We start from the raw sequence: 71265 nt of genomic DNA, 5'->3' as shown, positions 1-71265 counted from the left end.
GCCTATAATAGTAATGTGTAGTTTATAATGTAAAAACGGGAGATTAGGATACTCATATTCTGCTTTTCAAATATTTCTGTGCCCAAGCCACACCAAAGCATATCCCATAAATGTCAAGGCACACCTGTATTCACACCTTTAGAAGCAGCTCAGGTTTCTTTAAGAAGCAATGCTTGGTTTCTAGATCTTTTTTTGCATGACTTCATGTCAGCATTAGCTAACTTATCCAAAAAGCTATATTCAGGCTCCAAACTAGCTACAACCATGTCTGGTAGTTTTTGCAACAGTTTTTATGGACCATTCTTTTTTCTACTTTCTGTAGATCATTCAATTGACCCTGCTTCATAAATCTTTATTTCACCATCATTTTCAGACTTTATTGTGTCCCAGCATTTGGTAAACAATTGTCTAGAAAATTTGTGCACTTCTATATTTCAGTAATAACATATCTGAGCTTGTCTCTGAAAATACCAAGGTTTATTTATAGTGTTTAGCCTATGTTTAGCCTGGACCATATGACTCTATAGATTCAAAAATCCCTGTAAAATGGTTGAGGAGGATGTTAGGATACTCAGAAATGCAAAACACACTCATAACAGTAATCTGTCTGTTCCGCTAAAGTATTCACTGCCTAAAACAAACTCGCTGCATTAATTGTATTTCCTTTCATTTAAAGAACTCCAAATGTAGTCATTAATCTAAAAATAATTACAGCATAATGTGTTCTGTTGCACGTATCTATAAGAATTTTGGATACTTAAATTTGATCATAATTTAAGAAGAATTGCAAAATAAATTTTGGTATCTGTATAATATTGTGAAGTTCAACTTTTGGAACGTTATAAAATTCTTGTGTCCATGTCTTACATGTAAAGAGCAGTAGTGTAGGAGGATAGTTAAACTGGTAAATGGTACACTTTTTTTTTTAATGGTTCTGCCCACAAAAGGTTAAATTAGCAATAATAGATAAATATTGGAAGTACAGATCTTTCCACTGGCCACAGGAATTCAGAATCTGTAATCTCCCCCTTAGAGAGCAAAGACGCTCTGTGGATCCACTCTGCCCAGGCTCGGCTCTGCGCTGTGGCTGATCTTCATGGCAGTTTTCCAGCTCTCAGCAGGAAAGGAAGTGGCTCTCACGGGTGGCGCTCAATTCGCCTTCTACCGGGCGGAAGTCAGGCCTCAATGAGGCTGTCAGTAGAATAGGTCATGCTGTCAGAGCGCACCAGAGTTCACATCCTCTCATTAGACTACAACACTTTCAACATCCCGTGATGGGGGAAAAAAAAGCAGAGTCAGGGAAATTGGGCTGAGCCGTGCATAAGAAAAACGGGCGGTGACAGGATTGTGCAGGTGTAGTCCGGTAGATGGAGGGAGGACAAGTGCTGGAATTTGTTTTTTGCACACACACATACACACAGTCACGCACTGGCTGTATCAGCTTGCACCATGTGCTGAAGACATAAAGATTCTCAGCTGCTGGAGTGTGACAGGAGGGGGGCTGCGATATTGAGGTTCAGGTTGTTGTGTTGTGATACTGAAACGTGACCGCAAAGCTTTCTCTGAAGCAGCTCTAATAACAAATTCTATCGAGGTTTATGACCGAAAATGAGCTTCGTCGAGATGTCAGCTAATCAAAGAAACAGAACTCTTCAAACAAGCTAGAAATTTTATTTGTCAAAACAAGTATATAGAGTTGCTGCATTACAACATTTATCTTGCTAGGTTGCAGTTTTACATATTTACCAACAATGGTTCAGAAAAGCAACTCCTACTGGAAACAAATGCCATATGAATACAATACAAATTAGCAAACATATCAAAATCAGTTTTTACAACTTTTTTTTGTAGCAACCAATTCTTTCTATTGGTGTGCCATAGTGCAAACTGTGTTTGTAAGACAGAATCTAAACATGATTTCGACATTCACATCGTTTTCTGTCTTAAACACACTTTCATTTGGAGGCTGCATTCATCGTGCCTTCAGTTCAAGTCCTTCTGTCCAGTCATGTGAATTTACAATCAGAATAATTCAAGTGTATCGGGCAGGTTGGGCTGTTTGGTTGGATACTGACAATTGCGACTGAGGGAGAATGATCTCTCAGTTGGATATATTGTTGCATGTATGTATGACAGAATAAGTGAGGACCTGACAAGACCTAAAGTGGTACTTCAGACTGGTGGAACATGTTTGTATCCATAGGCTCTGAAGAGAGATTAACCACCACATCATTATGGGGGAGGGAACTGAAAACTGAAACTTTGAGCAATACAAGAGAGATTAATCTCCAGATTAGTTAGTCTTTTGTGTAGTTTAACTTCTCATTGACTCTTGGGGACACTTAGGGGTACTAAAACATGTTCTACCAGTGTGAAATATCACCCTAAAGAGTCTCCAGCTGTGTTTTTCCGAGCCCTTTCAAAAAGTCCTTGAGGATTCCTGGTTTCACTCTGAAAACAAAACTAAAAAAATGATTATCACAAACACAGAGCATCAAGTGTGATAGCTTGTATATCAGCTACAAGTGGAGTGGTGTATAAACGGACGGCATGTTGGTATAAATGGACAGAGCACAGATCATTTAAAAAACAAAGAATAATAACACTGTTTTGGAAAACTGTGATCATTTCTGGCTACATTCACTTCAAGGTCCAGCGTGTGTTATATTTGTTGGTGTGTGTGTGTGTGTGTGCGTGTGTGTGTGTGTGTGTTTGCATTCTTGCATCCACCTGGCTTCAAGCCTCTATGGCTAAGATTTCACTGGAGGAAAGAAAAGTGAGAACTATGAAAGCGTTGCCCTGCAGGAAGGTCGGGCTGTTTGTGGCTTCTACTCTGATTCTATTGCACCATGTTCTGCAGGAAAGCACTGGAACTGGTGGATTGGTGGTATCAAACAGTCTTAAAGTAGGATGCTGGACGGCGCCTCGGCCCCTTTGCCCCCGCCCCCTTTCTCTCTCCATCCCAACTCAGGAGCATCCACAACGGTCCACCACCATGTCGGGGATCTTGCCATAGATGATTTGCTCTTTGCGGTTAAAGTAGAGCATGTTGATTGGCGACATCTTTGTCGGGGTACAGCAAGGACCTGCAGTCCCTCTGGGGTTGGCTTTGTTCACCAGGTGGGTGTGTGGGTACTTCTGTAAGTGCATGTACTCACACTCCCCAGAGCAATAGTTGGCCTTGTAGCGTTTTGGTGCAATAATCCAGTCCCAGCCAAAGTCCTCGAAGTCCACAGTGAGGGGGTAGCGACAGCACCGGGACTCTGGAGAGTTCTCATCGCAGTCCAGGCCCGAGTCTCTCCGGGCACGCCTGGGGCCCTCTGAAATCTTCACCTCCATGAACGGTTGCTGAAACAAGAGAGTGTGTGTGAACAATCTGATAATAACAGGTTTGCAGGTGGAGGCGGGTGACAGCATTCAGCTTTTCATCTTTTAATCCGCTGCCCTGCGGCTGTCAGTTTTCAAACATGGCACGATAATATTATGAAACTTTGAGTTATGCAGAAATTAAATCATCTGATGGTTGGTTAGCCACAGCTGTCTAGTTATTCTAATTGCCCCAGTGCCGGGTGCCATTATTAGAGCTCTGTGATGTATGTTTGTCATTGATAGTAGCTCTGTGTGTGTATGTGCCAGCAATTACTCTGATTTGCACAGCTACACTGAATACTTAAAGGAATGTGGAGCAGGTGAACTTTTATGTAATCAAGCAATAAGATTTGAGGTTATTGTGGACCGGGCGCTTGTCCAAATGCAGGTGTGCGCCTACATGGAGTCTGTGTTGATTAACAGCTTTCAAAAGTCTTTTATCCTGATTCCTTCTTCCAGCAGTGAAATGCAGGAATGTTTAAACGCCTGCTGAGCCTGCAAAGCCTCTCTGCACACTGGAAGTTAAAGTCTCACCCTCTGTACAGAGACGCATTAACAGTTTTCTGAACCTAGGCGCTTTAGAAATGGCTAGATATGCACGGATTGTGACAGTAGCGACAGATAGCCTATTGCTGTACACATATGAGACCAAGCTCCACCTATTGTTCATCGTTTCAAAGTGAAAACCTAACCACAAGCTCCCTGTTAAATTTCAAGTAAAAGTTGAGCTCACCAGACCCTCCTCTCCCGGCTCTGCGGAGGTCACAGCTAAGTCATTTCCCCTCGAATCGAAAGCGTTGATCTCGATGCCCCAGTTGGTCTCCGGCTGCCGCAGCCACACAGTCAACACTTGCTTGACGTCTATACTTTGCCAAGAGCTGGCCCCGGCATTCACGTCGATCTTCAAGGAGCGGATTCGTATGTGTCTGTTCCCGTCTGTGACCGGCATAAGCCGGGAGATTTGCAGGAACACGGTGGTCACTTCTTCTGATGGACGCAGATGCACCCAAAGCTGCGCTCGAACTACGCGACTGGCTTGAAACTTCTGCGTAATTGAGAAGAAGCAGCATTTTGGTTGCCCGTCCACCTGCACGGCGGAATCAGCTGCGGAGACATGGGAAAAGAAAATGAATTCCATGATCGCTGAGAAATAAAGTGGCGCGTTTGCGCATGATTGCGTAAAACTCATGCGTAATCACTCGGCGCAATCTCTGCCTAAACACCATATTTCATAAAGTGTTTTTGAATCTTTTGCATCAACATTTTAACACAAAACCTTGGTGGGAAAAAAAATGACTGCTCTCTAAAAATAAACTCTCCTGTGCGCTCTACCACGTGCGTAAAAAAATATTTTGGAGACATTCGAGTGCGCTTACGCAGTGACACAAAAAAATAAAGAAAATTCACACTTACGTTCAGTTGCCACCATCACAATTGTCTCTGTGGTTGCGTGCTCGTCGTCGTCCTCCAGGACTTCTTCCCTGTTGTCATCTCCCAGCACGTCGTACTGATCCAGAAGCTGCTGCAGCGGCGGCGCTTTGGGCAGGAGCTGCTTCACGATCTCTCTGCTAATGTTGGGAGCTTCCTTCATTCGCAGCTTGCTCAGAATCTGAGACTTTATCGCGTTTAATCGCATGGTTTTAATATGCTGCCGGACCTCGCAGGTAGCGCATTGATCCGTGTCTACTGGGGTGCTGACGGAAGGCTGCTGGTGCGCCTCTTGGTCACTCAGAACTACTGGACCCAAAGCAATCAGCAAGCTCAGATACAGCACGATCTGAGACAGATGCATTGTCTCTTAGGTGTGAAGTCTGGTTTAAAAATACGCTTTGTTTTAAAAAAAAAATCCTTTCCACTGTGTCGGAGCTGATGCGCGACTGAACTGGGGTTGGATTAATGTCCCACACTGATAGGCATCATAGTTTATTAGCGCGCACCTTTTTATACTCCAACTTTAGCCTCTTTTGTGTCGTCAAAATCTATGATTGGCTGGACAGGCAACAATGAATTTTAACCGACTGACAGAAAATTTTTCTTTCGCTGTCAACCCATAAAGGAACGGTGGCTGTGGGCATGTGCTGGACGGGATAATCTCACTCCGACAATGTTTTATATCACCCAAAAACAAATAATTTAATGCAAGTCTTGAATAAAGATAGAAGCTGCATTCTTCATTTTTGTAAACTTTACAATGCGTATCTTATCTAAAGAATATCCAATAGTCAGTCATATCTTTGCTCGCATCTCTTTCTGCGTCCTTGAGAAAGGGCAGCGTTTGGGATTTTCGGCTGATTCTGGATTAAAATGTTAATTTCTAAATAAATTTACCACCTGAAGAAAAATGACAGTTGTAATGTTATCAAGTGGCAATTAAATCATCTGCTTTGTTGAGGTCAGGCTTTCTGTCAAACTCGAATAAATCCTCTTCCACGAAAATCTGGAACTATATTATTTCTCAAAAGAGCATTGGGCAATGACATCAGGGCCAAAGAGAATAAACTAAAATGTAGAAAATACTTGGCCAAGGACTTTTCAAAATAGTGAAAGTTGGTTGAACGACACGAGAGCAGAGCGCCATCGTGTGGCCAGTTACTAATACTAACATCAGAAACATAAATTGCTGGTGTCAAGGCTATTTGAAAATGTATGTCTTTAATTTTTATACACGTGTACTTTAAATTCTGTAACATCTAAAGTGGTTCTGTGTAGTTGTTCTGTGTGGCATTGCTTCAGCTAAATATACTTGGCCATTAGAGAATGGCCCAGGGGGAAAAAATATCCAGCGAGCAACACTTCTCTGGGTCAAAATGCCTGCTGATGTCAGAGGTCAAAGGAGAATGGCTGGACAACCTAAAGCTGATAGAATAGTAACAGTAATGCATATAGCTCTCATAGCAACCAAGGTATGCAGAACAAACCTGCACTGTGTGCCACTCCTGTCAGCTAACACAGGAATCTTTGACAACAACGCACACAGGCTCATCAGCAGAGGACAACAGAAGACTGGAAAAATGATTTAGATTCACATGGCAGGGTCAGATTTTGTCTTTTATACCATGAAAGTTTGGATCTAGCCTGTCTTGCATCAGTGCTTCAGGCTGATGGTGTGGGGGTGTTTTCTTGGTACACTTTGGACCACTTAATGCAAACTATACATCATTTACACACCACAGCCTACCCAAGTAGGGGATTGCTGATGTCAATCCCTTTCTGACCACCGTGTGTCAAAGCTCAGATTATCTCAAATTGGTTTCGTCAACATGACAATGAGTTCACTATACTCAGATGGCCTCCACAGTCACCAGATCTCAATCCAACAGAACATTTTTGTTTGTGGTCGAAGAGGACATTCACATCATGGATGTGCAGCAGCTGTGTGATCCTATCATCTCAACGTGAACCAAAATCCCTGAGGAAAGTTACAGCACCTTATTGAATCTATGTCACAAAGCATTGATTCAACAACAGGGTCCAATACAGTACTAGCAAGGGATACCTAATAAAGTGGTTAGTTTATTTTCTCAGCAGCCTATAGGGGGTGTATGGAACGCCAGGACTGCCATAATGAATTAATTAAATACACCATTAAATAATTAATTAAATGAGGCAATAATTAATTAAAATGGGAAATAATTAATTAAATAAATAGTTATGACACAAGTAATAAATTAATTATTGACACATTTAATTAATTATTTATGTATTTCACATTTTAATTAATTATTGACACATTTAATTAATTTTTTATTGACACATTTAATTAATTATTTATGTATTTCACATTTTAATTAATTGTTGACACATTTAATTAATTATTTAATGATATATTTATTTATTTCATTTTGGCAGTCCTGGCGCCTGGCTCTCATCTTGAATTAATTTTATCTGTCAGCCTCACCCATCAAACTCAGGGGGCGGGGTTAACGCTGCCCATGCAGCTTCTCTAACATTTGATTGGTTGCCGTGCAAAGCCAGTCAAAACAGGTCGATCCTAGATAATGGATTGCTTGTGTAGACTTGGGGCAAGTATCCCAGAATGCATTTCAAATCACAGGCAGCAATGTTGGTGGTGTAGTTTTAAAATACCCTGTTTTTCTGTCACCAACTACACTTTTAACACTGTTTTAGCCGCAAATGTCGAGCTGTAATCTTCACATGTCTGGTCAGGTTGTCAACATAGAACATGTTTGCAAAAGTGCTCAGATGTTTTCAGAGATTTCAGTAGCTCTGCTAACAGTCAGCATGCAGAGTGCACCGAGGGGGTTACGTTAACCGGTTTGTTTACATATTCCACTCTCCGTGTTCCACATTTTGCATTCGCAGATTCTCATTTGCACCGAACGATCGTCTCTTTCCACCAGGTCTTGTGTCTCTGTGCTTCTGTAACATAAAGAACGAGCTGACATTTTTCTCACGAAACCAGCGATCAGCTCAACAGGCCCTCAGTTTACCTGCATCCTCCTCCTCACCTGTCAGCTGTTTAACACCTGCTGCTAATTCAAGAAACACGCCCACGTTACCTGGTGATAGTCACAGTTTAACTGGGCAGCCGGTGCTCGATATAACGCAATGTCAGCACATTTTTCTGCACAAGATAAGTAAATATAGTTTTTCCCGAGTGCAGAGCTGCTGGAGCTTGTTTCCCAACAGAGCACTTTATAGGTGAACCCACTTCATCAGCGGCTGATGTCCAATCACCGGCACACAGCTTTGAAACCTAACCTGAGTTTTAGCTCTCAGTGGTTAAACGCTGGACTTAATTCACTCAGGTTTTGTCTGTCGGGTCACGTTTACTTCGCTGTTTTATTTACAACTGAGCAAATCGGTTTGGCTGAGGTTAAAGTTACGTTTCATAACTGCACAGTTTTACAGACGTTTAATGGTTCACTGGCACATGTGTTAGACTCAACTATTCGCTTTTCTTTATCTGGTGTGTTTTGGATTTAACAGTGAATCTTGAAAGTAAACTGACTTATAAAATGGTTTTATACAAAGAGGAAAGAGAAGGTGCATTTCCACCGAGAGGAGCAGAGTTTCCAACAGGGGCGATTCTAGAATCAGAGCTTTGGGGGTGCTGAGCACCCAGAGAGCTGCCCAGCCAGGCAAGATAAACCTGTCTCTGTCAGTCCCTGCATCCTTAAATGTTGTCCCGAGTTCTCTCTGACTGTCACTTTGGTGCATTTAAACCCCTGTTCCTCCCTGTCCTCATCGTCTGTTGTCTTCGTCTCCGTTATCAGTCATCATAATTTTACCATCTCTGTGTAAGTCTGCAAATTTCTTTATTAAATCATAAGATTCTTAAATTCATCAAGTCTCTGTGCCTGGGTCCTCGTCACAAAACATGACATCACTGTTTTGTACATTTTAACACAATTTAATCCCACATTTGTGAAAGCAAAACACTTTTTTGAAAAGCCTGTAATAAAACCATCAAATCTGATAAAGGTTATTTAAATGCTGCAAAAGAAGAATGGATTGGAATAAAAAAAAAAATACATATCCTAACCTTAATTACTGGGGGAGAATAATGAATGATGCTCATAGTGAGTAAAAAGTAAACTGAGTGCATTTTTTGGACAGAGATTTACTTTTAATGTGTATGTATAATATAATACAGATACATAAAATCACTCCCGAAACAGAATAAATTATTACAAATAAATTATTACAAAATATTAATAAAAACTATAAAAATGGAGGCAACTTTGCCTGTGGTAGAATGTATACAATGTGTACAATGTATGCAGATACTAATTTTACTAATTTAATAATACTAATTTTGTGTTGTAAGATTGATGACTTTCATGCTTTCATAGTGGTCCTTAGGAGAGCTTGACATTTTATCAGGTGGTACACACTGTAAAAAGTTTGAGAAACACTGATAAGTGTATGTGTGCTTTTGAAAACCATTTAAAGCTGCAGTACAGAATCTTTAAAACAAGCTTAAAACATTTGTAGAAACAGAGCATCTGCTTCTCTTTACAGCTCCTCACTCCACCAGGGCTGTTTGGCACTTTCTGATAGTGTGCAAATGTGATGTACGTACTGTGGCAGTCATACAGACAACTGGACGGTCCAAAAGTTGGCCTACCTATTACTGGCTGAGGTTTTAGTAGAGTTGTGGCTGAACCACATAAAAATATATCATTAATTTTAATCTCCCCAATCAATGATAATGTTATGTTGGAATGTTGTTAAAGAGGGTCAAAAATGTTTCAACCCAGTTTGTTTAGCAGATTCTGTACAGCAGCTTTAATATAGGGAGAACACAACTTCCAGATTATGTGAGTAAAATCAGGTTTTTTCTCTTTGTGAGTTTAACAGTTTCTGTTTTGCCTGTCACTGTTCTCTGTCTGTTTTCTTACCTGGTTCTTCCTGACCTTGCCCTTTCTCCTCACGTTCTCTCTTTCCTCTCTCCCTCTTTGGACTGACAATCATACACAAATAGATTGTATTCAATTAGATTAAAAATTACATTAATATGAAAAAATTCTATTAAGATCACTAACAAAAAGTCCTCCCTCAGTCTACTTTCAACCAAAAGGCAAATAACCAAACCACACGGACATCTAATAAAAGATATAAACATTGAAACACTGATCCAACATTATTCTTGATTGATGGATCATTTGATTTTACACTTTTACCTGAATGTGGCTCCTTTTTTTTGAAAAAAACTTCCTTATATCCATTATGAACCTGGCTGTCTCTCTGTACACAAACACACACACACACGCAACAGGAGTTATAAGGTTAATGGGCATCCAGTCAGTTAGCTAGTTAGTATCCATTTCAAACAGGACAGTGGTAACAACTTTAGGCTACGGGAAAATTTAAAGTTTTAGATTTTTAAATAGGCTGTATACATTTCAATGGGAGCAACAGGACGGTCAAATGTCACTGATTTTACTACAGAGCAGGACGGATTGTAGGGTAGCAAACATTGTCGGAAAACACGTTTTCAACACTGCAAGTTATCTGGTGTAATGTTTTTCAGCTAAAAAGAAACATGGTCTAACTCCTAACAACTATATAAAGAGTAAGTAAAGGTTAAATGCAGCTAATATGTCCTGTTTTAAGCCAGACACTCACACCTCCGCTCCGCTGCGTCTCAGCCACCATCGCTCTGGCAGCAAGAGCGCTAGAGTCAGAGCAGGGGAGAGCTGGAACAAACCATTGTGGAAGGGGGGGGGGGGTATCTATACTTTTGTTGTTAAAATGTTAAGTCTCAAACAAGTACAGTACTGTATGCTTTTTATATTTTTAGTAGTGTGTCACACAAACAGCAAATATTGTCAAAAAAAGTAAGAAATCTTTGGGGGTGCTTTGATTCATTTTGGGGGTGCTGAAGCACCCCCAAAAATGAGCTAAAATCGCCCCTGGTTTCCAACTACATGTTCATAATGCAGACTGCAACCTGGACAGAAATATTATATCATCTGTTTTTTAATAGTTATTCAACTGTATTCTAAGCACCAGCGATCTGTTAGAATTTTTAGAGTTTACTTAACTAAAAATAAATGAGGTTAACATATAATTTGTGTGATTTTTTTCTCTCTCTCTCTCTCCCTTTTTATTCATTTATTTATTTTTTTGCTTTTTCGGTCATGTTATGTTTAATTGTCAAAGGTTTGTTACAAACTATGAAACACATCGTGCAGACTTCTGGATGTTAGAAGAAAACTAATACTGCTCATGAATGAGACTAAAGGCAGGAAGGTGTCCTTTAAAACTAAACATGTTAGTAGGACCTCCCTATTTATATCATAGTTTATGAAATAGCACGTGTATTTCAGTAATAGCCTACTGATTTCAGTGTAGTGGTGAACAGTCACACAGCTCACGTGGGTGTTATCTGTGATACTCCTTAACTATAATTTATCCAAGTTAACTTCAGTTAACTCTGAGCGGCTGGATCGATGGAAGTCAGACAACAATTTTACATGTATGATCTTAAAACAGGACACAGCCATGATCCATCCTGGCCTCATATCAAATGTGAACGCAGACTGAGTCTATGTTTGACGTTTGCTTTATATCTAATCTTCCTCTCAAACATTTAAACAGCAGCGAGTCTGCAGCTGAGGGAACACAAACTCAAATTCTCGGAACAGGTTTGCTCGTTTCTTGCGTTCATTTGGTAATTTATTAAATGTATAACTGTTATTCTAATCTGCTGCTGAGTCTCTTACGCTGATGAAAATGCAGATAACACAGATCACGAACACCTGTTCAACCAATCGCTTTCATTCCACTTTGATCTGCGACAAACTGACGGTTCATCTCTGTTACAGTGTTGCGTTAGACTGCTATATTTTTGTGTTCTTTATGCTGTAGATTTTCACGTCTCTGGAATAGTTGGCAGTATTAAGGATGCTTTTCTGTAAAATCATATTGATATGACCTGTGAATTATTCCTAGATGACAGTTAGATTAGTCAGCTGGGAAACTCTGGGTTAACTCAGAGAGCTGAAGATATGCTGATCTTGCTCCATGGTGTACAGGTTCGTTTACCCTCATGATTAATATTCATAATAAAAATATTAGCCGAACATCATGAAGTCTGTATGTGTGTCATAGTGTCGAACAGGGGCGATTCTAGGATCAGAGCTTTGGGGGTGCTGAGCACCCAAAGCTGCTCAGCCGGGCAAGACAAACTTTACTCGTCACGATGAGACTTCTTCCCTGTCTCTGTTAGTCCCTGCATCCTTAAATGTCTCCAGTTGTCCTGAGTTCCCTCTGGCTGTCTCCTTGGTGCATTTAAACCCCTGTTCCTCCCTGGCCTCATCATCTGTTGTCTTCATCTCTGCTATCAGTCATCATAATTTTACCATCTCTATGCAAGTCTGCAAATTTCTTTATTAAATCGTAAGATTCTTAAATTCATCAAGTCTCTCTGTGCCTGGGTCCTCGTCACAAAACATGACATCATTGTTTTGTACATTGTAACACAATTTAATCCCCACATTTGTGAAAGAAAAGCAAAACAGTTTTTTTTAAAGTCTGTAACAAAACCATCAAAAATGATCAAGGTTATTTAAATGCTGCAAAAGAAGAATGGATTGGAATTTAAAAAAAAAAAAATCCTAATCCCACACATCCTAACCTTAATTACTTTACTGGGGGAAAATGATGAATGGTGATCATAGTGAGTAAAAAGTAAACTGGGTGCATTTTTTGGACAGAGATTCACTTTTAATGTGTATGTATAATACAATACAGATATATGAAAATAGACTCCAAAAATAGAGTCCTTGAAATCTACAAATTATTGATAAAAAAAAAAATATTGAAATGGAAGCAACTTTGCCTATGGTACAATGTATGAAAATATCTTTACTGTAGATACTACTATGGCTCTGCAGATTTATTTCTTTTTTTTTTTTTTTTTTTTTTTTTTTTTCTTTTTTTTTCGCCTGTCCCATTTGGTTCTTTAGCCGTCAGAATTGTTGTCTGAAGACCAACAAGGATACCCAATGGATTTATTTTGCCAAATGGATCATCATGGCATTGCCGTATTGGTCCATTTGATCGACCTTTGTTTTTATTATTTATTTTATTTTCAGTTGTTACAGACGGGACAGACATGAGTGAGGGATAGGAGAGGGAGAAAGAAAGAGGAAGGAAAAGAAAAACAGAAGGGGAGAGGGACAGTGAGAAAGGGGGGAAGAAAAAATATCTCCGGGATCACCTGTTGAGAGAAAAAGAATAGAAAACAAGCAAAAAACAAAACAAAACAATGCAACATACTATACACAACACCATCGCATTAATCTAGCTAAGTGAAAACAGCAGTAAATACTAAATATTGAATGTTGTTGTGCAGCACGCAGGACAGACAGCGCACAATGTGCTTTGAAGTAGCAGCCAAGAAAGGTGTGATTTAAGTCTACGAATAGTGAACACCCATGTGCACACCTGTGTGGATCGGCGCGCTTGTATTCAAATGGTTTCCCCATGTAATGGTCTGCTAGAGGATGTAGAGAGCCATAGCCCCGTCCCCCAGGGCATGAAGCAGGCATGGAGGAGATCCAGGCCCCAGACATCCAGAGGCCCCAGAGTGCAAGAGCCCAAGGAGGACCACCGGAGGGGCATCCGTGCCACCTTCATGGGAAGGGCTGAGGATCCCCAGATGAGGGGTCACCCAGTAGCCACCGGGCAGAAGCTAGAGGGGGCTGCACCGGCGTGCCCGCCGGCTCTGCCGGCAGCCAGCTGTGCCAGAGTGAACCGAGCCGCAGGCACAGAGGCCGGAGGCCCGAGGGCCCCCCGCGCCCCGGAAGAGGCCTGACCGAGCAGCAGGCGCCAGGCCCCGCCAAGTAGTCACCGGGAGTGAGCTGGTACATACCTGAGCGCCCAGCCCCGGACACCAAGAACCACCAACGCACCGACCCCTGAGGGCATCAGTCACCGGCAGGGAGTGTGGTGAGGGGAGATAGGCCTCCACACTTTGGAGGGCCTTGGAGTTCCCAGAGAGGTGAAGTCTAAGACCCGACCTGACATATAGACACAGACAAACAGGCACACACAGACACAGACATGCATTCCCACCCTCATGCACACATATACAAACACTCAGCACTCACCCAACGCAGGAATAAACGTAAATGGACATGTACACACAATCACACTCCCCAAACATACTCTATATCCCGGGTCCAGGTATCCTCACCCCCAGAGATGGAAACGGCACCCAGACCCAAGAGATGTTACCCTTCCCTCCGGGGTGGAGGCAAGCAGACCGCCCCAGGCTCCGCAGCAGCAGGGAGGCCAATCGGACAGCCAGCATCTCTTCCCAGCCCCCCCGCCCCGATGGCTAGCAGAGAACAGGGGTGTGTTAAGACCCCATACCTCCCTCCTCCCGCTCAAGTGTAGTGTTGCTGCGTGTTGCTCTAAAGTGTATTTAAAACAAGGGAGAGCATGGTGCTGCTGCCAGAGAGCAGCAGGTGTTAGCACGGCCCCTCCCGAGAACCCTCAATGTCTACATGGATTTAAAATTGAGAGGTGGGCACCGGCGCCAGAGGCAGGTTTGAATACACAGACCGTCTACTGGACGCCGTTAACGTGCCCACCCTCAAGGCCCTATATATATATATATATGTGTGTGTTATGAGAGTGTAAGTAATGTGGATGTCTAAGTTGTGAGATAAAATTGAGGCACAGGTGGCCAGAAGAGGACAGAGGGGGGGGGGAATGTCTCCCCTGCACCCTGGTGACACACCCGCACCCCAAAGCCCTACCTGTGTGGGTGGGTGTGGTGGAGCGTGAAGAGGGAGGCAGACGGGGATGGGGAGGAAAAGAAGGGAGGGGAGGGTGTCCCTCCCTAGGGCCAGCTCCCCCGCTGACCCCAATATGCACCCCCGTCCTCTGGTATCCACCAAGGCAAGGGAGCCCAGGCCCATCCAGACCGGGGCCTACGGCAGCAACACCGCCAAGCCCCACAGGACCCGGGGCAGCCCACTCTACCCCACCGCAGAGGAAACTGTACCCACCCCAACATTCAATCATCTCCCAGACTACACAAGACACAGACACCCAGGTTAAGTTTATTCTCCACCTCTCCTATGTCTCTCCCCCACCTGCAGAGTGGACTCCTGCAAAGATGGAACAACCTCCCTGCCAGTTCAAGAGCCCCCCGGTTAGGCCGATGCACAAGAGGCCCCCTGCACCAGGGCTGAGCCCCCGTGCACCCACCCGCCCACAACCTCGGCGACACACCGACGAGGACCGAAGCCCCCAAGGCCCAGCCAGAGCCCCAGCACGGAGGCGAAGCACCCCCGAACCCCAAACCCCCACGCCCGCCCCGGATCCACTCAGGGGCAGCCAGGCCACCAGGCCAGTAACCTACGTCCGCCAGCACAGACCATCCTCCAGCCTCGCTGCACGCGGCCACGAGGAGAACAACCTCTGAGAGCGACCAGAGCCACTAACCAGGTTATGAACACAACCCCCGGGTTAAGCCCTCCAGGGATAACGTCTCTAGGGGTCCTCCAGGTGCCCTAAGCCCATCCCAACCTCCACATCAACCACAATAGCCAAGGCGGGACCAAACCACGACCCCCCACCCCCGCTAGGTGATGGAGCCGATCAAAGGAGCCCAGAGGGATTGATCTAATGTGGTGGCAGAGGCTATATCGAGACTAATGTGATCTATTAGATAGTTTCTGTATTGGCTAGAATTAAGATTATTTTTATTTTTCCAGTTCATGAGGACCGTTTTCTTGGCGATGCATAGGGCAATAAAAACCATGTGGACTGTATTAATTTCTGTAGTGACATCATCCAAATTTCCCAACAAGCATACTAAAGGGGAGGTTGGAATTTTACATTTCAGACACTTTGATAAGTCCTCACATATCTCGTGCCAAAACTTCTGCACTGGTGGACAGAACCAAAGAGCGTGGATGTAACTGTCTGGTGTATTGCCTTGACAGTGTGAGCAGTTGTTGGCGGATGTAAAGCCCATCTTAAACATTCGATGACCTGTATAGTGCACTCTATGCAGTATTTTGTATTGTATTAATTGCAGATTGGGATTTTTAATAAATTTAAAGGTTTTTAAGCAAATCTGAGACCAGACGTTTTGGTCTAAGCTGACTGATAAATCTGCTTCCCACTTTGCAATAGGAAGGGATATTGATTCATCTATTTTAGAAAGTGTTCTGTATATTTTAGATAATAGTTTGGGGGATTTAAGAGTAAGAAATTGAACCACACTTGGTGGTGTTTGTAATTCAACTTGACTGAGGTTAAATTTCTTTTTTACTATGGATTTAATTTGTTGATATTCTAAAAATCTTTTCTTGTTGATCCCATATTGTGTAACTAGTCTGTCAAATGGAATAAATTCTGTTCCCTCTAATATATGTTCTAAGTATTTAATTCCTTTACAACTCCATTCTGGGAAATTAATCATATTTTTGTTTTGTAATATGTCAGGGTTATTCCAGATAGGTGTACGTTTGCATGGGATTAATGAAGACTCCGTTATTTTTAGAAACTCCCACCATGCTGACAGAGAAAAGCTGATGTTGATGCTTTTAAAGCATTCATGTCTTTTGATGTTTGAGCTAATAAATGGTAGGTCTGAAATCTCTAGATCATTGCATAGTGCCTGTTCAACATCTAGCCAGGGCTCATCTAAGAGGGTACATTTTAACCATTCTGAGATGAACTGAAGCCTGTTGGCTAAGAAGTATTGGTGAAAATTAGGCAGATCTAGTCCTCCTCTATCCTTGGTTCTTTGTAGCGTTTTTAAGCTGATGCGCGGGGGTTTATCTTTCCAAAGGAATTTAGAAATATGTGAATCCAGAGATCTGAACCAATCTTGTGATGGTTTGTTAGGGATCATTAAAAATAAGTAATTTATTTTTGGCAAGATCATCATTTTTATAGTGGCGACCCTTCCCATGAGTGATATGGGTAGAGATTTCCATCTAGTCAGATCGCCTTCTACTTTCTTTAGAAGTGGGATGTGGTTTAATTTAATTAAGTCTGAAAGCTTAGGAGAAACAATAATACCTAAATATTTAATATTTCCAGATTGTAGTGGGGCAGAAGATGAATTGTGGAAGGAGCAGTTAATGGGAAGAACTGTAGATTTTGGCCAGTTAATTGAATAGTCTGAAACTCTTGAAAACCAGTTTATTAGAGTAATTACCTCAGAGAGGTTGATTTGTGAGTTTTGCAGAAAAGCAACACATCATCTGCATAGAGACTGATTTTATGTTCTACGTTATTACATTTTATGCCCTTAATTGTTGTAGCCTGTCTAAGTGCTGCTGCTAGAGGTTCGATAAAAATTGCAAAAAGTGAAGGGGAGAGTGGGCATCCCTGTCTGGTGCCCCTCAGGAGACAAAAGCTGGAGGATGTCTGGTCATTTGTTCTGATACGAGCTGTTGGGGAATTGTATAATATTCTTATCCAATTTATGAAAGAGTTTCCAAAACCAAATTTGTGTAAAGTTGCAAATAAAAATTTCCAGTTAACTCTGTCAAATGCTTTTTCTGCATCTAGAGATAATATTATGGTTTCAATGTTTTTATTGTATGAGTAGTCTATTAAATTAAGAAATCTACGAGTATTTGTTGAGGAGTGCCGACCTTTTATGAAACCAGTTTGGTCAGGATGAATTAAGAGGGGGGTTATTTTCTCTAATCTCTTTGAGAGAGCTTTGCAGATTATTTTAAGGTCTACATTTATAAGGGATATTGGACGATAACTTGAGGGAAATAAAGGGTCTTTTCCTGGTTTTAGCAGGAGACTAATGTTAGCAGAATTCATATTTGGTGGTAGTCTGCCATTTTTCTTGATTTCCTGCAACATTCCATGGAATACTGGTGCCAAAATTGTCCAGAATTCTTTGTAGAATTCTGCAGGAAAGCCGTCTGGACCTGGAGCTTTATTAATGGGCATACTTATCAGGGCTTCCTGGAGTTCACCTGGCGTCAGTGGCGAATCCAGTGCCATTGCTTGACTGTCTAGTAATTTTGGAAGAGTTACGTTGTCAAGAAACAAATCAATTTCATTTTTAGACGGGTTTATTTGTGGTGAATATAAAGTTTCATAGAAATCCCTAAAAATCTTGTTTATTCTTCCAGGGTCATATATTGTGTTCCCTGATAAATCTTTAGTGGCACATATAGTTGTTTTTTCTTTATTTATTTTTAACTGGTTTGCTAGAAATCGACCTGGTTTGTTACTGTGTTCAAAATTCTGCAAGCGAAGTCTTTGTACAAGGAATTGTGTTTTTCTATTAATAATTTCATTTAATTCTAGTTTTGTTTTGCATATTTTGTTCATTATTTCTTGATCTTGGTGGAACGCGTAGGCTTCTTCTAAGGATTTGATGGTTTTTCTAATTCCTGAATATTTTTGTTTTCTTCTTTCTTTTTGTGTGATGAGAAAGAAATTATTTTACCTCTCATCACAGCTTTTCCTGCTTCCCATAGAACAGAAGCAGATGTTCCGGGATTGTCATTAAAGTCTAAATATGAAGTCCATTCCTTTTTAAAATATTTAATAAAGTCTTCATCTTTAAGTAGTGATGTGTTAAATCTCCAGTTTTTACTTGGCGTAGTATTATTCTTGTGTATTAGTGTTAAAGATACAGGAGCATGATCGCTGACAGCTATAGGGTGAATCTCAGTGTCTGAAATGTCACTCAGCAGTGAGCTGCTGACCAAAAAATAATCCAGACGAGAGTAGGAGTGATGAACATGTGAGAAGAAAGTATATTCCTTACTGTTGGGGTGAAGGGAGCGCCATGCATCGCAAAGGCCATAGTCGCTCATATACTGTTTGATTATATTTGTGGATTGCCAATTGCGCTGAGTTCCTGTTGTGTTGAGCCTATCCATTTCTTCATTTAGTCCAAGGTTGAGGTCGCCTCCAAGAATGAGTGTGCAATCAAGGTGTTCAGAGAGTGCACTAAAAAATCCGTGGAAGAATGAGGGTTCATCAACATTTGGACCATATATACTTACAATACATAGTTTTTTGTTCAATATTGATAGTTTAATAATTAGAAATCTACCCTCTGGATCCATAACTGTATCAAGTACTGTAAAATTAACATTTTTATGTATTAAAATTGCTACTCCTCTTTGTCTAGAATTATAACAAGCTGCAAACACATTAGGAAACTCAGGTGTTTTAAGTTCGTTTAAACCTGTAACAGGTCTGTGAGTTTCTTGTAATAAAACAACATCTGCCTGTAGTTTTTTAAGCTGGTTAAATATCTTTAACCTCTTTCCTCTGGTGCCAGCCCCATTTACATTCCATGTGACAAACCTCAGCATGCCCATAATTGTGTGTGTATGTCTAATGATGTAAGCTGGGTGTTCCGTTTAGACGGGTGGAGAAAATGTGGAAACATCACTTGTTTGTAAATAGAAAGAGAAAAAAGTGTGGTGATAGGCTCCATAAGTCTGACTATGTGTGTGACTATTCACTAATATGAACAAGCGTGGCTTGCGTATGTGTCCTGTAAGTCTGTGCTTGCTGTGAGGCTGTTGTAAATGTGCTGCCGTTGAGCGTGTGTGTTTGCGTGATCGTGGTGCGAATATATGGAGAAATAGAGGGTGTTGTTTGTAGGTGAGTGGGGAAGTAGGTGATCACAGCAGTGAAAGACAAGAGAAAGAAAGAAACCACATAAAGTGTGAGCGACAACAAAAAAAAGAAAAGAAACGGAAACATTCCAATTAAAGTAATGACGGAGGGTGACGGTGTTATATCTGCTATGACATCATACTGATATTACTAGGTTCAACCCATGTTAAAGGAGAAAGTGTGAATGAATAAGAAAAGAGTGTAGCGGGTTCTTATCTGGAGTGCAGTCAATATAACCACGGTGTGGTGCCGGGGTCGCGGTAGAGCTGTCCGTCCACGTAGAGCCGGTCCACGGCGATGACAGCGCGGGAGCCTTTCTGCATGAAGCTACGTCGGACTGGGAACAGGACCTTGCGTCGTTCCAGGATCTCTTTGGGGAACTGGTCGTTCACGCTGAAGTCCGTTCCTTTCAGTTCCCTGCCGCGACTCTTCACCTGTTCCTTCTGTTTAAATTGACCAAATTTGGCCACAATAGGACGTGGTCTCCCGGTCCGCGACCTCACGCCCCCCAAGCGATGCACTCTGTCGAAGGCGATGTTCTTTACGGTGTCCTCCGGCAGCTTCAGGTGGATTTTAATGAAGCTTTTCACCGTTGCCTCCGCGTCCTCTCCGGTAGATTCTGGAATACCAGAAAAAACAAGATTGTCTCTCATGCTACGGGCTTGTAGATCGATAACGGACTCTTTTATTTTTTTATTTTCAGTGTTTAGCTGGGTCACGTTATCGGCGAGAGATTTGACCGACTCCCGTAGCGTGGCATTTTCAGCGGCAAGCGTTTCCACCTGCTGCTGGCTGAATTCCAGGGATTCTCTCAGAGATTTAAATTCCCGGTGTAGAATCTCCACCAGGGACAGCCTCGCATCGAAACTGGACAATCGCTTGTCGATTGACTCCAGGATATCTGCGATGTCTTTGCCGGCAGGCGATGTTGTGCCGGGGGAGTCTGCCGGACGACATCTCTTCGATGACGGCGTCTCGGTTTTGGCCGGGGAAGATGCACTCTGGGCCTTCTTCATTACTAAATCTTGGAAGCAGCGTTCGATGTATTCTTGGAGAGCGTCTAAACTCTCCCCGTTGTCCTCCAGGGTGTTAGAGATGATAAGACAGATGTTGTTAGTTATATGACAGTTGGTTAGTTTATTTGGCAGTACTGAAGCTTAAGGAAACTTTGTTAAACTCTACGCTACCATTCGCTTTGTTTTTTCCGCCAAATCTCCGGCGTCTGACGTCACCTACAACATGGGTCGCTTACCTTACCCGTCGCTTACCTTACCCGTCACTTCCGTCTTACCCGTCACTTCCGTCTTACCCGTCACTTCCGTCTTCACTTCAGATTTATTTCTTTTATTTTAACCTGTGTCGCCTCACCTTGAAGTTGGCAAATACTTTTGGTGGTCAACTCTCTCAAGCAGTCTGTTTTCTCTGTCTGTTTTCTTACCTGGTTCTTCCTGACCTTGCACTTTCTCCTCATGTTCCCCTCTTTCTTTTAGATTTTAAATAGGCTGTATAAATTTCAATGGGTGCAACAGGACAGTCAAATGTCGCTGATTTTAGAAATCAGCGACATTTGTAACCTGCAGTCGTTTTCAACACTGCAGGTTACCCGAGTGTAATGTTTTTCAGCTAAAAAGAAACATGGTCTGACTCCTACTTAACTATATAAAGAGTAACTGAAGGTTAAAGGCAGTTAACATGACCTGTTTTAAGCCAGGCACTTCCGCTCCGCTGCCTCTCAGCCACCATCGCTCTGGCAGCAACGGCACTAGAGCCAGTGCAGGGGAGAGGCGAGCTGGAACAAACCATTTTTTGGGGGGGGGGATCTATACTTTTGTTGTTAAAATGTTACGTCTCAATCAAGTACTGTATGTTTTTTTTTTTTTTTTTTTAGTAGTGTGTCACACAAACAGCAAATATTGTCAAAAAAAAGTAAGAAATCTTTGGGGGTGCTTTGGTTCATTTTGGGGGTGCTTCAGCACCCCCAAAAATGGGCTAAAATCGCCCCTGGTGTCGAACAACCTTTGTACAGTTAAAGCCAGCAGTTACTACATGACGGAAACACCAACGTTATCTCTTTTATGCGTTTATACACAGGTCACACTGATGACTGAACAAAAACCCAAAGATCAGCTGTTAATCGAATTTATTTGCTCTCTCTCCTCCTTAAACGTGTTTTTAATGTTAGTTATAATTCAGAACTGGCGACTGAAACACGTAGGACACATAAGAACATCAGGAAATAAATCCCTGATAAATATAACCTCAGTAAAATAAGTCAGTGTCAGCAGGGGTTATTACAGCTGTGTACCGGGGCCTGCGCTTTGTCGGCGGTAATAACAGCTCGATTGCTTGCGAGGCGAGCGGGTCTCTCCCACGCTTTGCCGTGAGACTGGGCAGACATCTCCGAAATCATCGAAGCACTTTTGCAAAGAGGTTGTATCTTGACAAACCGACCAGACACATGAAGATTAAACCACTACATTCTCGGCTAAAAAAATATTAAAACTGTATTTGGTGACACACAAACAGGGTTTTTCAAAGTTCAGTTCTGTTAGTTTCCACATGCAGGTTGTTGTGTGCTAAAAACAATGGCCACCAGGCCAAAGCAATGGTTTTGAGTCGATCAGCGTTAACCCCGCCCCCTGAGTTTGATGGGTGAGGTTGACAGATAAAATTAATTCAAGATGAGAGCCAGGCGCCAGGACTGCCAAAATGAAATAAATAAATATATCATTAAATAATTAATTAAATGTGTCAATAATTAATTAATTACATGTGTCATAACTATTTATTTAATTAATTATTTCCCATTTTAATTAATTATTGCCACATTTAATTAATTATTTAATGGTGTATTTAATTAATTCATTATGGCAGTCCTGGCGTTCCATACATTAATTAATTATTTCCACAGGATAGTGGGCATCTGATACATGAAAAGGTATAGATTCACCCGCCAGCAGATGGAGCCACATGAGACATTTGGCACATGTTTTAGCTTGCAATCTTCTGAGGCTGAGTTTGTGTCTCCTCCTGTAATTGAATCAGAGATATTTTATGTGTAAGGTTAATCTTTTCACCCCTACACTGTGGAGCTTTAAGTAAGAAAATGTTCACATCTCATTATACACACAAGAGATTTCAATGCAGGAAAAATAATGCTGGATATCTGCATGGATATGGACTGGGTAATAGGTTACGTCGCATTGTTTGGTGGTGATGAAAGTTATCAACCTACAGACAGCTGAATTCAAAGACAACCCAAAAATCAAAGTGAAAAAATTATGACAACACTGGGGCATGAGAAAGGGTGGATGGTGTCTGTGGATGTGATCTCCTTCCAGATCTGGACCAGGACATTACTGAGCTGATCTGAGGTGCAACCTGGGACCGTCTGAAGGTCCCAAAACATAATGTCCCAGAGGCGTCCTATTGGATTTAGGTCAGGTTAGTGTGGGCACCAGTCAATGCTATCATTGTCCAGGATCTGCCTGCATACTCTTACCACATGAGGTCGGACATTGTCATGCACAAGGAGGAACCCAGGACCCAGTGTACTAGTGTAGGGTCTGACAATGGGTCCAGGAATTTAATCCTGATACCCAACAGCAGTCAGGATGCTGATAGATGCTGTAGATATCTATGCGTTCCTCTATGAATATGCCTCCCCAGACTATCACTGACCCATCACCAGAACACATCGGTCATGCTGAACGATGTCACAGACAACATAATCTTCTCCACGGCTTCATGAAATCTGCTTCTGATTGTTTTGTCAGAGACATTCACACCAGTGGCCTGCTTGACGTCATTCTGTATCTCTGTTTTGCTCATCCTGATCTTCTATGCCTAAAGGAGCAGATACCAGTTCAGCTGATGGGTTAGGGGCCTGTTACGGCTCTATCCAGCTCTCCTTAGAGTCATCCATGCTCTTAAGATAATACGGACGTATTGATGTGCCATCCTGAAGGAGTTGAGCTACCAGTGCAACCTCTGTAGAGTCTAGGTATCAGCTCATGCTACCAGTAGTGACACTGATCCTAGCCAAATGGAAAACAGTCAAAAAAGATGAGGAGGGGAAAACGTCAGTTTCCTCCACCTGTGAAACTATTCCTGTTTAGGGGTTGTCTTTTTGATGCCCGTCTAGATCACCTGTTAACTGAAATCCATAATAATCAGTTTTAAGCAGGAATGATTAAGCAGGAAGCGCCTTGAGGCGACTTTTGTTGTGAAATTGGCGCTATATAAATAAAATTGAATTGAATTGAATTGAATTGAATTGAATAAATAGTAAGTTAAAGTTTCAACTCATTGTAGGGTGTCTGCCGCTTTTTGTGCTCACGTTTATTAGAATTACTACCAACATAGGACAGTGTTACCAGGGAGGGCCTCTGGGAGGGCCAGCAAATTTTGGAAGGTGGCCAGTGCCCCCCCTCGACCCACCCTGGTGGCACCCCAAGGATCAGTATCCCAGAAGTTTAACTGACTTGGTGCTGTACTCTGAATAAAAAGTGTTCCTTTGGGTATTTGAGCAGTTTAAATTAAAATAGAAGTCAGTTTGTCCCTCATTTGTGTTTTTAGGATTTTTGTTAGGGCCCCACGTTTATTCTGCACAAGTGCACCTCCATATCGTTTCGTCACTTGTGTGGCCGGCAGATGGCAGGCTCGCCCCGTGTGGGTGCGAATCGTCTGGGTTCTCTCTCCTCTGAAGCCCCGCTGCAGCTCGGTAACCTCCGTCAAGCGTCGCTGTGCTCAGCTCAGTCCAGACCTATGATTTTCTCTCCCGGAGCTGCACTCTGCGTTGACTGACCGACGCGAAGGCATCAGGGGAAACAGTCTGCAGAGCCCGCACCCTCCAGGCTCGGAGATTATTTGGAAATCTGGCACGGAGCGCTTCATCACAAATAACCAAACCGGCGAGCAGCGCCACGAACTTGTGGAGATATTTTGATCTCTTTACATTACAGCCAATAAGGTTCAAGTTCAGATCCGTCGGATGCTGTTTGGAAAGCAGAGGGGGGCGAAGCGCAGAGACACAACATGATGTATGGATTACTGTTTATATGAACGACCTTGGGGTTATTGCTCCTTCTTCTGTCGCTGGATTATTTCGTTTAAAAGTGGAATGGAGAGAAATCTGAGACTCTCTTCTAGAAGTATGTACAGCTTCTTTGGACCACTACACAGTCATGTTCATGTTTGTAGAGATAAAGCTGCAACACTGTGTTGTTCAAATCACGTTTAATCCAAATCCCATGTGTCTGTCAGACATCTAACGGGTGCTCTCAGTTTTTCATACTAAGGCAACTGTTTGTAGCCATTTAAGCTCATTAACATAACATCTGTGGATGCAGATTTCCTGTGTTGATGTCTGCCAGCACCTCCAAATGTTGTTGTACTCACAGGGAGACTCCCCGGCTCTGCATGAATCATTCATGTGCTGCGTGTTGTGCAGACTACATGCAGCTTTCTGAATGAAGCACATGTTTGCTGTGCACTGAGGCCTCCAGTCCTAGAAAAAACAAACAGAGGAGCTGTCACTGCGAATCAGGCTGCAAGGCTCGCTTAGTGGAACAGATGGGAGACACGGGCTTACAACAAAACAGCATCAGGGCACTCAGGCCAGAGACAGACGTGCCTGTGTCATGCTATACAAAATAGGGCGAGGGGGATTGAGTCATAAAACACACTGAGTTAGTAGAGGAGGAAGAGGAGGAGGAGGGTGGATGAGTAACACAGTGGATGTGCAGAAGAGTGGAGCGTGGTTAAAAGTGACCCTGCAGAGGTGAGCCAACTTCAGTGCCCTGACCTCGAACCTGGAGCCCAGGGTCACAGCCACTGTGAAATTCGTCCACAATCCTCTCCTCGCTCCCCACCATGTGGTATTTTTAGACTGTTTTTACTCTAGTGGAAAATAAATCACTTTAAACAATCCTGCCTCTGTCTCTTCTCTATCTGCAGCCAAGGAAGGTGTGAGATCTGGTCAAGAAAGCTGCCAGACTCTCAGACCCACACAGGGATGGGCCTCCTAGCCGGTCAACCCACTAAAACACCACCGACAGCTGTGTAACACCACCCCGACCATCGCACCTGTTGTGCTCAGAGACATGGCTACGAGTGGGAGTGGATGACAGTGACTGCAGCAGGAACACAGCTCCCCTCCAGAGGTAAAAAAGAAATGTTGGTGTTGGAAATCTAACCAAAGACTCTGGCTCCTCACTGCCATCCTACACCCCCCACCCTAAACTGAATCAATGCTACATCCTCCAGAGTATGGGGTGCGTCAAATCCAAGAGGAGCGACTCAGTGGCCCAAAATGCAAACTCCACGGAGAAGGTGGAGGGAAAGAGCAAAGGGACAAGGGGTGAGAAAGCCTACTTAGTTCATTCAGAGATGGGTTCACCGGAGAGCTCCCCTCAGGTCAACCCGGTGCTGCTGGAGTACGCCCAGAAGCTATCAGAGGAGATCGTGGCCCGGGCCGTGCAGCAGTGGGTGGAGGTAGACCGCCGCTACAGCGACATCCCCTACATTGAATGTGATGTGCCATGACGGGTGGAGGTGTGTCGCAGTGGAAAGGTGAGGCTGGGACGAGCTGCTCTGACCATCATTCAGAGTCACTCCACCTACTTGTGAGGAGGAGTATGAATGAGGCGTTGGTAATTCACATTTGAGCTACTTTTGGATTTGATTTACATGGACTGAGACTAAAAAACCTCCTCCAAAGTGACCAGAGTGCTCTGATCTATGTTTCTGTGATTATTGGTTTCTTAGCTGGAGCCTCACTGACGCACGCCGTCTTCAGCTAGATATCATCTTCCTCGGTCCTTATTTGTCCCCTCTCTCCCTCGCAGTAGGTGCTGGCTCTTCGTGGCTGCCCTCATAAGAAATCCTATCAGATATGCCCGGAATCACAATGTTCCTCCTTGCCAGTGAAAGTCTACCCCGTCCACTGATGTTGTCGTGGGGCCAAGATTCTCTCCTCTTACGGAGGATCTTATTTATAGATCCCTTCATTTGGTGAAGGCTCTCACTTTAAAACTGGTATCAGCAGGTCAGAAACACACCCAGCTGTGTGATTCCTTCCGGTCTGACAAAAGGCTCTGTGGGCTCCTAATGGCCTCCCTGGAGATCCACGAGGAGCATTATCCTCCAGCTCTGCAATTAGACAGGCTTGGCTGCAGCCCTCCTTCCAAACATGTCCTCAAAATGAGTCCAAGAAATCCAGGGTACAAATGATGCGCCTCTGCCCTCCAGGATATTCTCTGCACACAAGTCGTGCAGTTTGGGAACTTTGACAGGACTTGGATCGTATAGGCGGCCAGCGCAAAGAAACCAGGGCACGAGGAGGATTGACACACTTTCAAGAAACATTTGGCTCATCAACAGAAAGAAGAGTGAATAAAAACTAGCAGCAGTTTGGGGGAAATGTTTTAGGGCCTAGTTTCTTTTTTTGTTCGATTGTTTTTTGGGGGGTTTGTCCACATCGTGTCAGTGTATACCTGAGAAATATTGCTACCTGCCCTAAAGAAGAAAAAGCACAAAGCCATGACATTTAACCTTTTATCTCTAACAAGAGCGCCAGTGCATCTGGAATAAGGTTTAAACCGCCCAAGTCCTTAATGACAGTGAGCCAGCTTTAAAGGCTCACTCCTGAACTCCTCTGGCCATAGTGGTGTCTATCATTGTTTGTTTTTGTGTGAGATGCCAAATTTGGTAAATTCTGTCTGCTTTTTCTTACATATAGAGGAATATATAGAAATGCTTTTTTTTAAACCCTCCCATCTAATGTCTGTTTACAGAAATCATGACTTTGTTACTCAAAAATATTTAAAAAAAAAAACCTTTTGTGATTGATACATCATTAGCCAATGAGCTGTCTCCCGTTAGACTCTAATGGGTACTGTAATATACAAACTGAATATCAAGCTGTGTTCAATAAGACCTGAAACTAGAGACTGAACCCAGAAAGACATCAACTGCTGGTTCCTTTTAAAAGGGAGTTTTTCCTTCCCACTGTCACCAAGTGCTCGCGCAGTGTGGGTTGTTTAATTGTTGGCTTTTATTTTAATGTTTTAGTCTTTATCTTACAATATAAAGCAGCTCGAAGCGACTGTCGTTGTGATTTGGTGGTGCAAAAATAAAAGAAATTGACCCTTTTTTTTTTCTTTGGACATTTAAACAACCAGTTCTGTAATTCACTTCCACATAACCTTTATTTTTCACAGCTGTAAGCCTCGTCCATCTTTTATATACAGTCAATTGTCACAGGTTGTTTTTCTTAATAATTTTTTCTTTTGAGGACTGAATCATGATTTCAGGAAATAAATGTTGCTGCTGTTAACAGCTCACACTAAAACGGATGAATAGCATCACAGGCCAGAGGGGTTTCACCCATATGTACATTTATGGGTGAAATGTCCCTGTAATATCCGACAGGTCCCAAAATAATTTCAAACAAATACATTTTCAGAAATTAGAGGTTTTTACTTTTCAAATTACGTTTCATACCCATTGTTATGAGCCATTCCATTTGGATAAACACATTACATACAAAGGCGTGGATGTGAACCAACCCCTAAACTGTAAATGGGTCACTGGCAGCTTGGTGGATGCTGACAGGTCAGGGTTCTCACTAAAATCTGAATTAAAATATTTGTTGTGCATCAAAGTGGCATCAGACAGGTGTGGTTTAGAGGATGGTGCAGCTACAAGCCAGAGCCTCTGAAGCAGAAACCGTTTGTGCACAGGTGTGCTTTATTGTCCTTATACACGTACATGGAAATTGTGGAATTTACCCTAAACTGAAGTCATTACTGCGAGCTGTCGCTTAAACTGCCACAAAGCTGTTTGCAGAGACAACAGCTCTGAGTATTGAAGTAATAAAATAACTGCAAGGATGAACCACAATAGCAGGAGCCAACTGCTAATAAAGCCATAAAAGTAAGTGGCAGGGTATGGTCACCGCTTGCCTTCTCTCCACGTCTCCAGTCTGTGCTGACATAAAACTGACCAATAAAAGCAGCAAATACACCCACACTGCACTGGGAGGGCTATCTGATGCTATTCGGTGCTTCAAACTGTGCCAGCTTTACAGAAGAGCAGCAGCCTCTTTAAAAACAAAGTTCTGAGCCACAGTTCACAGGTTGAATTGTTTCTGTGAGTTCAGTGATGATGAGAGGCACCATATTGGTGCGCTATGTAACCCAAACACTCCAAATATCAAACACATTAATCATAATGTTCCTGCGTGGGCAGATTAATCTCCCTCCAAACATGTTATGAGCAAACTGGAGATTAGAGGTCGTGCTAATAGGATGTTTTGCTTCTGATAAACACGAGAAAAGGCTAATCTGACTGTTTTCCTAAAAAACTGCTTTCTGTGAATGAAAGGCTGGCTTAGAAAAACACACACACACACGAGGAGGGCCTGATAGCCAGAGTTTGAGCTGTTAATGCAAGTCAAGATGCACATTTTCTTTAAAGTTCTCACGCCGAAGGCTGAGTCATAGTTTTCATTTCTGTTTCATTTCTGCCTCCAATTCTGTTTCTTAAAGATACTGCCAGAAATATTGATGTCAGGCTTAACTGCATTTCCTGTGTTCACACATTTATAAATGTGGGGTCTGCAGGTCATACAAAAGAAAAGCGTCGAGTTGAACCTTTCACAGAATTGAGAAAAGAAAATCTCAGACCCAGCGTGAATACCCATCTTCATCCAAACATCTGTGTTTTCCAGGTGATGCTTCCTTTTGGGGAAAAGGGATTTACGCTATCTGACACCAGCAGGTGTTCCCACAGACCGGCTTTACTCACAATAAGGACAGATCCTCTGAGATGCAGAGTCTGAAGGGCTGTAGTGCCCAGTCATTGAGTTCAAATCAATGCTGGAGCGAAGCGTTATCATTTTCATGATGCAATTTTTTGTATTTAAAGAAGCTCCTTCTGCTGTTCAGTGTTCAAATATTACAAATATTTATCTTTAATTAACAACTAGTTCAGTATGGAGCTCTTTAATGGCCATAGATGGGACTTTTTTCCCCATTTTGAGAGATGAATAAGCAAGACAATATGTTTTTTTCTTAAAACATAAGGAACTTATGTAAATGTAATGAAGTAAATGTATTTTTCAATAGGGTAAGCAGTCTTAAAATAAAAGGAGACACCCAAGAAGAGGGAACTTATAGCTGAACACACCAGCTCCAGGGGTAGCTAATACTGCCAATTACCTTTAAATCAGCACGACATAGCCAGAAACACCTGGATGCCCTCATTGTTATCATATTTGTACTGAATTTAGCAGAAAAAATACAAGTTTGAAGTACACTGGCATGCTTGGAGGAGATTCCTCTGAGTTTCTCTAATAAACCTGCTACATAAGTGATGATCAATAAGTACCGGATTTGTAAACCAGAAGCTCTTGGTGCACAGAGAGGGATTCCTCCAATCAACGGAAAACAATTACAGGCTCTTCTCTGTGGATCTTATCAAAAATCATTCAAAGACCAATAAATTCTGCCTCTTGGGCATTTGTCTATAATGTTTAATTTCTTGTTTAAATAAAGATTTTTTTTAAAGCATTTCCTACTACATAATAAATATAACCAAGTATGCACACAATACATGCTATGAAAAGTCAGGGGTCCCCTGTGCTTTGCAGCCTGGCTTCAAGGTAAAAGCGCTATGATGTGTTGATGGTGCACACAAAAATATATAAAATCAGTGCACATAATCGCATTTTGTGGCTTTAAAATGTAAGTTTTTCTTGTATTTGACTCCTGCTGGACTCCACAGTCCCCAACACAAAGGAACTCCATTGATTTGTTACAAATAAAGCAAACAGATGAGATGCTAGATCCAACAGCTCTGCAAGTTTCTGAAAATGAAAATATAATGTTGTGCCTCCTTTACTTAAAATCTTTTTTTTTCCAGTTTTATTCCTGAATTTGTCCACCGTCTCTCAAGTTTTGTTTAAAATTAGTACTTGAACGTGATTTAGAAATGTGCCACTGACTTGACACCAGCCAAGCTGATTAGTTAATGCTCAGCATTGGACATGTAAATCTGAGGTCAGTATGATCTCATTGGTGCAATCTCTCTAATGTACCAGCTTTCTACAGCAGTCTGAGGGACCCACAGAATAAAAAATAGGTAGAAGTCTAGCGAAACACGAGCAGCCTGGGGAACGATAACTGAAACCACCTGCACCATGAATAATCTGTCATGAAATAACCTGAAATGAGTGACTTTGTGCATCTTTCTCTAAGATAAAAGACTTTGATTTGCAAACTGTACATACAGTGTGTGTAAAACTGATGCCAATAAATCAGACTCATGCCTTCTGTCATTGACGTGTTTTTGTGGTTGTTTAATAAGAGGAAACGCAGTGGATTTTGAGATATTTGTGGTTCATGATGACTTTAAAATTCCTGCCAAACAAAAACGCCCATCAGCAGCCCGAGGGACAAATAATCAGAAATGAATTCCGGCCAGCTTTTGTCTGAAGAGCAAAATGTAAATAGTCGTAAATCACAGAGTTCATCTGCCCGTCCAGAGCGAACACTCAGCACTGGAGGTCGTACTGTCTGCTTGATGAGCTGCAGACTGCACTGATGAATGAGTCAAAGCCTTGATACTCATTTCTTAGGCAGGATTTATGGGCTCAGACTGTGCGAATGTGAGGCAGGTAGAGAAGATTAAAACAGACATGAGGTGTCCCATGCTGCAGGCTGGGATTTAAACAATAATCTGAAGCCTGATTTAAAAAATGTTTGAGTCTATGCAGCTCGATGGGGACAATTCAGTCGGAAAGCATTATCATTCCCAGGTGCCAGCCTGTGCTACCGAAGCAGGATTTCCTGGCAGTGCTGCAAACAGAACAGAGCACTTGACGTAAAATAAACGTGTTTACTTTGGAGAGTTTATATCTGAGCAGCAGCTTAGTGCTCTCATGCTGATTATTAAGGCACTTTGTAAAGTTACACAAGAACATTTTAGGTCATAAAAAATACCGTCCTCAACAATCAGTTTCTTTAAACACACCCAGTAAAAAACACAGAATTTCATGTGACCAGCTCTTTTATTGCCCTCTGTTCCAGCACTGAATCCGACTCTGGTTGTTTCATAAATAATGCAGCTGCAGAGACCTAATGATGAGGGAAGTGATTTGATTTCCTCTGAACAAACATCGGGAAAATATTAGAAAAACAAAACATGAACTTTTTCCAACAAATTCGATCAATGCAAAAACGTTTAGGAAGCTGCACCTTGTCAGAGCAACATCAAAGTTTTCCCAGCACCGCACTGTAACAAGATGATCAATGTTATCCAGCGTTGAGGGGTTTTAAATGCTGCGGCCTGTATGAGATTAAACATTGGAGAGGGGAAAAAAGGGGGAACAGGAAACAGGAAGCTGAGACGATATATGATCTGTATCAGAAGCTGTGACCGCGCTGCAGGACTACAGATGATACTGCTCCGTGTCACATCAACAAACATCCACAGGAAATGTAGTGAAGCACTCAGTGGTGAGATCATTATCCCCTCCCGTGTCCTTGTGCTAATGTAGCACTGCTGTTCTGATCCTTTAACATGCAGCACTGTAACATTACTACTGTACAAACTATGCAGAAAGAATCCACTGCAGAGCAACAGTGCACCAAACCGCCTGCTCCCTCTTTTGCCTGTGAGCATGACTCAGCTGTGGAGACATAGTCATGATTTTTCTGTAAAGAATCACCAGAACAACTACTTATTCTACAGCAATAACACGGTTTATGAACAAGGGCTGACACGCTTCCATCCACAGCGGCACGCTCCTCCATAAAAGGATGGGGGGGACAGGAAGTGGCCGGTTAGAAGGCTTAGCGGTGTGTTGTTTGAAGTTGGGAGGCAGCTGCTGACCAACTTCACAAAGTCAGGTCCTTCTCACCTAAGGAGGAAAGACACTGCTCCACCATCTGGTCGGACACCTCCTCCAGTGTTGGTGGGTTCCACTTGGGATTCTGGTCTTTGTCAACTAGCACTAAAACCACAGAAAATCTAGTTTAGTGATGCTAAGAGGAACAATAACTAACCCACAACCTTTAGAGACGAGCATATACTTCTGCAGAGTGATTATAATAATCACTGCTCAGAATCCTTGCTAGTCCCAGTATATACTTTAAATCTGAACCAAAAAACCAAAGCTTATTTTAAAAAGGATGATCTCCCCTTCAAGGTTGTCTTTGTGTGTACCTCAGGACCTCTTCCAGCAGGCCTGATTTTTCAGATCTGCCCCTGAAGCTCCTAATTTGCCTTTGTGCATGTGTGCATGAGCTAAGCTCCTTCAGCTGAGCTGGAGGAGAGGGAGGACTGGGCTTCTCTGCTCAGACTGGATGCATGCATGGCTGAAACACAGATGCACCAGGAGACGACCTCAAAGAGGAGATCGGCACGGTTTAAATCAGGTAACGTTTTAATCTCTTTATCATTTCCATTTTACTTTAGTTTACTGATCCTGTAATAATAGAATAGAAGCTACAGTGTTTATGTTTGGTAAATCTATGTAAAAATAAGTTACAAGACTAAATTTCATACCCATCCTCTTCTGCTTTTGTGTCCCCTGTACTGCAGTGACTTACCGGCTCGAACACCTTCATAGAAATCACAGCCCCTCTGCAACACAACACAAACAATGTCTTATCACTCCCTGAAACACATCATCAGAGCTGAAATGTGAAACCACCTTGGGTTTCAGACTTCACAGTGATGGTTTTTACCATGCAGGCCTGGCTCAGTCGATACTCCATCACCAGCACGTCCTGCAGGCTCAGAGCTGCGCCCGCCTGCAGCTGCTTGAGGGTGATCTTCAGGGACGTGGGAGACATTTTGGACAGAGTCTAGAGGAAGAGAAACCGTTTGTTTGTTTTACTCAGATTTGGCTTCATAGTATTAGAACAGTCACAATCTAGGACAAATTGTTCCTACAGTGGATTCTAACAGCCCCAGCTGTTACTTATACACATATAAACCTCTCAATAATGCCAGGATTTAGTCATTGACAGCCGAAAAAGAGAGAAGGAAACTTTTAAAAAGATCATCAGCTCATCATCGAAATGCCAAAAAAAAACCCAAGCTCTTTCCTCGTGCCCATGTCCAGACTCTACTTCCTTCTCACACGACAGTATTCAGAGAACATCCTTACATCCAGAAAAAAAAATCACTTACATCACAATTATTTCAACATGTAAATAAAGATTCATTAATAAAAACTGTTTTTTTGTTTGTTTGCTTTGGTTTTGCTGAAGGTGAGAAGATCAAGCTCATGACTTTCCTGGTGAACAGATTTAAGAAGCTGGGTGTGGTAGGTGAGGGAGGGAGGGTCATGTGACTCGTTTAATCTCGAGTGAAGTGTGGCATCGCTTTTTAGGCTGTTTGAGGGAATTTTAGTGAATGAAGCCACGATAATTCACTCTGAAATCCCACTAAAGTGTCTTTAGCTCCATCCAGCAGGGCACGGTGATTAACCTCATTAAGTACTTATTCTCAGGTAACTACTAATTACCAAAATGCACAGCGGAGCCTAATAACACCCCGGCTTCATTCCAGCTCTGTCTGTAGGTTTATCGGAGGGTGGTGTTCACCATCAGCCTCTGTAAGAGTTCATGTTTTAAAGACAGCTGACTGTTGGAACAGAAGCAGCTGAACCGCACTCTACTTGAACTGAGCCGCAGAGGAGCAACGCACCTCAGTTTGTTTCTTAGCGAACTCGGAGCCGTCGGTCTTCAGGTTCTTCACAATGCCCTCCACACTGCTGGCGCTGAAGAGCCTGACAGGATTTAAAAGGACAAGAGACTGAAAATAAATAAAAGGCTGATAGTCTTTAAAAACAGAGCACAAAGCGATTAAAACCAGCACTGAAAGAGGCTGGTACATATGGAGCCCTGAAAGCCGAATTCAGGAATACATTTCTGACTAAATACAGTGTTTCTGTCAATTTTCTTTATCTGTCACCAACAAAAACAGACTCCAGCTCACCTCCTGAACCTAGTTTAAGTATATTTAGGAAGAATGTCATCGCCTACCTGTCTATATCAGAGAGGTGCTTTTTCAAGATGAAAGGCTTCTCAGCATCCAGACTGCTCTGTGGACAAAGAGCAGAAACAAAGAGTGAGATGCAGTAATGAAAAACATACAGCTAGAGTCTAAGCCACATGTCTGTGTAAATGACTGGCTTCTTGGCTTCTAACCTGGCTCTGGTAGGAGTCTAGCACTCTGGAAACATCTTCAGCAGAGGGAGACTTCAAGTCCACGAGCTCCTTCTGCAGGTCTGGGATCTGTTTAATCCAAACGGAAAAAGTCAGTCTGCAGCTGATCTGTCGTTTATGATGTGATGTGTAGAAGTCTGACGTGTCAGCACATTCTCTAAACATAGTTTTATTGTCTAATAAATAAAGAGAATGTGAGGATTGTTATTCCCGACTAATGAAAAATTGAGGTTATGTTAACTATGTTTCTAGTTTCTCCATCTCAGTCGTCCTTGATCACTTCCTGTTTGACTTTGACATTTTTTTGCGTATATTGCTTTGTGTTTACTTTCTCCATTTTTCCTTCTTTGCGATTGCCTGCCCTGCCCTCATCTTCACCGCCTCTTCCTGCAGTCTCTCAGCTTCTTCTTTCAGCTGCTTTCAGGTGCTTCCATCTCATCCTATCCCAAGCATCCTCCTCTGTCCCATCAACCTTCTGAATGTCCTCCTTCACTACACTGATGAACTTACACTGAGGCCTTCATCAGGCCGACCTCAAATGTCTCAGATGATACTTAATCTGGAAGTCACCAATGCAATAAAGTCTAAACTATAAATAAAAACAGATGCTAAAACAGTACCTGAAAGTAAAATGGAAAAATCTAACACTTCAATCTGTAAGCTACCCTCTTAATGAAATTTGACTATCAGACCGCACCGATAATCTTGTTTCTTTCCCCTTGTTCATGTCAGCTCATTGCTAACACTGCAGATTCCTTTTGTTTTATTTACTCAGATTCAGAATTTGTGTATTTTGGCTCTTCTTGCATCAGCTCATTACCTCCGAGTCCTCTCTCCTGTCTTATGTAAGCCTTTGTCTTGTTGCTAAACTTCCACTGATGTGTTTGTTTCTGCCCAAACCAAGGTTAGAGTCATAAACAACCTGCCGCCCACCGCTCTGACCTCATGCCAACAGCAAGAAAAACACAACTGGCCTCTGCGCCGGCCGGTGAATGCCGGCACCGTAAACAAGAGTGAGGCCTCCAGTGAATCAGCATCTGGCTTTCCAGTGCAGCTCTGACCTCACCCCCGCACTTCCAACACCTGAACTGAAAGCTCACACGGTACCTTCTTAGACTCCACAAAGTGAGTGGCAACCCCGGCTTTCTGCACATCCCGTCCTTTAAGTCGGAAGCCCGTCAAGGCAAGAAACAATCCCAACTTCCCCTGGAGCCTCGGCAGAAAATAGCCACCTCCCACATCAGGGAAAAGCCCTTTCAAAATAAAATGAAAAGCAGAGTTAATAACAGTTTGCACAGGTTTTTCATGAAAGCAGCATGCCTATTAATCAGTGAGTTACACAAGCCAAGCAAGGGTTTTTATTATAATGACTTTTCCCTGAGAATAATCAATGAGAATAATCAATGGTTTTGTCCTAAAATATCATCCCCCCTCACTCTAAGACAATTTACACACGGTGGCATTCCAGCAAAAGACCACTGGCACACTACAAAAGGCCAAATATGCAGCTTAGGAGAATTAATGATCATCATCACAATCTGCAGATTTAATCCGTTCGTTCTGTCCTTTCAATAATGTTTCCATTTGATTTCAATATTTCTGACAGGACGCGACAGTCCAGTGCTTACAGCGGGTTCTGTAGTGTGGCGAGAGGGGGGGATTAGATAAGCTGACCTGATTCATGGCTGAAAATGTAATATTATAAATGTGGCAGATTATGGCTGTTGTTCAGAAGGCCGGCAGGGCCGAGTTAAATCTGTTAATCCCGCCTCGCGGGGGTTAACGGGGGTTACGGCGTGCTTGTGTGTGTAGATATAAAGATATGATGTAAGTACTGCTAGAGATGCTATTAATACAAGGACCCAAGTTTTCCTGGGGGAATAATTAAGTAATCTCAGGCACTGACAGCTACAGCTAAATCACGCCCACGTGATGCTTCAATGTTTGTGAACCAGTGCATTTACAGGTCCATATGGAGCCTCGTGTTCACCCGCTTTTCATTACATGTCGTGTTACATAAAAATACAATAAGTACATTTTAAAAACAACAGAACCACATCTTCTCTGCGTTTTGCCAACGATCTGCTGGGACTGAGACAACACGCAGTTATTGCCTCGTTATTGCTTGTTTATCATAATTTTGAGGTAATAAAAAGAACTCATTTTTTCATAGTTTGGCTCCACAGATGGAGGATGTCGTGATGACTTAAAGGTTAATGAGATTAATTCAATTAGACTGCTACAGACCATTTTATCCATCTAACAATCATATCCAGACTCCAAAATTTTAATAAGTGAACACATCCTGTTGTTACAGCATAGCCTTTAATTCTACATCAGTAAATGTGCCCCTAATATGAGAACTACATCTCAAACATTTAACAGTTTACTGGCACTAAGTTCAAAGCTCCTCCAGCGTGTGAAACCCTCTCATCTAACCCTGGAATACCACAGTGGAAAAAGCAAGATTCAGTCCACAGTGCGACTTTAAAGTAAACCAGCACAGACAAGAAGCTCTTGAGAGGATTCCTCCCCAGGATCAGGTCTAAAATAAGCTTGTGGGGTCTATAAGGCAGCTGCATTCCAGTGATAAAGGCAGAAAAAGCTCGTCTCTGATGGAAAAATCACGCGGTGTGAAGTTCCTGATGACCCAGGGGACGTGCTGATAACGGCCGTGCGGTGACCTGCAAGTCGAGAGCTTTTAGTAAAAACAATCGTGACAATGTTATGACCATGGCAGCTGGGTGGGGGATTATGCGAGATTTTCTGCTTGTCCCCGCCAAAGTGATGGGAGAGATTCAAAGCTAGCAGGAGACTCAAGAAACTTAACGGTGAGGTTAAAATCAAATGATTCTGTGTGCCAATTCATGTGAAAGAGAGCACGCCAAATGAAGAACTGACACTTTAAAACCGATCACATCCAGTGTAGAACATCTTTGCCTCATTATGGCCAATCCTGAGCATGGACGATTGAATTACTGGCCCATTTCCTCCCACTTCTTACTTTAGCCTAGCCTCTGACAAAACCCCAGACAAATATCAGACCACATTGGCGGGAATCTCCTACTTTTTCTTGCTACGCTCATTTCCTGTCCGCTGACAACATAATCTTCACCCTCCACCTCGCTCCAGACACCAGTCCGACTCCACAGCGCTACACATCAGCAGAAGATTTATCATAAAGTCAGAGCCCAGAGTACTTCAGAATAATAAGCCTGACATGCCTCTGTTTGTATGTGTGGGTGTCAAATGAAGAATGGCTCGAGCGTCCTTGGAAGGTTGCACGTATGAGGGAGCGAGTGCACGCAATCAATTTATCAGAACCTGAACAGACTCGGAAAAAATGAGCAGTGCCCACGCTGCAAAGCGCTTTCCTAATCCACTGACTCCAGGACCAACGTAATAAAACCTGCACAGAACGTTACAAAACACCCTGAGAACCTTTATGAAGACAGTGACGACATTAACTGTTCGATCACAGCAACACAAACCCACTGTAACAAATACCTCTACAGTCATATCACTCTGGAAATAGAATTATATGCATTCACAGCAACAGAGCTGTGGTAATCCCAGTGGATTTCATTGACAACATGCTAGTTCACGGTACAATGTCGACTGCATTTGTTGTCACAGATTTGTTACTAATCTCCTCAGCAGATGACCATCTGTCCACTAGAGACAATTAGCGAGAGAGGAACCTACAAGTTTAGTGTCTCAGTGGCCTTTTTCACTGGAGGACCTGCCGCACACTGCAACAGACAAAGATGTCCTACATGGTTCAGCTATGATGCTTTAAAAGATCTAATAGGTTAATGTAGCACTTTTTAGTTGGATCAGATCATTTTCTGGCTCCATATCAGGACACTGTAATCTATTATCTTTAAACATGCATGAAATAATTAAAGAATTTGACCTTTTACAACTCTTCAGCTGCTAACACACTGAGAGATGATTTTTGCCGAAGGATTCAAAGGATGTGATTTTTATGTTTGCTTCCAAAGACTGTAAAAAGATGGATGTAGGAATACGTTAAACCTGCACTCTTTCTAATGGCCAGCAGAAGGCAAAAAGGCCTCTGGTTGTATACAAGTCGATGAGAAAACTAAAAGTTTCACTAGTTTCAGTTCATGCTGGATAAAATATGATAATTTTGTTTGACACCTACTGGAGTCAAAAAGGAGAATTATGCCAGCGAGGCTGGTGCAGGACATGTTACTAGGATGAACAGGATTAGAAATGAGCACATCAGAGGGACCGCTCAGGTCGGGCTGAGATGGTTTGGACATGTGCAGAGGAAGGATAGTGGATAATATGGAGCTGCCAGGCAGGAGGAGAAGAAGAAGACCACAGAGAAAATTCATGGATGTATAGAAGGAGGACACAAGTTTTCTCAGTTTTACTAGAGTGGCTAAATTTAATGTAGCATTTTTTAAAACATATTTTTAGAAAGTTTAGTCAAGAAGTTTAGTAAACTCCTGACATCCACCTGCAGAGCATTGGCCTTTCCTGCTCTGTGACTGTTTGAAGTCCTGGATCTGTCTCTTCCCTTCTGGGTGATGCAGTGTGTTTGTTTCCCTATCTGCCTGGAGGCTCAGATAAAAAAAACATTTGTGTGTCAGAAGACGGCAACAGGAGTAGAACAACATACAGCCTGCTTTTCTACCACTGACATGTACGTCTTCCAGGAAAAGATGGAGAGCAGGAGGAGGAAAAGATGAATCATATATGGGAAAAGCAGCCGTTACTGACGACAGCTGCACCGCTGGATCACCTCTCAGTGGGCTCGACTATCTTCTATATCAATCTTTTTTACACACAGAAAGTGATGTGCTGTCCAGCGACTCCACACACTTACCGCTACTGCATTTAACAAAGTCCAACAAAGCAACCCATTTAAGGGTTCCTGAACTACTTCCAATTTAAAATACACTATAACACTGCAGCTTCAGTCTCCTATGAATAATTTTCAAGTTTTTTAGTTGGCTTAGAAAAAGAAGCGCCACCAAACACTGCAGTTCCTCTAATGCCCACTTGAGGCTCTCTACAAAAGTGACCCACTCCTCATAGACCCCCACGTTTAAAGGGAGCATAAAACAACATGTTACCGCCTGGTAGAACAACATGTACGAGGGTGATTCCTTTTAAATAATTATAATTCGTGCTTCCTTTGCTTGACAGGTGGCACACCTGATTGCTGTCTTATCTGTTCTAATCCCTGAACAGGACCTCTTGAACATTTCTGTGTTGGTGACTAATCTTCTGTCTCAGTGGTGTGAGCAATGTAACAACACCAGGGTCAACAAATGGCGCAAAAAATCACAAAAAAAGTCACACGTGATGGAGGGAATTTACCATGAACTCTTGGTGGCTGCAATTCACTGAGATGCGACATCAACAGCATTACAGCAATAATAATATAAAGGAACAAATCCAAGAATTTTGTATTTAAGGTAAATTATTTTATTAGTCTGTTAGCATTTATCATACCTCTGTGTTGCACCTATACAGTTCATGGATGGAGCCAGCTAATCAGCTAGTAATTCAAAATGTTCATTCTTTCTAATTGCCAGCAGGGGGCAGCACCCGGCTCTCTTACTCCATGTCCTTTCCTCATGATTTATGGGTTCAGTCACTAGTTTCAGGTCAAACTGAACAAAATTTGAAGTTAATTTTGCAAATTATGGTCAGAAGGGAAGATTACCCAGAGTATTTTCATTGGCTAACAACCTGTCAATCACAAGTTGCTGGCCAAGGAGCATGCAGTGGCCTCAGTTTCTCAGTCAGACCCACACCACGCTTGTCACGCTCAAGATGGTGACAGTGAACGTGCCCCGCTTGTTTATTCTGCTGTTAGCTCAGCACTTCACCCTCTTGTCCATATTGAATTACTTTTGGCTCCAAAAAGACAAAATGGCAGCAGATAAACTGCAGCCCAAAAACAATTGGTGACATCATCATCATCTTATCTACCGCTTTAAAAAGTTATAAAGACTAAATATTCCTATTTTTAGATTACTGAGCTTCTGTTTTCCAAACTGTCTGAAAAGGTCTTTTTGTGATTTGTACCATTGCTGAAGATTAAAGGCTTAAACGCTGGACTCACTTTTTCCACCCTGCCCATTTTAGCAGTTCATTTTCAACACTTATTTAGGAATGAGGTCATCAGCAAACTGCACTGAATGCAAATCACTCTTCTGCTCGTGTTTGGCTCCCCAGCTTCAAATGCAGACAGACCTTGTATGTGAACTGGGTCCAGCTTGAAATCATTGCTCCTACATAATTAATATTCTAGATATACACTCCCACTGATGTGGGCCAACCCTTGCCACTGAGCACTCCCTCAATCAGGCAGATCGCGGGCTTACCGATGGCAGTCTCTGGCATCGCAAACAGCGTCTTCTCAGTGGCCACTCGAAACCGTCCGTGAACTGAGAGACCCACGCCCTACAGGTATAAGAGAACACGTTTTAAAATAATTAGAGAAATAAAATAAAAGTCATATGATAGAATAGAGTAAAACTTTAAAAAAAAAAAAGAAGAAAAAAAAAAAAGGAGGGATAAGTGTCATTAATGACCGTCACCTCTACAGAGAGGTGGAGACTCACGTGAAAATTGGCTGAAAAAAGTAAACCAGGTTAACCTGTCAAGAAAGTGTGTGTGTGTGTGTGTGTGTGTGTGTGTGTTTTTAACTCATGCAGTTCCCAGCAGGGAGAGAGGTGAAGGCTAATGAGCAGTGCTGGCCAGAGGACATTTCCAGCACAGTAAGGTAGGTGTGTGTGTGTGTGTGTGTGTTATTATAAGGTTGCCTTGGAAACAACATCCCCTTGCATACCTGAATGCATATGACCATGCAGATAGACAGGAAAATTACACTACCTGATTGTTCATTATAACTGAAGTACCTGTCAATTGGAGGCTTTTATTTTGAAGGTCAAATATATATCTGCAATAACAGTGTTAGAAGTTTAAAGAAAACATTCCTAATCCAAAAAAAAAAAAAAAACTACACATAAAAATGTTTATTGTGTAAAAGCTGCTGGTGTATCCCAGTTCATCCACATGCCGAGTGTCTGTTGGTGGCGGGTTATGGCGTTTGCTGTTGTAACGTTCAGGCTTCAACACTCTCGCCTCTCACTCACTTTGTGAATTTGACATGTGTGTAATTAAATGGTAAATGGCCTGTATTTATATAGCGCTTTACTAGTCACTAAGGACCCCAAAGCGCTTTACATATCCAGTCATCCACCCATTCACACACACATTCACACACTGGTGATGGCAAGCTACATTGTAGCCACAGCCACCCTGGGGCGCACTGACAGAGGCGAGGCTGCCGGACACTGGTGCCACCGGGCCCTCTGACCACCACCAGTAGGCAACGGGTGAAGTGTCTTGCCCAAGGACACAACAACCGAGACTGTCCGAGCCGGGGCTCGAACTGGCAACCTTCCGATTACAAGGCGAACTCCCAACTCTTGAGCCACGATCGCCCCCAATTAGACAAAGGAAGGAGTAAATGGCTCTTACAGGGGTAGATTTTCTCCAAACTACAATGTTTTCTCAACTCTAACCAGATAGTTTTATTACCTGATATCAGAAATCCTGAGGTCTCAGTCTGAATTTACAACTGGATCACTTCTTAAAATCTGACATTCTACTCAAAAAGTTGGAGAAGCCAAACCAACGCTGACTTTGTTGATGAATTGTTGAATGGCTCTAGCTTGGCGCAGAGAAAGCTATACGGGAACATGTTCAAGTTGGGTGTGATGTCACTCCCAGCTCTGACATCCAAAGTTAAAAAGATTACGGCATAATGCGGACTTTGTCAGGATCGTCACCTCTTGGCGGCCAGTACTTCCACAGTAGCTCTGTCAAAGTGCCAACGCCAAAAATGACACGACGGATGTGAGCATATGTCAATCCACAACATACAAAACTGTAATTTATGTGGACAGCAACAATAAAAAAAAAAGATATAAAAAACAGGAAGCGATACACAAACCCTCAAAATCAGGATTATTTAACTTGAGGACCCACTCGCTCCATTATCATGATGGAAACCTTTAGCAGTGGACTCCCCAAATTAAAAGACCCCCATTGATAAATTCAGGGATCTGGCTTAATGAGTTTGGGTTTGAATGTGTAGCAGACTCGGTGTACACAGTTCTTCTGCTCTCATTACACCAGTGTATTAATACAACCCACAATCCTGACTTTATGAATGTGGGCTTTATGATTACACTCGTGGCTTTTCAGCAATAAAAATAGTTTAAATCTGTGTGACATTTAACCGATGCCGACATCCTGTGATGTGTCGGGGAGTCGATATAACGCAGACCAACATTCTTTGTTAACTAACCACCAGTAATTATTAATTAAACCACAGAACTGGTGTCACAATACAGCCTAATAAGGGCCAACCTTTTTTTCAGTGTCTGAAGATTCTATATATAAAGGCTCATGTTTGAATAACAGATATAAATTTAATCTCACATAATTCACATGGCACTCCAACCTCTCGTCCAAATTGGTACAAAAACAATTTGGTGGTGTAGAGAAACCAGCGAGTAGCATCATTGTAGCAACACCAAAGCCTTCCTATAAGCAAATCTTCACACCTTTTTTACCTGACAATTATATGATGTAATTCTTTGAATGTCGGGATGGATCTGTTATTACTGCAGCCTGTACAAAATCCAGCAGCTCGTCTTTAGACAGGAATGAAATGCCGTTGGTCACACCTTCACGCGTTCATGTTTTTAAAGAGTCTCGCTGGTTTGGTGCCACCCTACTTAAGAGACCTTTTACAGGTTTGTAGTTTTAATTGTGTATTTTCAGGTATATTCATACTCTGCTTAATGACTCTTGTGTATAATTTATGTATGTATTTTGTACAGCCTGTGCAGCATTTTGGTCAGCTGAGGTTCTTTTAAATGTGGTACAGAAATAAACTAAATTAAAGCCATGGCTTTAATTTAGTGGTAACTAGAACATACAAAAAAAATAAGGTTTTTCACCTTTTTCCCTGCACAAGTTACAGTCCTACTATTCCCTTGTGAGTCAATGTAGCAACATGACTGGCTGATATTTCCTCTTTCAATTGATGGCACCATCCAGCATCTTAACATTTCAGAATTGTCCCACTGATTTCTATTCGTTTATTTCTTTATGTTTTGGCACCTTGCTATCGTCTTACTGTATATGCACTACTAAAGATCAATCATGCTGTCGTTTAGTGCAAAGTAAAGGTTGTTACCTGCTGAGGGATCAATCACAGCCAAAATAACAGCAGCTGATTGATTACAGCTGACAAACTGTCTTTATCTTGATCTCAGCGATCAGCAAAAGAGTTCAGAGCTGGACAGCAGCGCTGCTGGATCCGCCTCACAGCAGAGAGATAAACGACCACAGGGGAATAAAAATATCTGATCACTGGAGACTAAACAAGCCTCTGCCAAGAGAAGTTGCTCCTCTGGAAGACCCAGAACCCAAAAACCGTAAAAAACACCATTGGGGACACAGGCCTTTGCATTTATTTCATGATGACATTTCAAAAAAAAAGTTAAGGATGGATTTACATGAGAATTTTTCCAGAGGTGAGGCTTTGCCCCACTCAGAAGTGGGTCATTCATTATAAATATACTGAATCTTAAAAAGTTCCCACCAGACCCCGTCAAGCTGATTTTTTTTCTATGCATGCAAAATTTCACTGTCATACTATGAATATTTTCAAACTTTCAGGTCTTCAAAGTATATACAGGTAAGCTGAAATTTTGCACCTTCTTCCAAGCATTTTATCAGAGACACTGACATGCAAACCCTGTGAGATCCAAACTTGCTCAGGACCTACAATGGTTTGATCGATGTGATACACCTAAACTTCCAGTGCTTGTTTCTGTTCCTCCGCATCACAGACATTAAAGTGGTGATGTTTATCCAAACTCTCTATGTTTATACACAATCCTTCATTTAATCGTGGGTAAGTATTAATCTCTGGCTCCGTTTCAAAGCGTCTCTTTTATCCAGTATCCCCTGCCCTTCCCTGATCCTAGTTATAGCGGATGTAAAACAAACAAGAGTGTTTACGGTTTGCAGTTGTAGCATCTATTCTCATGGTGATGTGTTCGTAAGAACTCTGTGCAGTTTAACTTTTACTTCCATCTACAGCTGTGGAAGCTATATGAACCTTCAAGTGTAAACTATGCTCTTTAACTGGCACCTTTTATTACATGTTATGGGAATGACTACTTTGTGGAAACAGTCTGGTTTTTAAAAGCCATAAATGTGTATCTATGGGTCTTAAAGACAACACGTTTAAACTTTGGGCTCAGAAGGTGGAGAGGGTTTACGTACTGAAAGACCCACCTCCTATTCTTTTCATACCTCTCCATTCATCTCCTCCAGGCCTCCTTTCTTTGGGGTTTGTGTTTGTTTGCTTAATCTGTGTGAAGCTCTTTGGTTGCACTGTTTCCATGTTGATGTTTGTTACAGATGTAATTACAAAAATACATTGAATTTACATTTCAACAAACGAGCGAGTGCTCCTCTCATCTGCATCTATTTTTAGAAACCAGATGAGTCATGTAAAGCGAAGTGACCTTGAACTATACGATTGATGTACCAAGTGTTGAGATTTAAATATATATTTTAATGTTTATTTGCTGATTATATTGTTTTATGTATAAAAGAGGGCCAGCTTTGAGACTAGGTCACAGGCTGACAGGAAACTGCATGTTTTTTGTAGAGTATGAGCAACAGACAGAGTGAAACAAAGTTCAGACAGGTTGCCCTGGCAACAGACCTCAGAAAGGGGAAGTTATTCCAAGCTGCACGGGAAGTTTTAGTGCACGGGCATATTAATAAATCAGACACAGAAAAGAGGAAAAGTAGAAGGAGTTTGTTTGTAATGAAACTGTGTGTCACGTGTGTGACGTCTGAAGTACCGAAATAACACCATATAAGACACATGTTGAGCTTGTAATGTTAGAGATCCTGCAACTGGCGTTTGGGCTGTGCAGGGGTCTCTCTCTTCCGGAAGATGATTGAATTAAAAGAAATATAAATGTTTTGACCACTATGAGTCGGATTTTTCTCCGCTCTATCATGGGGATCAAAGACCCGGGTTTTAATACGAGTAAATCACGGTATCAAATTCAGCCAAAGGGCAGAAATAACATAACCTGAAAATAACTGTGGGAAAGCTTACTCCTTTTAAGAAGAAAGAGAAAGACAAATGAGAAAAAGAAGGATGGCTGAAAGCAGCCTGTGGAACAAGAGGCCGTTTAATCACATTACTCGAGTTTCACCATAAAAGTAGTGGAATACTGCGACACGCTGGTGTAGAGCCTTATAAGAACATGTCTCCAGATCCTCCTGTAAACAACGCCAATTTGTCAGCAGACGAGCGTGTTTACAACTTACAAATTTACAACTGGTCTGGTGAAGCTTAGAGTGCTGAAGATTGTGGAGGCATTCCTGAAGCCCTCTTTAGGATATCTGGGTTATTATGACGTAGCTGTCACACAAATTTGGCTTTGCCTAATCAGAAATCAGTAGGTGAGACTGTGAGTGAGAGTGGAAAGTGTGTTACTTACACACCAAGTGACAGATGTCTGTTTGGACACAACAGTTGAGTTACTTTCCACATCGCTCTCACTCACAGAATGCCCCTTTAAAACAACTGCACAGGCTCTGGATGGAAAACGAAAACCTTAAAACAGAGATTAAAAACCTTGTAGGCATTCCTTTTATGAGGCTATCAGGAAAAATGTAAACAGAAACTCTTTACTCCAAGGAGACAGAGATCAGAGTCATGCAGCTCTGGGCAAATATCTATCAAACGGACAGCACTCCCCTTTACGAGCCATCTTAAATACAGAGTGTTCTCACTATGTAAATGTTTGAAATCTAAAGTGCAAGCACAGAAGGACAGGGACGCAGTGTCTGCTCAAACAAAGCACGGTGGATTAATAAGGAGCATTCACAGAGCTTAATTCAGTGGATTTTAAACAAGGTGAGCGTCGACAGATGTGCGCGAGATGTGATGGGATAATCAAACAGTTTGTCTCTGATTGCTATCTGACCTGCCTTTTACTCCCTGGTGGTTTGTTATCGCTAATGTAATAAGAAAATCCGTTCTTTGTGGGGGTTCTGCCCTGAGCTTGGAGCAGATCTGGGAACAGGGGCCTCTTGGACTTGTCCTTATATAGAGCTGCCCCTTTCCATCCAGTTATGCGCATTAAACAGCAACCACCCTCAGGATGGTTTGCTCCGACATTAGTGTCGCCTCAGTGCTGACGTGACACGTTGAAGAGGTCGACTTCAAATCGCTTTAGTTCCAGAGACATAACTCATCACACAGAAGTGATTTCTCTGTGTGGAAATCACATGATTCAATAAACATCACAATTTTTGATGGGCTGATGACCAGAGCTGACTTCCAAAAACCACACAATGCAGCACGCATGAGATCCATCCAGCATTTTACTTCATGCTGTTGTTCTGACACACAAATTACAGCTTCTGTCAGTCTTGGATAACATCATCATCATCGTGGCTGTCTAAACACAGAACAAGCCAGGAAACAAGATGATTTCTGGTTCACAGCTCTGAGGATTCATCTTCCTGTAAAATGTACTTCATAAAAGTGGAAGTAAGGTGTTATAACCTCAGGATAATAATGCTCGGAAACTCAGGGGCCACTTTCAGGACGTTTACTGACCATTTTCGGAAACATCCACAGTTAGCCACAACACATACAGGAACCTGCTTTCCACATAACAGTCTGATGGGGACAACCCTGAAAAACCTCTGAAGGTTCCGGGGTGCGAGGCCCCCAAACATACATTAGCACCAATACTCTCTACAACACAAACAATATTTATTTATGTCGTTTATAAAAGTGTTTTAAAGAAAATAATCTGAGATAATGATAAATTTTGAAAGTGGGTAAAAGAAAAAAAACATTCAGACAAAGACTGTTCAATGCTCTGTACGTAAAGCTGAGGATTTTAAACGGGAACCAAGTAATCTAGTGAGCCAGTGAAGGGACACGAGCAAATCAGGGGACCGTCTGTTGGAGCTACTGAGGTGATTTAGGGCAGATTTACTGAGCTCTTCAACAGAAACTATAAATCTTAATTTAATAACATTTCTCAGGTGAAAAACTGGATATCAGCAGCAAATAAGTGCTAATATTAAATTTCCTGTCCCAAAGACATCAGATATAAAATGAACAGGAGGGGACCCAGGTCTGAGCCCTGTGGGACACCACAGGGAAAGAAAAACAAAAGGAGTTTAGTAGAAAAAACCTGCAGAAAGGCTGAGAATCTACTTGTTGAAGTCAAAACCAAATGTTTTCCAGATGGTTTTGACCAAAGAAGAGCTAAAAGGAGGAGTTTGGGCAGGTCAGTCCCATCTCAAGGTCCACTGAAACGTTACATCTGTAGTTACAGACAGGACTAAGATGTCTTCCACTCCCACAGTTTTATTCAACGTTGCTTTTCCAGTGATTTGATTCTTGTTGTTAATTCTCCTTTAGCAGCTTTTCTTTTCATGCTAATGAGGTTTTATGTTCATTACAACAATAAAGTTCTCGATCCAAAATTAAACGCTGTTTAGCGTCTAATGAATCTGACTGAAAGAGTGTTTGTTGAATAAATTCTGGAAAGACCGACAAGACAAACACCAGCACATTTTCTCTGCTTGTTATGTCTCCCGTAATCCATGACTGTAATCTGTTTTCACTCCCAATGTAACTGGGATCACTGACATAATGCATTCCCTGACCCTATCTCACCTCAGAGTGGGTCTGTTGTGTTATTTTCCTTATTTTCTGTTCTGTTGGTGGATGCTAGAACCAGTTTCAAGTTTCAGACAATGAGGTTTGTGTGGGTATAAGTAATCTCTGTGAAACTAATGCTATAAATGTTCTGTCTTGAAAGGTTTTTTTAAGTCTTGCCTGTGTATGATGTAAGATGGATTTAATATTTTAATTTCAGACTAAGAAACTCCATCCTTATTTAAACCTACCGATTATGAGGGGTAGCCAATCAGAACAAAGCTAGCTTACTGGGGGAGAAGCTAAAAAAAAGCAACAAAGGGACCAGACCAAAGTCCAATTAACTCTTGCTCCACTTTGAGGATCCACTGCTACTTATATTTACAGAGAAGCACTGGATTTCTGTACTGTAGGTACTTCCCAGCCTCCAACCTGGATCTTCTGCTTGTAAGATGAATGTGTTAACCACTACACTTTCAAAATGCAAACACAGGTGCATGAATATGCATGAATATGTCATCAATATACTGTAATTAATAACAGTCCTCCTTTAATGATAAAACTAAGTCCTAATTATGAAACTGCCCCCTAAATATATGAAGAGCAGCCTTAATGCCCTTTCACCAGTCGTTTCAGACCTAAACTGGTCCTTACAACAGTAGCAAAGCACGCCCACACATATGCACACAGACAAGATCGTGATGACTAATGAGCCAGTGGGATACCAGCTGCTGTGAGTGACCTCAGTGACACCACCATCAAGGTCACATCAGAGATTCAAGCCTCACAGCACCTCCTGTAACCAGGTGAGTTGAACCGTGCATGTGTGCAGCTCTGCATGTATGACACTACACTAAAAGTACCAGTTCATATTCCACCCAAATCTGACACCTGGAGGGAAAAACCAGTGGCAGCAACAATGATTTGTCACTTTACATTTCATCCAATCAGAGGCCACCTTGCCACTGGCAGCAGGTAACAGGAGCAGATAAATCTCCACTGACACCTACTGGCAGACTTTCACATAACATTTCATGAGAAAAAACAAAAAACGTTTTTCATGTCCACAATTCATGCCAGTAATGACAAACAGTATCCATCCTGAACTTTATAATACAGGATAAAAACTCAAACTCACCCCTCCCATTGTTATGCCATCAATAAGGGCAATATACGGCTTCCGGTACGATCCTTGAAAGAAGAAATAAAATATATGAGAACAATGTGAAGCTGCCAGAGTGTTTGGATAAGTGAATGAAAACAGACAGGTAACATTTATATTAAACAAAATAAATAAATAGATACATAAAATAAAATTAAAATAAAATAAAATAAAACAAAATACATACCAATGGCATTGTTCAGAATATATTCCTCACGAAAGAAGTCCTGGGCAAGGGAGCCTCCGACCTTCCCGGCCTCTGTTACAGCTGAGAGGGGAAAAAAGAAGATAAAAACAGTAATCGGTCACACAGGTCAACATAAAAACTCATTTGAAACTGATATCTGAACATTTAAGGCAGCTTGCTTACCTCTAATGTCTCCACCTGCACAAAAAGCTTTGTCACCTGCTCCTTTAATGATCACGATGTCCGTCTCGTTGTCGCTTTCCCATTTCTAGATTCCCAAACAAGGCAAAACACAGCTTTTGTTTACAGGAAATCTTCCTTTATTCAAAAACCTGTCTCAAGGTTATTGTTATTAAGTTATAGAGACTGCATGAGCAGCTACATCTGTGGTTTAAAGAGTGTGAAAAGGGGTCTTGTACAAAAATACAACCAAACATCTTCAGGACAGGTAAACCTGACAGATCTTTCACAATGTCGAACTACACATCGGTAAAAAAAATGAAAGGAAAAGAAAAAACCTGTGCTCAGTGTGCTTCTTCAGTACTTGTTCATCCAAGTTTCTGGAATGCTACCGGAAGGATGAACACTACTTCTTTTGTTACTTCCTTTAGGGGTTGCTGCAGTGTGTTATCTGCCTCCCTACCATCCTCCTCTGTCCCACATGACCACCTCCTTCACTACATCCATGAATCTCATTTGAAGTCTTCCACTTTTCTTCCTTTCTTTCAGCTCTTTATTGAACATTATTTGTCCAATATATCTACTATCCCTCCTCTGCACATGTCCAAACCATCTCAGCTTTGCTTTTCAGACTGTCCCCAAACTGCCCAGCTCCCACATTCTCAGTTTGAGACTGACATCATGGAGATATTTGCTCCATAATAAGGAAATAATGACATCCCACAGCCCGGTGATAGCCTCATTTCATCCTTTTTTCCTTTTCATCCCTGCGAGTTGTTCATCCTGTAGATATAAAGAAGTGGTTGCGGTACTTTAGCATCTATGGAAGAGGAGTAAGTATTAACGGAGTAACTGTTCTGTTTTGGGAGTTTAGGTGACAGGAAATTTCAAACATCTCAACAAAAATCAGCTCACTGAGCCCCTCTTTGATCGCTCAGGACCTGGTGGTGCGTGGACAAGGTCAAGATTTTTCTTTTAATTTGTCACATACCAGATTTTGATACTACATACCTTGAGCTGGGGGTAGATTTGCCGGATCATGGTAAGGTTGAGGGCATTCAGGACTTTGGGTCTGTTCATGGTGATCACACCGGTTCTGCCCACCTTCTCCAGGAGAACCTCCGGTTCTGCATGACTTGACATCTATAGAACAGAGACAGGAAACCTCTATAGAAATATCTCAAAAACACTGAAAAACAAACACATTTCAACATCCAATCATCCAGGTAATGAGGAAGCAGTGCAACCAATTGTTGGGGATCAGGATCCAGGAGGCTCCCTGATGCCCAACACTCTTCAGATCCTTATAGTGTGGAGGAGTAGTGGCTCTACTCTGATCGGACTCCTCAATCATTTAAACAAATCAGGACGGCGCAGTTGGTTCGACCCTGCAGCTTAACAGGTAATGGACCCCAGACTGACAGCAGTACTTGGCTCTGATTTTAGAGAAGTTCAGTACAGCTGTGAACCCATAGTGCAGCTCAACTTGCTGCTGTTACCTTAAACTCAGCTTGGATGTGATTTGGGGGTGGCTGGGATTTAAAGCGATCACCTTTTGTGTTTGCTGTCCCTATATTTTATTCTTGTTGCTTAAAAAAATTACTCTGGGTGATTTTCCTTTGAAGGCTGAAACCTGTACACTCTTCAGCAGTTGGTTCTCCTCGTTTTTGCCAGCAGTTACTTGTTTGTGTTGTGTTGTTACTCATTACTAGTTTAAGTTTTTTTTAAACTCAATGACATCAAAATAAATTTTTCTCTTGCACCTTCCCTCCAGCTTATCCTGCAAACTTACAGTTCTCCCCTTTGAACGAGCCAAGCTAAAGGCCATCATCACTTCAATAGAGGGAAGAGTCAATGTATGAAGGTATGATAGGTATGACTAATGATTAAAACTGATAAAGTTTTATTGATACCAATGCCATTACTTATTGATCCAGTTCCCTCACTAATTTATGATTTATTATTCCTGTAACCCCCAGTGTTTCCAACATGAACCAGAAGAAAGATGTAGTAAACTCAGCAGGAAAGCAGATTCTGTGTTCCTGCGCATGTCTGATGTGAGTGAAATAATCAGAGGAGGCAGTGGACCATGCTGCTGCTACAACTTCTCACCATGTGAGCCTGGATTCGCTGCAGCCTGCAGAGGGACCTCAGTCTGGAGGAAACAGCAAACACACGGAGCATTGATGACGGTTAATAAGCAGATCTGAATTAACTGGTTCAACTTACACCGCGATGATGATGGCAGCAGATACCCCGGCTACAAACACACAACCAGTCCCAGCAGGTGAGTGCAGGAAATCAGCTGACAGCCTTATATTGGTGAACAAACCTGCTGGGTCACTTTAGTGTATCTACTTGTGCCGTCCATAGCTAGTTTATGAGCAGAGACGGTTATTTAAATGTGCCAGAGGAAAAACAAGCCGGCTGCACCTCCCAGGTGAGGCTCGTACCTGTACGCAGACGTTAGGACCGTCAGGGACATGATGATTTTTGACCTGTGCCGCGGGGTCAATAGCAGAACCTCTACAGCCTCGAGTTTCTACGTTTACTTCCTGGAAGCGGGGATGAGCTCCCGCTGATTGGTGGGTGTCGGTGACGCCAGAGCGTCTCTCCGCGGTGTGTTTGTGCCACACCGCCACCTGCTGGCGAGTGAAGATGACACACATATTTATTACAGACTCAAAGGCCCAGATTAAGAGAAACACGTGGCATAAAAAACAAAACACAGAGAACATTTTAGTAAAGAAAAACAGATGTGCTAGTCTCTCCACAGCTGGAATATGTAACATGTGGTACTAAAAACTTATATTACGCACCAAATTGATTTTATATGCAGAAGCATTGAGCCTGAACTCAAACATGATTCTGCACCTTCAATAAACCAGAAAAAAGCAAAAAAAAATTGACTTAAAGCAACTAAAATATATAGGGTCAAAGTTTTTTTTAATTCAGATAATTCATTAATAAGGAAAATGTTCACCCTCATTGATGTTCACCCGAACTGACGCATCAATGAGGTCTCTTTATTAATAAAGTCACTTTGTCCAAAAGTGCTAGGTTTGCACAAGTAAGTAAGTATTTTTTGTGAGTAATACCTGCCTCTCCTTTGTTGGAACCCGACAATCTGCCTCTTTGTCCGCTTTTTGTGCTTTAAACAAGCTAAGTGAATTTTTTCATGTCTGATATCATGTGTTGTAGTTCCAGGGTTTTGTTTCTGGCTCTGGTTTTGATTTTATTACCACTCTACTGTCTCTAACTCTTTAGTGTCAGTTGCTGTTTGGTTATTTGCTGTTTTATGCCAAACATTTGGTGTTTTTTGGCATCTAGATTCCTTTTCCCTCCTTCCTCCTGTTGTTATCAGTTGTTTACTGTTTATTTCACTCCCTGTGTCCATGTAGTCTGGCCTACCTGTTGCTCTTCACCAGATCACTGTTGGTTTCCCTGTTTTGAGTCTGTGCATTCCTGCTTCATAGATTTTTTTGCTTAACACCAAATAAATACTTGTTATTTGTTTGTTTAAACCAACATCTCCGCATTATAACTCATGGCAACATGACCCATCAACAATACACAAGTGAATTTAATAAAATAAAACAAACAAAAGCTAAAATTGGTCAGCCCCTTATTCATGAGAAAGCACAGTAAAACCCACAAGTCTGAGTATATTTTCCAGACATAATACATCCTTAATTATTAACCTGTGAGCACCGAGAGCAACGCTGTCGTGGGAAACATATTGAACTTTGAGGATAGAGACAAAGTATTCCTAGTATTGGCTTGAGTTTTATCTAGTGAGGCTCCTTTAAAGACATATCTTTGCAAACCAACTATATGAACAACTTTAAAAATATGATTTAAATACCAAAGTACCCCTAGGTGTACTGTACACACAGTTATCTTTGCAACAAGAAAAAAAATAAGCACACTGAAGTGGAATCAATTTAGTTTTTTTTCTGCTAATACTTTGTGTGTTAAACTTCAAATTATATTTACATTAAGCAGTTTTTCTGCTTAAATAAAGAATGAATTCATCTTCCTTTCAGTAACATTTCTACATGCAAAAACAAGAGGCAGCAGGTCTGTGAACTTTTCCATGTAAACGGCTGATTTGCACAAGCTATCATGAGATAGTCACAACAGTGGCAGTTTCAGGGTGTGGAGCACCGCTGTGAGCAAGGTGTGGCTGATCAAATGAGTTCAGTCACCTGGGTAAATAAAGTTTGGTTATATGGTCAAACAAAACCAATAAAAAAACAAAGGGATATGGGATATTATATTAAAACAAGACAGGGTGAGATCAATTTAAAAGAAACTGACCAGGCACTGAAATCACTTTTATTTCTTTGCTGACAAACACTGGATAAAATAATGCTTGTTAAAACTCACAATGATCTAAAGTAACTTGACAGATGATTCATTTGGTATCTATCAAAGTTTAAATTATTATTATTTTCTGACAAAAGCTGGACTGATTTTTTTTTAAGCAAAACTGTGCCAAAGCTCAAAATGATGAGACAGGAGCATGAAGGTTTCCGGGTTTTGTCCATCTAGTCGGAGTCGCTGCTGCAGGAGCTGCTGGAAGACTACAACAGACAACATGAGTCGTGTTATTCATCAAAACTCACGAGAAGCTCAGTTTGTCAAAGTTTATCTAGCATTTAAAAAAGGCTGTCATGCAGGTATTGCAAGTTTTGCAAAAGCGCTATGAAAAATACATTTCTGTGTTTTCCTGTTGTATTGTACAAATTTCTCATGTTATATGTCACACTTTGAATTTGTGGTTCGGTGCAATCAGTCTTACCCCGTGGCTGTCCTTTCCTTTCTTGTGACAGTGGCCATGCTTGTGACCGTGCTTGTGCTTATGTTTGTCCTTTTTCTTGTCCTTTTTCTTGTCCTTGTGTCCATGTCCGTGTCCGTGTCCGTGTCCATGTCCATGCCCGTGCCCTTGGCAGGATCCTTGGCCTTGACAACAACCAGAACCAGGTCCGTGCCCATGTCCGTGTCCTCCATGTGGCCCATGGTGCTGAGGAGGACAGGTTGGTGGGACAGTCCCTGGAGGATAACCCTGTGGAGGGTAACCCCCCTGTGGAGGGTAACCCCCCTGTGGAGGGTAACCCCCCTGCGGAGGATAGTTCGGGTAACCAGGTGGGCCTAAAAAAAAAGGAGAAATGAGGAATCAGCTGTAAGTTCAAGGTGATGATTGAGGGGCGATCTAAAAGAGTCGTGTTTACCTTGGTTGTGTCCGTACATTTTGCTGCGTTACCAGGAGAAACTGCAGGTCCTGAAGGATAAAAACACAGATTTAAATTAAAATCTTTGATAAACACAAAGACAAGAGTATCACAGGTGTATCACAGGTGTATCACAGTTGAACATACCGAGTGCTGAGACCAGATCTGCAGATGCAGACGTCACCTGCTGCTGCTTTTTATGTGCAGCTGAACCTGAAGCAGGGGCCAAGTCTGAACTCCTATCAGACCATTTTCTGTTTTATGACCTACATGGGTGTGTGTGTGTGTACAATCATTAATATACAGTCAGCAAACTAGATTTTATAAGGGTGCACACCCACAGACCCACATGATCTATTTTGCCCTGTGGTTAGAGATTTTTTTAATCATTTGCAGTCCTGCAAAACCTTTGAATACTTGGTGTCACCTGTTAATGCTTATAAAGCTGAGCATCTGCACAGACGTTATGCACAGTCAACACACAGGCGCATCGGTGCAGGTTTCATATTATTATTGAAGGAGACACGTTACATTTCTGCTGAATTCTGCACTGATTTGTGATGGAAATTTCTTAATCGTGAAAATAAAGCACCATGTTGCAATTCAGAAGTAGTCCTTGACTTCTTTCACTGTGTCATTTGGGGGTAGAAAGTACAAATACATGTAATATTGGGAGAGACATGTCTGCTGCATTTCCCTGAAATCTAAACTCATACGTAAGATGATTCTTTTCTCACAGAAATGAATATTTCCAGGCTTAAGGCGACATTAATCTCACTTGTGCACTGAACACACTTTTTGTTGTAATCAGATATGAAAAATGCACCACCCACTGGAATTAAGACACAAAGTTTCCATCCACAGGATGCAGTACACAGATTAAATGGCACAAAAAAACCATAAACTGTGATAAAAACTGAATTTAAGTGGCTGTACTGGGAGCTGCAGGGTGTGTAACAGTTAGGAGAAAGACAGCACTGAACAAAGGTCCAACCTGCCCTGAGTAAATAAAGATAAGGCACAGAGAGGAAGCAGAACAGCTGAGGTCAAATATAAAGTGGCACAAATGTGGGGACTGACTGTTTTTAAGATTCATTTAGTATAATACAAAAAACACTTAGAATGATCATAATTTAACTCAGATACTTTTAGGAACAACCCTCTGCTTGTTATATTTATTTAAAGTCTGCTTCACATCAGCACATTGACTGCTGTAAAAGAGCCAGAGGAAGGTCACCACAACCTGCCGGAGCTTTGATGCCATCCCTTTATGACCACAGTGTGCCCACCTTCTTCCAGCATGTTAACACACCACATGACAAAGCCCCTATAGTCTCAAACTGGTTTCTTAAGCATGACAATGAGTTCTCTGTGCTTCAATGGCAGCCACAGTCAGCAGATCTTAATCAAATACCCTAATAACCTAAGCTAATGGTCCTCCCAACACAGCTGCACACTGATTTTAGTTGCACCTTAGTATAGATAAACAGTAGTTAAGCCTATGCAGCACACAAAGACTCATGCACCACTAGGCCAGCAGGGGCTGCACATGGATCATGTTTAATATGAGTACCCACCACTATAACAGGACACACATGAAAGTGAGAAAGAGGCCATAAAGAAAATAAAAATACATCTTTGTTCTCAAATTCAAATTTATTACCACAGAGATAGATACAAAGTTATTATAGGCTCACTGTGTGTTTTACATGATCTAAAAGTGTGTTTGCATTTCTTGGGCCAAAAACAGGTTTATATTTGAGTTAACACAAGATTTTTACATCATAAAAATGATTTTTGTAATGTGTCAGGAAGATTTCCAGGTGGAATGTGTTTCATGAAGAAGTCTTCTAGTCAGAGTCACTGCTGCAGGAGCTGCTGGAGGACTGCAGGAGGGATAAACACAAGATATTTTAAATACTCTGAAAGTATCTAGCACACTGATTTAATCTCAGTTTTATATCCTCCATTCTGAGTTACTGTAAAAATGATGGCATCAGATCATCAATGTTTTTGGCTCAGAGTGACTAACTGTGACAAATTCAGTCAAGACTGAGCAAGTTATAAAAACATCAGTGTTGAAAGTTGATACTTTCTGGATAAAATGCCTCACTGAAAATCGGGTTTCAGGAAGGATTGCACAAATTTGCTAGTGTCATCATACCTCACCTCTGTTTGAACTGCTATTCAGTAGTGCAGTGCTGCACTCCTGACTTCTACCCTGTTCGTAGCCTTTCCATTCCCGAATGTTCACAGCTGGGAACACTGGCTTTAATAACTTTTACTCTAAAGCAGTAGTCGTGAAAACTAAAACAATAAGTCTTAGGTTGTGTGGAGCTCCGGGAAGCCGCAGATTTGGGTCAAACTCTGTATGTGATCATGAATTTGAGCAAACCTATTAAGTTACTCATAGGTTTGACACTGGTATTATAAATGAAGACACATACAGCTACAGGGTCTCTGCCCGAGGTCTCTTCCCCTTAGAAGAAAACTTACTCTCATCAAGTGCTGCTCATAGGTGATCTTTGGACTGTCTTTTGGTTCTCCCTCTAATATTGTTGAGTATTTTTTTTATTACAGTAACTAAAGAAAATATAAAGCAGATCTAAGAGCATAGCAAAATGTACATTGTTGCATAAATAATCATATCTTACCCCATGACACTGTTTTCCTTTCTTGTGACAATGACCATGCTTGTGGCCATGTTTATGCTTGTGGTGGTGACCATGATGTCCATGGCCATGCCCGTGACCATGATGTCCATGGCCATGCCCATGACCATGATGTCCATGGCCATGACCGTGGTGTCCATGACCGTGATGTCCATGACTGTGGCCATGACCATGCCCATCACCATGTCCATGAGTAGATCCGCAGCCGGGTCCTACCACGTGGCCATGACCTCCAGATTCTCCACAAGGTGAGGTCTCTGGACAGCATCCAAATGGACCAGGCTGAGGTGGACATGAAGGTGGTGGGGCAGGGCCTGGTGGACATCCTCCTGGCACTGGATGAGGTTGACATCCTCCTTTTAAAAATAACATTTTGCTCCTTAAAATTCAATGAATAAATATTTACAAAAACAATTGAGGAATCAGGAAATAAAAGTGATTTCTTTACCTTTGTTATGCCTGAACATGTCAAATGATCTGATCTAAAACCAGAAACTCAAAAAACCTGGTGTCACCCGTTACCTGTTAATGTAAGGGAAAAGTTGAATTGTAATGATAACTCAGAGAAGACGGATAAAAAGAAAAATCCACAGTGAAAAAGACAAAAGTTTAGTTAAATGTTTTTAAACCGGTTAAAATATAGAATCATACAATGTATGAACAAATAAAATGAATATATAAGAAAGCCACAGCACAGTATAATTACTATAAACTACTCATCAGAAGGAAAGTTCACACTCGTAAACAGACTTTTGTCCATAAAACTAGAAATAGTACCAGATGCATAAACACATATTTCATGGTAATTATTTCTACATATCCACGAATGGACTTACTGTGTGTTGCACTGCAGATCAACAGACACAGCGTTCAGCTGACCCTGCCGTTTTATAAAGATACACCTCTATTGTGAAATCCATCTTACATCATCAGGGGCTAGCCTGAACTCCCACCACAAGATGTCACGCCATCATTTGTTAAATTAATCCCAGCAAACACAATGATGGATTTCATAGGATCTGTGTCTGGTGCAGCTACTAATAAATCATCAGAATCAGAATACTTTATTATTCCTGAGGGAAATTAGGGAATCATCATCATCAAATCATGACCTTTGTGTTTGTGCTGTGTTACAATTGAAATGTCCGATCTTGTTGCATAGACTATATTCAAAATATAGAGACAATTTGCTGGTCTGCTGATATGAAAGTGCCTCAAACTGTCATTTTTTTGTTCAAGGTCAAGGTCAAGTGTATTTATATAGCACTTTTCCAGACAGACGATGCTGCATAAAGCTGTGTGTTAAAAGCCAGGACATAAAAATATGTCTTTAGTAGTGATTTCAATTGATCAAGTGTTTGTGCAAGTCTAATATTTAGCGGAAGACTATTCCAAAGTCTGGGACCTGCCACAGAGAAGGCTCTATCGCCACGAGATTTGAGATTAGTCCGTGGGATGGATAGCATTAATTTTGAGCTAGACCTCATGGTTTTTCTTGGAGCATAAACAGAAAGGACCTCAGGCAGGTAAGAAGGGGCTTGGGTGTTAAGTGACTTAAAAACAAAAAATAAAAGTTTAAATTGGATCCTGTAGGAGACAGAAAGCTAAAACATTGGGGTTATATGCTCTCTTTGTTTGGCATTATTTAGCAGGTGAGCTAACTGGTACCAAACGGAGATGTCCAAAATAGTCCTGGCTCTGTAAAAGGACATCAGACAAAAAAACTGAACAAACCAGAAAAGAATAATCAGTTTTCATATTTATTTTTTCAACACAAGATAACCATATAGTGGAAGCTGATTATAGGTTTACACAAAGTGTGTGTACAAAAAGATGAATGTAGAATCTGGATTTTGTTTTCCAACACTAAAAAAAGAAATGCATTCTCTTTGATGACCAGCAGGGGGCAGCGAAGTGCAAAAGAATTTAATTGCATAATTTCACAGATATACTTGCTTCTGATTTATGAACTCCAATTGAATTTCCAGATGATTTTAGTTCTACAACATAATGTTATTTTTGAAAATCATGTTCCAGAGCAAAGAGACACTGAAGCAGGCTTTGCGTTAAGGCAGAGCTGCCTTGTGATTGGCGGGTTGCTACCCAGTGAACATGCAGTTTCCTCAGTTTCTCAGGTAGAGTTGAGCCACTCTTGTCATGTTCTAATTCAAAAACAAACATAGGAAAGCTCAAGGCTCAAAATGATACTCCACAAACCCAGATATCCAGTTTTTATTAATAGGTGAATGAGCATTCTGTTTTACATATAAGTAATGTGTCCTTGCAGGTTCCTCCAGACATCTTCATCTAGTCAGAGTCACTGCTGCAGGAGCTGCTGGAGTCCTGGAGAAGAGACAGATAATATTTGGTGAATTCCTCATGCTGATTCCAAATTCTAAACTCTTTTTGACTCAGTGGTTAGGATCAGGGGTTTATTTTTCACTTATGACCTCAAAATATCCTTAAAATTGGCTTAAAGTGTGCATTTGCTGACCTGCTATATGGTGATAACCTTTCAAACATATATTATAAATAACAGAGAATTTCAGTGATCTTTTTCAGGATGTATCACACAAACATGTCACGCTTCACTTGCAGCTGAATAACATCTACTTCCTGTTGTGGATAAAATATTTACTGCTGCAGTATTCAGACTTACCCATGATATTCCCTCCCCTTCTTGTGGCAGAACAGGTGCCTGTGTCCTCCCTTGTGTCTGCACCTACGCTTCTTAACATCCATGATGATGGTGTCCATGGTGTCCATGGTGTCCATGGTGCCCATGGTGCCCATAGTGTCCATGGTGTCCATGGTGTCCATGGTGCCCGTGGTGCCCATGTGCCCAATATCCATTACCAAATCCCCCACAGCCACCACCATATCCCATATAGCCACCACTATATCCCCCATGGTAACCACCAAATCCGGGCGGCCTGAGGCCGAAGTTGAGAAGTCCACTAAGAAGGCCACTACCATGTCCGTGGTGACCATGGTGCCCATGGTGGCCGTGGTGGCCATAGTGGCCATGTCCATGATGTCCATGCCCTGGAATTAGTCATAAATTAAATCTTTAGGATATAAATTCTAAAAGAAAAATCAAATCTGCAAAGCACACATGATGAGCGCTGTGTATTTACCAAACATTTCAAAACTGCAAAATTCAGATCCTTGAGTTCACCAAAATCTGTTCAGAAAATAAAACACAATATATTCAAACATAAAAAAAATTACAAATTACATATATACATATTATCACGAGCAGAGATTCAGTGTTAAACTTACTGTTCACCGGAAAGTTGATCCACTGACTCGCCTGTCACCTGCCACTCTTTATATGTAAAGCCACACCTCAACCTAAACCATGCTGAACACCCATTACACACGTGACCCCACAGTTCAATGTAACACAAAAATACGCTTAGATTTGATGTTTAGTTACTTAGTGAACAGTGTGATTAACAGGGCTCTTTGTTCCTGCATTTTTCTCATGCAAAACAGGTGTGATGATACCAGGAACAAAAACCAAGATCTGTTCAGAGAAAAGGAACTTCATAGAAAACTTTGTTTTTTTTCTTAGAGTTGTTTGTTTTGTTGTTATGGCTACACAAACAAAACTGTTTTAAAGGCATTGCATCCATAAATAAAGGGACCTGGTCTAGCTGTTAACATTTTATGGTTGAAATTATGATGATTAGCCATTTTTGTTTGTCAATTCTTTCATTTACCTTTGTCATGGAGAGCTCTACTATGAACAGTGTTAAACATCCCCTCGGTATTTTTCCATTATCTAGATTCACTTACTCTAATATTGTCAGCTGGGATAAAACTGGTTATCATCTCACCAAGTTGACCCCCTATATGTTCACATGATCATATGACTCTTCTTCCACAGAAAATGATCCCTATGAGTGTCACCATCTTGAGTCAAAGACGTCGTTGGATGATGGTGATTAAATGAAGATTTAAAAAAATATATAAATATCACAAAAATATAAGAGTAAAATGCATTTAAAGGGTTTGAGGGTAAAGATTACATTCAAAAACCAGAACTCAAATATGGACTTAGTCTACATTCATAATTCAGCAAATCAGTGTAGATGTCCTGTTTCAGGATCATATATAAATGCTTATAAAACACTAAGAACAAATAAAAAAATACAGTTGCATCATTATTTATGACTGATGTTCATCAGTAATAAACACAAAGACCTGACACTCCTACTGTCCTCATAGAGGTCTGAGGTAGCTTCCAGGAATGATGATGCTGTTTCTGGAGAACTGATTGAACCTGCTCACTGAACAGGTTTGGTTTTCATGTTACTAGGGTGATTCACCTTTTAGTACAGAAATCCCAGGTTAAACCTGAAGTTACCTGGGTAAGAAGAATTCATGCTACCTGGTGCAGGCTTCAGGTTAGCTTTCACATTAGAAATCGACAGATATGAAGTCATTAGCTACTGACTAATCGGATCACCGGAAAATAGCGTCATCATTCCTGGAAGACACCTGCTGAAATACAGAGCATACACCAAAAATACAGTTTGATAAATCTAAAGTTTAAATGGATCCAGTTTAAAGTTTCAGAGCGCTAATGAGCAGCTGTCACCTTAGAAATGAACAGCTGCACTGAGAGCGCACTCAGAGGTAAAAGAAGTAACCTGAATTAAAACTTTCATTTTACTGTTTTATGTGCTGAATCACCATATTAGTAACTTTAATCTCTCATCTTATTTCTATAAATGTTTTACTGATATATTTTTATGTTCTTTATACATTTCGAATCACCATTTGCTTCCAAGAACGCTCTTTTTTAAAAAGCAGCACCCACTAAGCTACAGAGTCACAATACAAGGCTTTCAATTGTACATTATGTGCACGGTTATTAAAACACATTAATAAAACAAAACATTCGTCATGACCACACCAGCTACTGGACTGCAGCCTAAAAAAAACATGCACATAATGGAATAACAGGAATAGTTTTAATGACGTCAGCTATGTGCTGTATTAGGTGAGGCAGGGCGCTGCTGCAGAAAGCAGTTGAACTCGTTAACTGTGACTGTGAATAAAGGATAAAACATCACGGGACATCCGTGTCATGGTGGCTGTGCTTCATGTTACTGAGTCAAATTGTTAAAAACCAAAAACAAACATTTGGCCTTATCCGAGTAAGCAATGAGGAAAAATTGTTTATTTTAAAGTTCTCTGCATTAAAACGTTTTAAAACAGTGTGGAAGAATCCTGGACGTGTAATAACTGCTCATTTAGATTACGCTGGACATCCTCTCTGCAAGAGTAGCTTTGTATAATTCAGAATTCAGAATAATCCTCATTTATCTTATACAGGGTCCTTGTACCACCCCTCAGTGTGTACCCAACGGGTTTTTTTTTTTAGTTCCTCCCCCCTTAAGAAATCATTCTTCTGATTGGTTGCCTCTCATACACAGAAGCTTTCAACTGCTGGGTTTTCAGCCTGAACTGTGTGCTGAGACAACTATATAACAGTATGCCCTATCTGTGACATCATACAGAGCCAAGAGAATATAAAAACTTGTACATACTGCCCTCCTGGTTTGATCCTTTTGGCATGCTCAGTGAACACCCACCACTTTAACATGATGTATTTGACAGAAAATGAGTAAAAACCATAAAAAACTGTAAATTTTAAATGACTTCTGAATGAAAAACTACTGTATCCCTGAAGGTACAGTCTGAGTGCAAAGAGTGTTGCTGCTTAGTTTCTCTAAAAAAATTTTTTATACAAAAGTGTCAGCGTCACCATAATTTCTAGCCTGTTGTCTCACATTTGTCTGGATGAACACTTTTTAATCCAACACAAGGAAAGATCCGTGGTTTCTGTCAAAGGAAGCTCCTATAGCTCGAAGTGTGCTGTGTATTCTATTCTATTCATTTCTGCTTTTTGCCATCCTGTCAACTTGTTTAGCATTACTCAGTTTCTCAGTGTAGTTCTGTTATCTTTGGGTCGCTTCCTGTTTTAGAATTGTTTCTTCTGTCTTCTCTTCTTCTTTTACTTCCTGCTTTTTGCCATCCATCGTGTTTTTCTTCCCAAAACATATTAGTCTGTCCTGTGTTTGAGCACATCTTGTATTTTGTTTATTCATGCACTTTTCACCTGCAGAAATAAAAGAGTAGTTACCATGGCCAGTCTTATCTTTGTACTCCACCACACATCCTTACATTTCAAGTGTGAATCACCATAAAAGTTAAGGTGTCCAGATTTCAGCATGGACTTTTTGTCATGTTTTTCTAGTTTGCTGGGATCCTGAAACCCTCCTCACTTTAAACTGTATAGAACCTATTAATAAACAATCTCTCTCCCCTACTTTTTCTTCCTCCTCAACCTCATCTACAGATGTTTTGTCTACTTATAGGAAGAACCAAACTCTGTACTTCTTTTTTAATTATTAAAATTAAATGAAGATTAAATGCATCAGGGTGTGGTTGGTGGCTCGACTGCAGGGGAGGAGTGGAGCAGTGAGTTCAAAATGTTGGTTTGCTGGTTTTGCACAGCTGTTGAACATTTTCTAATCATGCCTTCCCTATTTCAGTAGTGGCTGGGGCGGGAGAGGAAGCTGGTGCTGGAGGAGAGCACCGGGGCAGCGCACACTGGAATGCGCCCAAAAAGTGAAAAAGCAGATTGTGTGATGACAATACAAAATGCAAACCACAGCAACAGAGTCGTGTACGGTCCTTTTGAGATCACAGTAAACTACAAGTAAAAGGTGATATAAGGCAACATGGACAGTTTGTTTTTTGAGGATCAGACAGAGACAGCATTTTAAGCAGGAAATCTGCTCAAGTAACGTCATTATGTAGATGGAAATTGCACTAAAGATGGCTCAAAGCACTAAAACACTACTTCTGAAAACCTCAGCAGCTAGATCTATTTACAGAAAACATGACACGAGTACAAGAAGATGTACTCCAGCCCCTCTCTCAGAGTTGACCTGAATAAAACACAGCAAACTCAGGATCCTCCTGAACTTCAGCGACAACTGAGAAAATATGCGTGCTCATTTCAGAAAAACACAGTTTGATTTTATACTTATTTTGTTAGGTTGGCTTAAGTTTAGTTCAAGCCGTACTAATACTTTGGATAATTACAGAAGAATCTCACACTGTGGACACATTTGCTGCACTAGGTTTACGAGAGGGAGCTAAAAGGGCAGCAAAGATGGCTAATGTAGCCTGTAATGTAGCTAATGTAATGTCCAGCCTTATGTTTCCTGTCACCTGGTTGTCTGTCAAGTGATGTGCACAAGATTTCAGGATTGCAGTGCATGTATGAAAACAGTTTTAGGAGATAGTATACCTCTAAACAACGTGTTTATACCTTATCTCATCGGCACGGTGATCAGGGTAGACCTTCTGGAAATGCCTCAGAGCCTGCATAACTGCTGAGGTGCACTCTACATATGTGTAATCAATCATGATAGATTGATGGCACATAGTAACAGTGTAAAACAAACATTTCACATGTTCTGCATCCTCATTTTCAATGGGAAATAAGGCGGTCTTTGACTTTTTCCTTTGCTACTTGAAAGATTATTGCCACATTTCAGTACGCAATGGAAAAAGGTTTCACTCTCCAAATGTCATGTTTATATTTAGTGCCTCCTTTTTTAATATCTATGTATTTACAGCTTGAGTCACTCAGACATTCCCAGCAGCAGAAAGGAACTCCTCCTCACCAGTGGCGTGTCTAGAAAATTTTTGTTGGGGGGGCCAGGTAGGGGCACCGATTTGGAGAAGGGTGGCAGATGTAATTGGCAGATAATGTTTAAAAAAAATTCTACCAACCGTTAACCATAATTCAATAACCCTATAAACCTAATAACCGAATGCGCTTTTAACTCTTATTAGAATGAGATTTTAACCACTACGGTGCAAAGTTTTTAGATACTGTGTTGATAAAGTACAAGAGATACAATCAGTCAGTGTTTATTCAGCAGTCAAGGACAGCAATATTTGCATAGTATTTTTACTGACATATAGTGCACATATGTTTTGGGCAAAAACATTTTTGAATATTAAAATACGAACATTTGTAACAAACAATTGACAAATTAGCCAATGCCAATGTAAAACTTTATCTGCCTATTAAAAAAAGAAGATAATCTTCTCACAAACTGGTGTTTGATTTTGAAACAGGAAAAAAGTGGGGAAACAACTGAAAAGACTAACATTTGAATGAAACCTGAAAGCAAGTAAATACTTTCTATGCTGCCTTATGGTAAACTTTGGTAATATTGATAAAGAACAACACTGGCTGATGATGAAATACAGTCAGCTGGCATGGTAACACTGCCAGTATTAACCTGCAGGGCTGGACTGGGACAGAAAATCGGGCATTTTGACTAGAGACCGGCCCACCAGGTATTAAAGCCATAAAGCCTTTGAATGAAAACAAACGCTGTTGTGACAGTGATGTACACTGTCTTGTTGGTATATGTATGATTTCTATACATTTTACGTCAGATAAAAACTTTGGTTGTAAGATTTAGATAATTATTTAATAAAAGCGAGACATTTTAAATGAGAATAAGAAAGAAAAGTATTTCTTTGTGCCCCCCTCTCCCTGTTAATGCCCTACCTGGCCCCCTGGCAACACTTTGCTAGACCCGCCCCTGCACAGCTATCAGCTGTCAGCTACTTAGAAAAGGATCCTGGTGTTATTTGTCTCTCAGAAACAGTTCATAACTTCCCTTCAACTCATTCATGTCACCTAAAAGGTAAACCTGTTTCTCCATCACCTGTTCAGCTCTGATGATTCAGTAAGGACATCTCCTGGTTTCATCTTCATGTTTCCCTCTCAGCAGATAACCAAACCGACATCATGACCAGCAGCTTTTACAGCTGTGGCTCCAGCAAACATCAGCTGATACTAGAAATTAATATTAAATAAATTCTAACAAGAGCTGATCAAGCTTAAACGTGCTGCTGTTGTTTAGCGTTTCCTCTTTCTGGCGCAAAGTGGGCGATAAATAAACAAGAGAGAAAAGCCGATCAGCTGATCATTGATCAGTTTCATGATTGAAGTAGCAACAGGAGAGGCAGGGGGAGAGAATGAGAGAAGAAGAGGCAGCTGTGCAGCATAACGACAGAATAACTCCAGCTTTGTGTCTTTTTTTCATTATAGCGAAAGAACGGGACAAACTGCGTCTCTTCTCAGCTCAATACCAGTACTGACTGTAAAAAGTCAGCACAATGAAAATAAACTCCACCTAAACTTGGTTTATATCTGACCCAGGTAGACTGCAGGTCATAACTTTTTACCTGAAGTTCAGTTCACCTGACACTCGGACTGGCGGCTGCCTCGGGTCTGTCCTCCTCCTTCCTCCCCTTCCCTCATCCACCTGTTGCCTCTGTGGAAGCTCCGCCATAGCCACCACCAAACAACTGAGTTATTTTTACACATCGATCTGCATCTGGCCAATCCACCACCTCTCATTGTTCATGCCATTACAAAAAAAAAAAAAAAATGCCCGATGGCCAGTCCAGCTATGTTAACCTGCAACCAAATCTGCAGCTCCATACAGCAATGTTACGACTTAGATTATATCTTATAACTCATAACTCTTATGTTAGCTCCCCTCAGTAGCATACTGTCTGAAATATTCGACGGCTGCAATAATTCTTTAAGGCACCGAGGTAATGAGACGTATTGGTTTTAGTTAACCAGATGTTTTTTTGGCAGGCGTGCTCTTTTGAAAGCTCAGTTTTGCAATACCGTGCGGTTAACGCTGTTGCAGGCTCTACTCTAACGCAAACCATGATTTATTTTCTAAACCCCACCAAGTAGATCTGGTGCCGGAACCTAACCAAGCGCACACAACTAGGTCCAAAAATAATATAAAAATATAACAGGAGAGGACCACACAGGACATAAATCCAGTCCCTGTGACTTTCCACCGCCACACCTCCTGAACTTTGTAGCTCTTTAAAAGAGAAATCTGTTATAATTTTATTTGAAGCTTATTTAAATCTTTTTACTCATTCTTTTATCGTAAAATGCCGTATGACTAACACACCTTACAGCATGATGTTGTCTGTCTGGCTGCCCTGGCCTTAAAATCAAGCTATTCTCCATGCCATATAGACTAGCTTTGCATGGGTCATAGTTCAAAATCATCCTTCTTTAACTTATACATCTCTCTGTCTGAAACAAGCCACTTTAGCTCCTGTGAGATGATCCCGTCTGTCATTTTATTACAGCATAAAGATCCAATAGTAGATCACAGTACATCCACTGACCTCGTTATTAGAAACCCGTCCATGTTTAATATGAACATCCACTGCTGTTAAGAGGATTTGTATGACAGGAAATAAGAGAGTAGAGTAGGTCTGTTTTAATTATGCTGTCTCCTAAAAGAACCATGACCTATTTCTGGTGTGGATAATTATGGAGGAGTGGTTTAAGTTTAATGTTCTAATTGACACATTTTGTGTTTATTTCTTTATTTTAGTGTGTTTACCTACTGTAAAGATCTGAGCAGGATCCATATGTCTTATATAAGGATCCAACAATCAGATTCTGCAGCACTGTGCTATTTATGTGCAGTTCCCTTTTATCCCATTATATCTGCAAAGTGAAAGAATGTGGGCGAATGCCAACAAAACAGCTTGGAGTGCTTTTATTGTGAAACTAATGTGTTTTAGTGTGTTCGCTTTAAACATTTGGCCTGTTAATGAATATCTCCTTGCACGACTCCTTCTGAGAACATTTCTCCATCCTGCTTGGTGTTTGTAAGAGTAATCCTTTTTTTTAAAAATATCACGAACATTAACTCGTTGGTTAAGAGAAAGACCGTTTAATTCACAGCTCAAACTAAATGGGATGTCCTTTTTTCTGAGCGTTTATACACCGTGAAGAGGATCTGACCATTTGAGAAGCTTCGTGGGAGGGTGAGCTGCTGTATACTGGCCTAATTCTCTCTATTACGACGTACTGTAAAACTACCTGAGCTGTGGCCTCGGTTCTCCACTATATAAATGCAGTATACAGTCTGGCTGGTATTTCCCCGCGGGCTGGTTGGTCAGCTTGACCTCTGTTAAAGCTTCCGTTTCTGTCACCAGCAGCCTGACTGAAATAAATTGGCTTTGGTCTCTACGGGGGAGTTTGCTGTTTGTGCAGACCTGAGGCCTTATTGGTAGAGCTACTTTCCCCATAGAAAAAGCAGCTCTACCGTGTGTGTGTGTGTGTCTGTGTGTGTGTGTGTGTGTGTCTGTAACCCTGACCCCAGAAAAAAGGTGTGTGTATGAATTGCTTTGACCTGAGAGACTACTGCAGTGTGTAGAAGAGTGTTTGTGTGTGTGTGTGTGTGTGTGTGTGTGTGTGTGTGTGTGTGTGTGTGTTCAGTAAAACCAGAACAGCTGAATGACCGTGACTTCTGCGTGTTGACATCAGCATGTGAGTTTCTTTATGTTTGTGTGACCTCGAAATGCCCTGAGTGGGAGAGCAGGGGGGGAGTATTCTTCGGAAAGCATCACTGGATGATTGCGGTCCGCCCACGCACCCCGTGGGGTTTCATCACTCCGGGTGTGGCAACGCTGACGAAAAATTTCCTGCCACCATGCTCAGAAAATATGCAGAGACAAGACTAAAGCATTACTCGGAATGAAATACGATACAGAGGGGGTGAAGCTGCAAAGAAGACACAAAAAGCTAACTCCTTAAGTTCAAGATGAGCATCAGGGCTTAGTCATAGTGTGTAATCCAAACCACACAACACCAGATTCATCACTAACCTCATGTTGTGGATGGATCAAATTTGGTCCATTTTTGGTGTCTTCTTAATGCCATATGACAACAAGAAGCATGTCATTGGATGTCAACCCGCAAGACTACGCTAACTCTGCAAATGTTTAAGTGTTTGGATCTGAAAACAGATAGTGGCTTCACACTTAACGTGGATTCTTTGCACATCCTGAAATCTTCTGTTTACACAGTCACAAATGCTCTTTCCCTTACTTCCTGTGAAGGCAGCAGTAATTTATCACACATATGAATCGTAATAGAGAGAAATAGGCCTACACCGTTAAAGTCCAGTTGCTGTTAACCAGGTGAGCAAAATCAGTCGTCATCAGGATGAGGGTTGATGATGAAAATGCAGAAAAAGGGTCATGCGAACTCAGTCATGGCGATAAAGAGGAAGGGAAGTCAAAAGACAGGATGGTGCATGAGGAAGTAACCAAAAGAGGAACACAGAAAGTTCACACAATTGCACAGACAGTGGGAACATAGAAGACACTGCAAAAAGAAACCAACATGGAAAAAACACAAAGAAGTAAGAACTAACTATTACAACAGAAACAGGATGTGCAGAGTGAGCATCAACTGGAAACAGTGCATTATTCTGTATGAAACAGACATTCACATTCCTTATTCATTAATTACAGAACTGCCGAGAGTTATGTGGACACGATGTGACCTTTGTTGGAGATACGGCAGCCGGACTCACTCTGAGTTGGCACCATCAGTGAAAGGTGTAGGCCAAACACTCATCGCTATCCGGGAAGTGAGATGCAAAAGAGGTTCGCTGTCTTTGGTTCAGCGTCTACCCGGCTGATTAGTTCAGCTGGATGGCAGAATGATAAAATAATAAGTAATTAGGGAGAAGTTTGAATGCGAAGTCATTTCATTTCTCCACATTATGCAGGGAGAAATGAAAGAAAGCCGTGAAATCCTGTGAGAGCTGCGCAGAGTTGTCGAGGCTGAGAGGTTGATGATCCTCTCCGTCATTATTCAGCACTTTAAAGTCAGGATGCCGGGGTACCTTTCAGCGCAGGCGAGAGGCTGCGAGGGCGAGACACGCCGAACGCCAACTGTAGACTTCAGCCATGTGACGTGAATGTAAATGAGGCAAATCTTTACCCCATCTGGTTCTAACGCGGCTATGAGAGGCAAAGGCTGACAGCAATAGGGTGGTTGTGTGTGTGTGTGTGTGTGTGTGTGTGTGTGTGTGTGTGTGTGTGTGTGTGTGTGTGTGTGTGTGCATGCATGCGTGAGACAGAGTTCATAAGAGTGAAAGTTTCAACTATTGATTTGTTCTGCAGTAGCAGGAGTTTTATCATATCTTTGTTCTGACTCATTGCATCTGCTCCTACTTTGCATGTGTTTCTATATCATATGTGGGTTGTTTGCTTGCTTGTGTGTGTGAATATTTATCGAAGTCATAGTCATGGGGCAGATGTTGAACCTCTACAGTGCATCTGTCCAGTCATCACATGTTAGAGTGTGATGACTGGACTCTTTATGGTGCAACCCTGTTTGGATCAGCTGCTGGTATCAGTATTGCTAAACTGACC

General features: G+C 41.6%; 4 protein-coding genes and 2 long non-coding RNA genes across 7 annotated transcripts; 1 reads left to right on the top strand and 5 right to left on the bottom strand.

The window, feature by feature from the left end:
• Positions 1–1655: 1655 nt before the first annotated feature.
• Positions 1656–5789, bottom strand: mstnb (myostatin b). Its single transcript, XM_085136141.1, has 3 exons — positions 4783–5789; positions 4103–4473; positions 1656–3348 (listed from the first exon to the last, which is right to left on the bottom strand). Exons 1-3 carry the CDS (start codon positions 5159–5161, stop codon positions 2968–2970), a joined length of 1131 nt encoding a protein of 376 aa, XP_084992267.1. The 5' UTR covers positions 5162–5789; the 3' UTR covers positions 1656–2967.
• Positions 5790–24249: 18460 nt separating this feature from the next.
• Positions 24250–28818, top strand: akap19 (A-kinase anchoring protein 19). The gene is made up of 2 exons (XM_085134546.1): positions 24250–24629; positions 25435–28818. The coding sequence occupies exon 2, from the start codon at positions 25747–25749 to the stop codon at positions 26020–26022; it is 276 nt and encodes a 91-aa protein (XP_084990672.1). The 5' UTR covers positions 24250–24629; positions 25435–25746; the 3' UTR covers positions 26023–28818.
• Positions 28819–31881: 3063 nt separating this feature from the next.
• On the bottom strand, positions 31882–52653 carry hibch (3-hydroxyisobutyryl-CoA hydrolase). 2 transcript variants are annotated; one of them, XM_085134541.1, is made up of 14 exons: positions 52484–52653; positions 52143–52185; positions 51042–51173; positions 50034–50118; positions 49851–49931; positions 49640–49692; positions 41087–41165; positions 35826–35971; positions 34701–34787; positions 34536–34594; positions 34198–34279; positions 33231–33350; positions 33093–33126; positions 31882–32494 (listed from the first exon to the last, which is right to left on the bottom strand). In XM_085134541.1, exons 1-14 carry the CDS (start codon positions 52513–52515, stop codon positions 32379–32381), a joined length of 1149 nt encoding a protein of 382 aa, XP_084990667.1. In that variant the 5' UTR covers positions 52516–52653; the 3' UTR covers positions 31882–32378. The 2 variants fall into 2 exon arrangements, with proteins under 2 accessions (XP_084990667.1, XP_084990668.1); XM_085134542.1 differs by lacking the exons at positions 52143–52185; positions 52484–52653 and adding an exon at positions 52260–52469.
• Positions 52654–53322: 669 nt separating this feature from the next.
• On the bottom strand, positions 53323–56792 carry LOC146501029 (uncharacterized). The gene is made up of 4 exons (XR_014869693.1): positions 55412–56792; positions 55265–55314; positions 54835–55184; positions 53323–54616 (listed from the first exon to the last, which is right to left on the bottom strand). It is a non-coding gene; the product is annotated as an uncharacterized LOC146501029 (long non-coding RNA).
• Positions 56793–56901: 109 nt separating this feature from the next.
• Positions 56902–58458, bottom strand: LOC146501028 (uncharacterized). The gene is made up of 3 exons (XR_014869694.1): positions 58385–58458; positions 57919–58289; positions 56902–57150 (listed from the first exon to the last, which is right to left on the bottom strand). It is a non-coding gene; the product is annotated as an uncharacterized LOC146501028 (long non-coding RNA).
• A 343-nt stretch (positions 58459–58801) lies between these two features.
• LOC146501027 (uncharacterized) lies at positions 58802–61412 on the bottom strand. Its single transcript, XM_085134544.1, has 4 exons — positions 61219–61412; positions 61074–61120; positions 60596–60981; positions 58802–60279 (listed from the first exon to the last, which is right to left on the bottom strand). The coding sequence occupies exons 3-4, from the start codon at positions 60976–60978 to the stop codon at positions 60240–60242; spliced, it is 423 nt and encodes a 140-aa protein (XP_084990670.1). The 5' UTR covers positions 60979–60981; positions 61074–61120; positions 61219–61412; the 3' UTR covers positions 58802–60239.
• Positions 61413–71265: the final 9853 nt, after the last annotated feature.

This window comes from Neolamprologus multifasciatus, chromosome 16, assembly GCF_963576455.1.
Source record: "Neolamprologus multifasciatus chromosome 16, fNeoMul1.2, whole genome shotgun sequence".
Lineage (NCBI taxonomy): Eukaryota > Metazoa > Chordata > Actinopteri > Cichliformes > Cichlidae > Neolamprologus > Neolamprologus multifasciatus.
Note: the sequence above shows the minus strand (reverse complement) of the source record. Positions and strands in the feature narration are given on the sequence as shown.

Bases quoted from the DNA above. Each gene is read 5' to 3' on its own strand.
- akap19 (XM_085134546.1), top strand. From the start codon at position 25,747: ATGGGGTGCGTCAAATCCAAGAGGAGCGACTCAGTGGCCCAAAATGCA.
- LOC146501027 (XM_085134544.1), bottom strand. From the start codon at position 60,978: ATGGACATCATGGACATGGCCACTATGGCCACCACGGCCACCATGGGC. The intron at 60,280-60,595 runs GTAAGTCTGAAT...TCTCTTCTCCAG, and splicing joins AAGGGGAGGGAATATCATGG to GACTCCAGCAGCTCCTGCAG.
- mstnb (XM_085136141.1), bottom strand. From the start codon at position 5,161: ATGCATCTGTCTCAGATCGTGCTGTATCTGAGCTTGCTGATTGCTTTG. The intron at 4,474-4,782 runs GTAAGTGTGAAT...ATGTCTCCGCAG, and splicing joins TGTGATGGTGGCAACTGAAC to CTGATTCCGCCGTGCAGGTG. The intron at 3,349-4,102 runs GTGAGCTCAACT...CTCTTGTTTCAG, and splicing joins AGCCGGGAGAGGAGGGTCTG to CAACCGTTCATGGAGGTGAA.
- hibch (XM_085134541.1), bottom strand. From the start codon at position 52,515: ATGTCCCTGACGGTCCTAACGTCTGCGTACAG. The intron at 34,595-34,700 runs GTTAGAAGCCAA...CTTTGTCCACAG, and splicing joins TAGACTCCTACCAGAGCCAG to AGCAGTCTGGATGCTGAGAA. The intron at 34,280-34,535 runs GTAGGCGATGAC...AAATCCTGTCAG, and splicing joins CACCTCTCTGATATAGACAG to GCTCTTCAGCGCCAGCAGTG.